The sequence below is a fragment of the Zea mays genome, chromosome 5 (assembly GCF_902167145.1).
Source record: "Zea mays cultivar B73 chromosome 5, Zm-B73-REFERENCE-NAM-5.0, whole genome shotgun sequence".
Lineage (NCBI taxonomy): Eukaryota > Viridiplantae > Streptophyta > Magnoliopsida > Poales > Poaceae > Zea > Zea mays.
In genome coordinates, this window is record NC_050100.1 from 207,886,594 (window position 1) to 207,956,139 (window position 69,546).

At 47.1% G+C, this 69,546-nt stretch overlaps 5 protein-coding genes, 1 long non-coding RNA gene and 1 pseudogene across 8 annotated transcripts; 4 read left to right on the plus strand and 3 right to left on the minus strand.

The window, feature by feature from the left end:
- The first annotated feature begins 18,755 nt into the window (after nt 1-18,755).
- Nucleotides 18,756-24,894, plus strand: LOC103627592 (uncharacterized). Its single transcript, NR_157391.1, has 4 exons — nt 18,756-18,798; nt 19,253-19,436; nt 19,785-19,825; nt 24,496-24,894. It is a non-coding gene; the product is annotated as an uncharacterized lncRNA (long non-coding RNA).
- Nucleotides 20,116-23,427, minus strand: LOC100282922 (uncharacterized). 3 transcript variants are annotated; one of them, XR_552419.2, is made up of 6 exons: nt 23,199-23,427; nt 22,534-23,000; nt 22,080-22,461; nt 21,166-21,585; nt 20,914-21,075; nt 20,116-20,480 (listed from the first exon to the last, which is right to left on the minus strand). XR_552419.2 is itself a non-coding variant. In NM_001366983.1 (4 exons), the coding sequence occupies exons 2-4, from the start codon at nt 22,983-22,985 to the stop codon at nt 20,980-20,982; spliced, it is 1,422 nt and encodes a 473-aa protein (NP_001353912.1). In that variant the 5' UTR covers nt 22,986-23,000; nt 23,199-23,417; the 3' UTR covers nt 20,811-20,979. The 3 variants fall into 3 exon arrangements, 1 of the variants encoding a protein (NP_001353912.1); NR_159542.1 differs by having other exon boundaries at nt 22,080-23,000; nt 23,199-23,417; NM_001366983.1 differs by lacking the exon at nt 20,116-20,480 and having other exon boundaries at nt 20,811-21,075; nt 22,080-23,000; nt 23,199-23,417.
- Nucleotides 24,895-26,397: 1,503 nt separating the features above from the next.
- Nucleotides 26,398-29,224, plus strand: LOC103627593 (cell division cycle 20.2, cofactor of APC complex-like; annotated as a pseudogene).
- Nucleotides 29,225-32,008: 2,784 nt separating this feature from the next.
- LOC100502221 (uncharacterized) lies at nt 32,009-35,161 on the plus strand. Its single transcript, NM_001196698.1, has 6 exons — nt 32,009-32,621; nt 32,976-33,052; nt 33,166-33,223; nt 33,362-33,440; nt 34,393-34,462; nt 34,539-35,161. Exons 1-6 carry the CDS (start codon nt 32,462-32,464, stop codon nt 34,932-34,934), a joined length of 840 nt encoding a protein of 279 aa, NP_001183627.1. The 5' UTR covers nt 32,009-32,461; the 3' UTR covers nt 34,935-35,161.
- Nucleotides 35,162-35,678: 517 nt separating this feature from the next.
- On the minus strand, nt 35,679-38,299 carry LOC542073 (alternative oxidase AOX1 precursor). The gene is made up of 4 exons (NM_001111709.2): nt 37,832-38,299; nt 37,628-37,756; nt 37,003-37,491; nt 35,679-36,121 (listed from the first exon to the last, which is right to left on the minus strand). Exons 1-4 carry the CDS (start codon nt 38,195-38,197, stop codon nt 36,062-36,064), a joined length of 1,044 nt encoding a protein of 347 aa, NP_001105179.1. The 5' UTR covers nt 38,198-38,299; the 3' UTR covers nt 35,679-36,061.
- A 117-nt stretch (nt 38,300-38,416) lies between these two features.
- LOC109939995 (uncharacterized) lies at nt 38,417-40,496 on the plus strand. Its single transcript, XM_020538653.3, has 3 exons — nt 38,417-39,271; nt 39,352-39,681; nt 39,886-40,496. The coding sequence occupies exons 1-3, from the start codon at nt 39,018-39,020 to the stop codon at nt 40,433-40,435; spliced, it is 1,134 nt and encodes a 377-aa protein (XP_020394242.1). The 5' UTR covers nt 38,417-39,017; the 3' UTR covers nt 40,436-40,496.
- Nucleotides 40,497-41,457: 961 nt separating this feature from the next.
- On the minus strand, nt 41,458-43,430 carry LOC109939871 (glutathione S-transferase T3-like). The gene is made up of 3 exons (XM_023300169.2): nt 43,223-43,430; nt 42,282-42,676; nt 41,458-42,189 (listed from the first exon to the last, which is right to left on the minus strand). Exons 1-3 carry the CDS (start codon nt 43,428-43,430, stop codon nt 41,635-41,637), a joined length of 1,158 nt encoding a protein of 385 aa, XP_023155937.1. The 3' UTR covers nt 41,458-41,634.
- Nucleotides 43,431-69,546: the final 26,116 nt, after the last annotated feature.

Consider the following 69,546-nt stretch of genomic DNA (forward strand, 5'->3'; position numbering starts at 1 on the left):
CCCTACTCCACTGTGTGATGTATTGAGCTTGAGTGAGCTTGAGTGAGCTTAGGTCGTAACGTTGCGTGCCTCCCCTTTTATAGCTGAAGGGGGGCACGTACAAGGGTGCTGAGCACCGACATGCGAGCCCAGAGACACAACGGATGTAATACATGGAACCACTAATGCTGGTTGCCAGTGCATTCTCCTTGCGTCCTGATATCCGCAGCCTGCGTAGTATCGGCGTGCAGCGGAAGCTTCACTGGCAACGTATGAGTGATGATGAGCACAGTGTATGCTGCAACACGGGCGTATTGTCTGCCACCGGAGCGGACGGGCACGCCGCCTGCAGGATGGCCTGGCCGCCGCCCGCCAGCAGAGTGGACATGGCACATTAAATGTTGAGGCGGCACATCGCTTGTCACTGGAGTAGACATGGCGTATTTAATGCTGAGGCGACACATCACCTGCCAGCTTGTCAGGCGGCGCGCCTCCTCCGCAATAAATGCGCGGCCCAGAGGCCTTACGTCTGGCTCCACCCGCTAGCTTACGTCACGGGCAGTAGGTCACGTGGCAGCATCGAGTCTCTGTCTGAGCGGGGAGTGGGAGCGCTCGCGGTATGGTTTGGACACGTGTCAGCACCGGACCCCCGCCTGGCCTTGATTAAGGCTTGGGTATTCTTTTCGTTGGAATCCTGGGACCCTACTGTGAGTAGCCCGGACCCCTCCTGAGGGGCCCGGGACCCATCCCAGGGTCTGGTTTGTGTATCTAGGGGTCCGGACCCACCGTTGACACCTTAGAGTAGATTGTCTCCTCTGGCCACGTGGTGGCCCCGGAGCCGCCCACGTGGTGGGGTTGGGCGTTGTTTCCCGCGCGACTAAAGATAGTTGTGTGGGTACTGTCGGTGTTTTGGGTCCGACCGCACACCCGGGGTGGCCCCTCAAAGTGTTTTTAGGAGTAGGACGGTGTCGACGACTGTAGCAAAATGGTTCGTGTCGATCGCACGAGGGACAATGGACAAGATTTACAGGTTCGGGCCGCTTAGAAGTGCGTAACACCCTACGTCCTGGTGAGTATATGAGCGTGGTTACAAGAGGATTCTCTGGATAGAGGGCGCAGAGAGTTTTTGTGGGTGGCTAAGTAGAACAGGGTCGATCGATCTGAAGGGGTGCCCCCTAGGCCTTATATACTCGGCCGTGGAGCAGTACATGTGATACGATAACAACAAGTAGCTAAAAGATAGTGAACCTCTTGAGTTTATCCCTACGTAACCTTCGCCGACTTATCCTCGCATGGCTCTGTTGCATGAGGGCTTCAGCGCGGGAAAGTCGGGTCTCTGTTGTCATCCATTCGTTCGACGTTGTGGGCCGCCTGTGTTTGCACTAATCAGTCTCACGTCTTCTTTGTTGGTTGCCTTTCCCTAGGCCCACGAAAGAATGACCTTACGAATTATTGGGCCCTTGGGCCTTTCGTGAGGCCTTTTACTTCTTTAGTGGACCCAGGGGATATCTATCCCCCACAAGCCCCCGATCTTTGGGTTAATTTAGAGGTAATCAACTCAAAGATCCAAGGTCCAAAAAAAAATGATTCCCTGCTGTCTTCTCTGGCTCTGATCACTCGTCCGACCAAAGTTTGGCTTTGTGCTTGTGCCTTGGAGGTCGGCATTTTGGATTGTAAGACTCTGGAATTCATTGGGTGCACCGGAGGTGCACCCAATGGGTGTAGCCCCCGACCTTTGAGTAGATTTTAGAAGATAATCTACTCGAAGGTCTTCTTCCAAAGGTTATCTCCATTCGCGCTCCTGCATCTCGGTTGAGGATTAGTCTTTTCAATCTTGCTCTACGCCTTAGAAGTCGGCGCTATACCGGTTTAGAATAATATTCCATGGGGTGCACCGGAGGTGCACCCAATGGGTGTAGCCCCCGACCTTCAAATGGATTTTTTAAGGATAATCCATTCGAAGGTCTTCCTTTCACTTGCGGAAACTGGCATGAGGCTATTTTGCATTATGCTTTGGAGGTCAGCATTATGTCATCAATATTTTGCTGCCCAGGTCAGCGTATATTTTGTCTTTAGCAGCCGAGTTTGCAATCCATCCATATCTTGCTAGGTAATGCAATTTATTTGCTTCTGCGATTGATTGGACGTTTGACGGACGTTCTCTGTCTAGTCTTCACGTCGCTTCTGTCGGCCATATCTTGTACTTTGCTGGTTATATTTGGCTTTCCTCTGATCCTTACTGATATCTCATTTTTGTCTTGAGGTATTCATTGCATGCCCTGCATGGATGTGACCGTTTGAAAAATATACTGATAATTCCTGGGCGTCCCCCCCCAATGGGTGTGGGCAAGGGACGGCTTTGGTACGCTGAGTGTTTTAGCCGGTTGCCTCTGAGTAGTAATGCGATGGGACGGCTAGTGTAATCATATCCTTTGCGCTGTTTGACTGGAGTCCCAATGGGTGTAGTGTTGCATGAAACGGCGTCCGCCGTCTGACGTGTCTTCGGGTGGGTGGAAGTGTTTATTGAATGCCTTGCGACTGTTCAGTGACCGCGGTTAGAAGTGAGCGGTTGCCTTTCCCTTCTATAAATAACCCCTTTGCTTCTCTGGTTTCTTCACATCTCTTCGCTGCTCCTTACTGCCTCTTCCCTTTCTTCTCTCCCAAAGCTTCAACCATGGGCAAGAACAACAAGCGCAAGCGTGAGCCGACTCCTCCATCGGAGGAGTTTGGTGACTCGGAATACTCGGAGGAGGAGTTCTCCTCCGAGCCCGAGGGGTCTCCGGCTCCCGTCTCTCCCCCGGCGTCGTCCGATGACTCGGACGACTCCCAGGGGATAGCCGCGGAGGTCTGGACGTACATCCGGGCCGTCGAGCGCGCCGGGCTCGAAGGCTCGGATGAGTCGGAGTACTCCTCGGATGAGGAGGGCTCGGACGGCGGCGACGAGGGTGAAGACGACGACGACGACGACGACGACGACGGCGACGGCAGTGGCAGGGGCGGCGGCGACGGCAGCAGGGACAGCACCAAGGGCGACAGCAGCAGGGGCAGCACCAAGGGCGGCGGCGGCGGCAGGGGCAGGGCCAGTGGCTAGACGCCACTGGTCTTCTTAGATATTAGTATAGTTTAGTATAGCTAGAATAATGTAGTAGTAATTAGTGTAATTTAGTAGTAGTAGTAATGTAGAGTAGTATATTGTAGTTTAGTAGTAGTAGTAATGTAGAGTAGAATTAGGGAAGTACCAACTCGTAAAGAGTTGGTTTGTAAGCTTGTTAACTTCCCTTTAATGAAGTCTGTCGTTTATCCCCTCTTTTTGATGACTTGTCATTGCTTTTGCTGAATGTTGAACTGATTCTTTTGATATAGTAGAAACAACGCCGAGCGATGTGAAGATTGACATCAGCGTTTTAGAAGTAACACTGAGCAATCGAACACAAAACCAGCGTTTTAGAGGCAATGCCGAATGATAGAAGGTCGGCATCGGCATTTTAGAAGTAATGCCAAGCGACAAAATACGGGGCTGGCATTTTAGAAATAACGCCGAGTGATTAAATGTCGGCATCAGCATTTTAGAAGTAATGCTGAGCGTTTGAACACGTGGTCGGCGTGTTAAAGGACATGCTGAGTGATTGAAAGTCGGCTTCGGCATTTTAAAGGCAACGCCGAGCGATTGAGCACGTGGTCGGCGTTTTAGAGGCAACACCGAGTGATTGAAGGTCGGCGTCGGCATTTTAGAAGTAATGCCGAGCGATCGAGCACGTGGTCGGCGTTTTGGAGGCAGCGCCGAGTGATTGAAGGTCGGCGTCGGCATTTTAGAAGTAATGCCGAGCGATTGAGCACGTGGTCGGCGTTTTAGAGGCAGCGCCGAGTGATTGAAGGTCGGCGTCGGCATTTTAGAAGTAATGCCGAGCGATTGAGCACGTGGTCGGCGTTTCGGAGGCAGCGCCGAGTGATAGCCAGCTTCTCAAGTTACTTTGAGGAAAATGACCGAGTGATGAGGTGGCACATTGGCTTTCTTGGAAATAACTGTTGGATATCCACGTGGCATGCTGGGATTTCGGAGATGACCGCCGGGTGATGACTGGGCACTTTTGAAAAGGTATCTGGCTCAAGAATATCCCTTAAGAGTCGCGCTTTTAGCCGCCTTTGCTTTCCGTGCCCTAGTTCTTGCATTTCCGCATCTGAGTCTTCTCTGCCACTCGCCTCCTGCTCTGTTTCGCCAGCGAGAAGCAAGATGGCGCCCAAGAGGAAGACTGCGAACTCGTCTGCCGCAGTGATCCCCGCCATCGACCCCAACAGTCAGTTACCCTTCGCAGGTAACCATATGTCTGTGATTTCTGAGGTTGAGCTTCTCCGCCTTGTCTCCATCGGGGTTCTCCCTCCACGGGAACTCTGTTCTTGGCGTGCTTGCCACGGGACTACTGTCCCAACCGAAGATACCCACGAGTCAGTGGTTTACACTCCTTTCCTTCTTCGCGGCCTCGGCCTTCCCATATCTCCTTTTTTCCGTGGCATCCTTGATTTTTATCACATCAACCTGACTCACTTGAACCCTAACTCCATTCTCCAAATCTCTATTTTCGTTCACCTTTGCGAAGCTTATCTTGGCGTGCTGCCGCATTTTGGCTTATGGAAGTATCTGTATCACTGCCGTCCTGGGATGGCCGGGGGGCAACATCAATTGGTCGGGGGTGCTAGTTTAGAGATGCGCCGGGGGCGGAAGACCGAGTATCTCGAGATACCCCTCAAAGACAGCATTAAAGGTTGGCGTCTGGAGTGGTTTATAATGGATAATTATGGAAATTCTCTCCCTTCCCGCTCAGGAAGACAGCCGGACGTTCGTACTCCGAGTTGGACTGAGTCTCCCACGGACCAAGAAGTGGCCGAGGCAGGCGTGTTGCTTACTGAAGTTGGATTACTGAAAGAAAGAGGTCTGACTGCCGAAGCTGTGGTCACAGATTTTGTTTTCAAAAACATTCAGCCGCTGAAGGACAGGGCCTATCCGGCATATCTTTACCGAGGGCTGGCCGACTCAACCCGAGTTACTAATAGGAGAATTCCTTCTGTTGATTTGGTGAGCCGACTCGAAATGATCCTCAGGGGTAAAGTTTCAAACGTTGGAGCTCCAGTGGCATACTCGGCTTGGAACCTGCCTTCTCCCAAAGATTTCACTCTTTTTGTGTCCAATCCGCCCGTGACAGATAGCAATTTGGGTCTTAGAGTGCGACCTTCTGCTGAAGAGGTCCGTTCCTTAGTTGCTTCGCTCGGGGAAATACCTGATGATGAACGGCAGATTTATTTTGAAGTGCCCCTGAACCCTAGTGATGCAGACATAAATGACATGCTCGATCTGCTAGCTGAGGATTCATCTGATACTGCTCCTGATGGTACATTGGCAGTGGTGCCCCTTCCAGAGGTTGATGCGACCTTGGATGTCTCGAAACCTGTCAATACTCGCCCGAGGCGTCCTAGCCGAACCAGTCAGCCCGAGCCTTCTGCTGATGAGCAGAAGAAGAAAAGAAGACGCCTCCGGCGAGTGTCCAGCTTTGACGAGGATGCCAGCACCTTAGCTCCTGCTGCCGAAGAAATGACTGCAACTGGCCTTGCTGACATTGATCCCAATGGGTGTGCTCCGCCTGCTGCTGACCCCAATGAGGATGCTGTTTGTGCTGTTGCTGTGGAAGATGAGGAGGAAGAGAATGAAACTCCATTAACTCGGAAAAACAGTCGGCAGTTCGTCGCTAGCGGTGGTAGTAGTGGGGTTCCTTCTCCTGCCTTGTCTGCTCTTATTGGTCTGCAAGAACTGTCCATGGCTAATTTTGATCAAGCTCTAGAGGATATGGTCCCTGAGAACTTGTTGTTGGAACCTGCAGACGTTGATGCAACAGAAACTTGTGCAGCCGTGCCAGATGCTGGGTTGAGGTCGTCCCGTGCCTCGTCGACCTTAGAGCACGATCTCGAGGGTCGGGATGATGATTTGGATCGTCCTGATCCTATGGAAGTAGCTGAAGGCCCGTCAACCTTAGAGGTGGTCACGGCAGAGAGCTTGGATCCCTTGAATAGCGCTGACATGTGCCCAGCCCCCGAGGGTGTCGCCGGGGAGGACTCAGCTCAGGTGAGGAGTGTAGGCCACTACCCAGCCCCCGAGGGTGTTGCCGGGGGTGACCCGGCTCAAGTGGGCAGTGCCAACCTTGACCCAGCCCCCGAGGGTGTCCGAGCGGGGTCTCCCTCCTGCACTTCCATGGATGTTCATGTGGGTTCACCTCCACACTCTGGCGGCATGATGGTGGCTCAAACTCCGGATCAGGGGGTCGCTTTGGAGGGCAGCATCCCCACTGGTCTGGCGTTAAGCTCTGCTGAATGTACTGAGCTCGTTCCTGCTGGTCTACTGCAAGCTGCCTCGAGTGGTGGTCTGGCACCTGGTCATCAGCTGATTTCTCCTGACTTGGGGATCCCTTCGCTTTTCTCCAACCTCCAGGTGCTGTGCTGTGCTTTAGTTTGATCTTTATGTTGCATGAATTGTTGCCATTATGCTCATCCGCTCTTCTTATCAGGCTTTGGTGGATGGAATGGTCGGCCAGCTGAAGTCGCAGGGTGCTTCCATCCCGGAGATGGCTTCATCTCTTGAGCGTTGGAATCCGGTGTTGCTTCGGGGTCGTGTATCTGAGTTGTAGGCCACCAATGCTGGTTAGTGTCCTTTCTTCTTCTTCTTTGTTCTTGCCCGTGGGTTGTTTTACCTTCTGACCTCATTTTGTTTGAATACCTCTTGATAGGGATGACTCGGCAGATCACAGTTCTTGAAGAAAAACACTCTCAAGATCAAGCTGAAATGGCTCGACGATGCGCTGACTTCGAGGAGAAGTATTCTCAAAGTCAGATCGAGTTGAGTCAGGTCTCTGCGGCTTTGGATGATGCCAACGCTCTGAGTTCTTCTCTTCATGCTCAGCTTGACTCTGAGAAGGTAGCTTACGAACCTGTGTTTCGCCTTATCATGCTCTTGGATTCCGAATGAGTTGATTTTTGCTTGTAGGAAGAAAAACGCATCCTTGCCGCTTCTCGCGACAACTTGGACAGATTGTACCGAGATTCCAGCAACTCGCTGACCATCTTGGAGAGGAGCCACCGTTTTACGATGGAGGAGCTTGACAATCAGCGCCGTCAACTGCAAGAATCCTCGGACGAAGTGGCCCGCCTTACACAGTTGCTATCGGCAAAGGACGCCACCATCAAGGGACTCCGAGCTTCTAAGAAATCCATTGCTCAGGAGTTAGAAACTGCTCAGCAGGCTGTTAAAGTTGCTGAAGAAGCTGCTGTCACTTTCAAAGCTCAGCGCGATAAGGCCCTGGACAAGGCCATTCGGGCGGGACGAATCTTGATGAGAAGACCCGGCGTGGTTGTCCCTGAAGATATAAGAGCCGACGTGAATGCTGCCCCTGATTCCTCGAATCGCCCTTCTTCGTCGGTCGTTCCTGAGAAAGACATTGGAAAATAAAGAAACAGTTCGCGTGCTCTGAGCGCGCAGTTAGCATAATCAAGTACTCGCTAGAGGTTATCGGCTTATCATTCGAATGACATGATTACTCCCTTATTGTATCAGAATTTATTAGTTCGCAAGTTTGTGGTAACGCTGCCCGATGATTATGAAGTTTGTTTGTGGGATATGGAGATCATCCCTTGAACTGCATAAGCGCGAGTATGCTATACTGGTTTAGACCGTCAATGACTTTTAGCCGGTAACTTCCGTTAGTAGGGCATAGTGGTCACCCCCGGTGGAGTAAGCGTGAGCATGTTGCATCACCTTAAGTCGTTGCCGACTTAAGTCGATTGCTCCGTTTGTAGGGCATAGTGGTCACCCCGAGTAAAGTAAGCGTGAGCATGTTGCACCGCCTTAAGTCGTTGCCGACTTAAGTCGATTGCTCCGTTTGTAGGGCATAGTGGTCACCCCGAGTAAAGTAAGCGTGAGCATGTTGCACCGCCTTAAGTCGTTGCCGACTTAAGTCGATTGCTCCGTTTGTAGGGCATAGTGGTCACCCCGAGTTAAGTAAGCGTGAGCATGTTGCACCGCCTTAAATCGTTGCCGACTTAAGTCGATTGCTCCGTTTGTAGGGCATAGTGGTCACCCCGAGTTAAGTAAGCGTGAGCATGTTGCACCGCCTTAAGTCGTTGCCGACTTAAGTCGATTGCTCCGTTTGTAGGGCATAGTGGTCACCCCGAGTTAAGTAAGAATGCAAGTCAATCATAAATGAGCCAAGTATCTTTGAAATCTCTCTTTATTGATGACGTATTTCCTCTATACAGAATACATGGTCGCCCTGGCTGTTTTGAGATACAGCTAGGGGTAAAACTTTCGGAGGTGCTCTATGTTCCAGGAGTTCCCGACTTCTGTGCCATCCATTTGGGTGAGGCGATATGATCCGAGACGAGTGACTTCTGCTACTATGAAAGGTCCTTCCCATAAGGGTGATAACTTGTGCCGTCCCTCCCCCGTTAGAATTCGGCGGAGGACGAGGTCTCCCATCGAAAAGAAACGTTGCCGCACAGCTTTGTCGTGGTAGCGCCTTAGAGTCTGCTGGTATCGTGCTGATTGAATCACTGCGTTCAGTCGTTCTTCCTCAAGTACGTCAATATCCTCCAGCCTAGTGGCTTCGGCTTCTGCTATGCTTTCGAAGATCAATCTTGGCGCCCCAAACTTGAGATCAGCAGGTAGCACTGCTTCCGACCCATAGACCATGAAGAAAGGAGTGTTTCCATGCAGGGCCCGGCTAGGTTGGGTTCTCAAGCTCCAAACAACATAAGGCAATTCTCTTATCCATTTTCCTGCGAATTTTTCATTTTTATCAAAGACCCTTTTTCTAAGTGCCTCCAATATCATTCCGTTGGCTCGCTCAACCTGCCCGTTGGCTCTTGGATGGGCTACAGATGCATACTTGATCTGAATGCTTTTTTGCTCGCAGAAGTCAAAGAATTCTGAACTGGTGAAGTTGGATCCCAAGTCAGTGATGATACTGTTTGGTATCCCAAATCTGAATATTATGCTTTGTATGAATTCCACGGCTTTAGCAGAGGTTAAAGAGGCAATGAGCTGGAACTCTATCCATTTAGTGAATTTGTCAATTGCCACCAATACATGGGTGTATCCTCCTTGAGCTTTCTTGAAAGGTCCAATCATATCCAATCCCCAGCATGCGAAAGGCCAAGTTACTGGTATGGTTTGTAGCTGCTGTGCTGGCATGTGCTGTTGCTTTGACAGGTATTGGCAAGCTTCGCATCTCTGAACTAACTTGGCTGCATCATTCTTCGCCGTCGGCCAATAGAATCCTGACCTGAAAACCTTCCCGACTAATGTTCTGGATGCTGCGTGTACTCCACACTGCCCTGCGTGGACTTCCTCCAGAAGTTGCTTCCCGGTGGACGGGAGAACGCACTTCATGAGGACGCCTGACGCGCCCCTCCTGTATAATACCTCCCCAATGAGTGTATAGTGAGCTGATTGTCTGGCAATGCGCTCTGCCGAGTTCTTGTCATCTGGCTCTTCTTCATTTTTTATATATTTAATAATCGGTTGCCTCCAGTCATCAGAGTCTGACTCGGGTTGATCTATGATAATGCACTCTTCTATTTGATCCGTCGAGATGCTTGGCTGGAGAATTTCTTGCACGAAGACCCCGGGCGGGACTTGAGTCCGACCGGATCCAAGCTTGGACAGTACGTCAGCCGCCGTGTTCCGATCTCTTTCTATATGATGAAACTCCAGACCTTCGAATTTATCTTCTAGCTTTCGGACGGCGGCGCAGTATCTTCCCATTGAATCACTTGAACAATCCCATTCCTTGTTTATCTGACTGATGACTACCAGAGAATCTCCGTACACCATCAGTCTCTTGACACCCAGTGATATATCGATGTTTAATCCGTGTATCAAAGCTTCATACTCGGCTGCGTTGTTAGAGGCCGGGAATAGCAATTGGAGAGCATACTTGAGGTGTTCGCCTCCAGGTGCAGTGAAGAGAATTCCTGCTCCTGCTCCCTGCAGCTTCAGCGAGCCATCAAAATACATTCGCCATACTTCTGCGGTTTCTGGATTATCCGGCACTTGCTGTTCTGTCCACTCTGATACGAAGTCGACCAGTGCTTGAGTTTTGATGGCAGTGCGAGGTCGGAACTCGATATCATGGGACCCCAACTCGCAAGCCCACTTGGCTATTCGGCCAATGGCTTCCTTGTTGTGAAGAATGTCCCCTATTGGAAAACCAGTAACTACTGTGACTTTGTGATCGTCAAAGTAGTGGCGCAGCTTGCGGGCAGTTAGAAGTACTGCATATAATAGCTTCTGAACTTGAGGATACTTTTTCTTTGATGGGCCTAGAACCTCACTGATGAAGTAGACAGGATGTTGTACCGGGTAGGCATGCCCTTCTTCCACTCGCTCGACTACCAACGCAGTGCTCACCACGTGAGTCGTGCAAGAGATATATAACAGCAGATCTTCAGCCGGTTGAGTCGGCGTAGCTCGCCGGGGCGGTTTCAATACTGGCGGTGTTGTCAGGAATTTCTTCAGTGCGTCTAGAGCTTCTTGTGCCTCTGAAGTCCATTGAAACTTATCCACCTTCTTCAGCAGTTTATAGAATGGCAGACCTTTTTCTCCCAGCCTGGATATGAATCTGCTCAGGGCTGCCATACATCCAGTGAGTCGCTGAACCTTCTTTTGCGATCGAGGAGCTTCCATCTTCATGATAGCTTCAATCTTATCTGGATTAGCTTCAATTCCCCGGTGGCTGACAATAAATCCGAGTAACTTTCCTGCTGGTACCCCGAAGACGCATTTCTCAGGATTGAGCTTCCATCTATATCTTCTCAGGCTGTTGAAAACCAGCTGTAAATCTTCAATGAAGTTTTCCGGATTCTCCGTTTTAATCACCACGTCGTCTATGTAAGCCTCCACACGCTTGCCCCAGTGATCGGCTAAGCATGTTTGAATAGCTCTCTGATAAGTCGCTCCAGCGTTTTTGAGGCCGAACGGCATGGAGGTATAACAGAAAGCACCAAACGGGGTGATGAACGCCGTTTTTTCCTCGTCTTCTTTTGCCAAACTAATCTGATGATACCCGGAATAGCAATCTAAGAAAGACAGCATCGAACATCCAGCGGTGGAATCCACCACCTGATCTATCCTCGGGAGCCCGAAGGGATCCTTCGGACAGTGTTTGTTGAGATCAGTATAGTCGACGCACATGCGCCAATCCACTTTATTCTTTTTGAGTACAAGAACAGGGTTGGCTAACCACTCGGGGTGTAATACTTCTCTAATAAATCCGGCCGCGACCAAGCGGGCTAACTCGGCACGAATGGCCTCTCTCTTGTCGGGCGTGAAACGACGCAGCTTTTGCCGTATCGGCCTCGCCTGAGGATAGACTTTCAATTTGTGCTCGGCCAACTCCCTCGGGACTCCCGGCATATCCGCAGGTTGCCATGCGAATACATCTCGGTTATCTTGCAGGAACTGGACGAGCGCGCTTTCCTATTTGTCATTTAAACTGGAGCTGATGATGGCCGCCTTGCGCTCATCAGCAAATCCCAAGTTGATCCGCTTGGTGTCCTCAGTCGGCCGCATAGAGGTCGCGGCCTGAGCTTCGTTTGCCGGCACAGCGAGGTCTTCTTCAGGCTTAGAGTTCGCCGGTGTAGAAGGAACCGCTGACGGCTTGGTGGTGAGGGCTGCTTGGATGGCCACTCGGAAACATTCTGCGGCGCCTTGGAAGTCGGCGCGTACAGTTATGATTCCTTGCGGCCCTGGCATCTTCAGTATCATGTACGTATAGTGTGGGATGGCCATGAATTTGGCCAGCCCCGGCCTCCCGATGATGGCGTTGTACCCGCAGTCGAAGTTCGCCACCTCGAACCTCAGGAACTCGGTTCTGTAGTTATCCGGAGTCCCGAAGGTGACCGGCATGTAGATGTGGCCCAGCGGGTATTCCCCTTCCGTCGGCACGATGCCGAAGAAAGGAGTGTCTGACTCGTGGAGCTCTTTGAGGTGAACTCCCAAGCCTTGAAGCGTACGGGGGAAGGTGACGTTGATGCTGCTCCCCCCCGTCCACTAGCACCTTCTTCACCCGGCTCTCTCGGATCACCGGATCGACGAGGAGCGGGTATTTGCCCGGGTGGTCGAAGTTGAGCCATTGATCCTCCCGAGTGAACGTGATTGGGTGCTCCGACCACCGGTACGGGGCGGGAGGGCCGGTGGTCGCCACCAGTATCTGGCGGTCGTTGAGCTTTTGTTGTCTCTTGTTCTCCTGCGACCCATGTCCGCCGAAGATGACGTTGACCTCCCTGTCAACGCGCGGGAAAGCTCCTCCTCCCCCCTCCTCCGGCTGATGGGGCTGTCGTGGTTCATCTGGTCCTCCCCTCGGCGGAGGAGGTGGTAGAGGTTGAAAGGGTCGGCCATGCCCGACGGAGTGCTTGAAATCCCGGCAGTTGCGGAGAGTGTGTCGCATGTCCTTGTGGTACGGGCACTGGGCGTCGAGGATGTCGTCCAGCGTGCGTTCGCCTCCACGAGGTCCTCCTCGGGCGCGAGAGGCGGGTGGTCCGGCGGCGTGTACCTCTTCGCGAGGCCTCTTCTCCCAGCGCTTGTCGGGCGGCTGGTTCGCGTCGCGTCGTGGTGCCGCCGGTGCGGGCTTTGCTCCTCCGATGAGGTCCTGGGCCCGCTCGTCAGCGGTGATGTAGAGGTCGGCTTCCCGGAACAGCTCCTCGGAGGTAGTCGGCGCCTTTTGCAGTATGGCTCGGACGAAAGCCGAGTCGTTAGATCCTCTGTAGAAGTCCTCGAGGATGCGGTTTCTCATGGTGTGGAACCTTTTAAGGTATGACCGGAGAGTCTCATCCCCCCGGCGCTTGATGGATTTGAGGTCCCATGGTTGCGCTGGCTTGTCGGAGAGAGACTGGAAGTTGGCGGTGAAACGTCGACTGAAGTCTCCCCAGTCGTCGATGCAGTGTCGGGGTAGATGTCGTAGCCACTGCAGCGCGTCTTGCCCGAGGACGATGGGCAGATACGCAGTCATGACGTCCTCGGATGCCCCGGCAGCCCGAGCAGCGGTGGTGTAGACGGCCAACCAGCCCCCTGGATCCTGCTTAGGTTCATATTTGTCGACATTGGATACCTTGAAGTTGGGAGGCCATTGGATGGCCCTAAGGCGCAGAGTAAGGGCAGATACTCCGCACGTGTCCTCCTGTCGTCGAGGATGTCGTCTGTCCCGGGGAGGGGAGTGGCGGTGATGGTTCCTCGACCGTCCCCGGGTGGTTCCACCAGTTGAAGCTGTTGCCGACTCAGTTCGGGTGGCCTGGCTTTGAGTCGGGAAGCCATGATCTCGGTCATACTCCTCCCGACGGCGAATTTCGTTCTCGTGTCGCCGTTCGCGCGAAGCATTGATAGAGCTCCGCGCGTCTCGGCGACTGTTGATGGCGTGTCGCAGATCGTTCGGCGGGTGAGCGAGCGGTAGAAGATGGTTGGCTGCCTGAGTGAACAGGCGCCGGTATCCCTCGGCGTCGGGGGTCCGAGGAAGTCCGTCAGCTATCCGGGCTAGAACGCCTCCGACCTCGCTCGGCGTGTTCATAGCTCGGGCGAAGTCAGGGTTCAAGTTGCGCCCGAAGAGCGGATTCTCGCGTCGTTGCCTTGCATCTTGCTCGGCTTGCTCCTGAGTCCGACGGCGATCACGTCGTCGGGAGTTCCTTCGTTCCCTGAAGACGCGTTCTTCCGGAGTTTCTCCTATCTCTGAGACCTCGTCTCGCGAGACAGGCTGCTCCGGATCCCGTTCTCCAGCTGCGTGATGTCGTCGAACGTTTCTGCGTCGGTTCCTTCGTCGGCGGGATTCTCGCTGAGGCGGTTCTTCTCCGGGCGCGGTCGGTTCATCGTCGGAGACGGCGGGCGACTCTGCCCTCCCGATGAAGAGGACGTCGGGGTAGAACGGTATTGCTGCCGCGGCGACTTTCTTTCCGTTCTCCTTTGAGGTCGGAGGAACGGGAAGAACGACTGGCCTCTCCCTGATCTCCTTCCTTCTCATGACCTGTGTCCATTCTTTCGTCGGGGAAGTAGACAGCGGAGTCTTCCGGGTCAGCGAGCTTCTAGCTCCAGCCTCCCCGGAGACGATCTTGTTCCGAAGAGCCGGAGGTAGCGTTTTTCCAGCATTTTCAGAGTTTGTTGGAGGAGACTTCTGTTCCGGCAGATCCGCGAGGCGGTGTAGGATTCCTTCTTCGTCCGCCACGGATGAGATTGTCCCGAAGCAGAATATGGATCCGGGACGCATGGTGATCTTGCTGTGGAAGGTGACGGCCATTGAGCTAGCTTGGATCGTCGACACACCCCCTACCTGGCGCGCCAGCTGTCGGTGTTTTGGGTCCGACCGCACACCCGGGGTGGCCCCTCAAAGTGTTTTTAGGAGTAGGACGGTGTCGACGACTGTAGCAAAATGGTTCGTGCCGATCGCACGAGGGACAATGGACAAGATTTACAGGTTCGGGCCGCTTAGAAGTGCGTAACACCCTACGTCCTGGTGAGTATATGAGCGTGGTTACAAGAGGATTCTCTGGATAGAGGGCGCAGAGAGTTTTTGTGGGTGGCTAAGTAGAACAGGGTCGATCGATCTGAAGGGGTGCCCCCTAGGCCTTATATACTCGGCCGTGGAGCAGTACATGTGATACGATAACAACAAGTAGCTAAAAGATAGTGAACCTCTTGAGTTTATCCCTACGTAACCTTCGCCGACTTATCCTCGCATGGCTCTGTTGCATGAGGGCTTCAGCGCGGGAAAGTCGGGTCTCTGTTGTCATCCATTCGTTCGACGTTGTGGGCCGCCTGTGTTTGCACTAATCAGTCTCACGTCTTCTTTGTTGGTTGCCTTTCCCTAGGCCCACGAAAGAATGACCTTACGAATTATTGGGCCCTTGGGCCTTTCGTGAGGCCTTTTACTTCTTTAGTGGACCCAGGGGATATCTATCCCCCACAGGTACCGTGCCTTCATACTGTAGTAAGGGGTACCCCTGTTCCAGGGTACCGACACCTTTGTCGGCGAACATCTTCACGAGCTGGTCAAAGCCGGCGAACCTCGGGGGCAAGTTCGGCAGGATCTCGCTAGTGATGGAGATGGTCCCATCGTAGCGCCCCGCAGGTATGGCGAAGTTGATGTCGTCGTTGCTGAGGAAGTAGGACGCGACGCTGGCGGTGAAGGCGATGATGTCCGCGCACGAGATCTTGCCCGAGCACGCCGCCTCAAACTTGGCTTTGGCCACGTCGATCGTCTCGAAGCCCCGTAGGCTGGTGAAGTTGGACCCGCCCATGATGCAGACCACGGGGAGGTTGGGAACTGAGTATGCGTCGTGGTTGAGGACTCTCATCGAACACTTGGTGGACGTCTCAATGGGTACCTCTTCCTCTTTGGCTTGCTCGCCGCGGAAGAGTGGCAGGATGAAGCCATGGAAGCCAGGTTCGGTGTAGCGATCATATACGCCGGGAGGACGAGGCGCGGACTTCCAATCGGGCGACTCCACCATCTCCGCCTGGTTTGGTGACGGCAAGGAGGAATGGAGGACTAGCCCGTAGCAGACCTTCTTGCGCGTACATACGGAGTGGAAGCCATAGACCGGCGCAGGGGTGGAGCGTAGGGGTGGAAACGAGCCGAGCCGAGCTTGGCTCGCTCGTGCAACGAGCCGGGCTCGGCTCGCCCATCTGGCGAGCTCGGGAAAGTGGCTCGGCTCGGCTCGCTCCGGGCTCGCGAGCCGGCTCACTGAGCCAACGAGCCTATCCATAAACGTAAATCTGCTCTCTAAATTATAATATAAAATCTTAAAAATATTTTAAATAACATATTTTAAATTAGTAAAATAGATATATCACTAATATAATATAGAAAATAGATTATTTTTATAGTATTCTCAAATAACATAAATTAATTGTCTACTCGGTACTAATATTATATGTTAACTAAGATTTTATGTAACAAATTGTTGTTGGGACGAGCCACGAGCTAGCTCGCGAGCTGCACCGAGCCGAGCTGGCTCGCTCTTTTCACGAGCCACAAAACAGGCTCGGCTCTGGCTCGCGAGCTGCACCAAGCCGAGCTGCTGCGAGCCCGAGCCAACTCGTCGAGCTCGAGCTTTTTTCCAGCCCTAGTGGAGCGGGTGTGCTGCACGCCGAAGCTGTCGTTGTGGCGGCGAGGAGGCTGCCCTGCGCTGTGACCTCGCTGACCCTGAAGCACCCGTACTCTAGGCGGAGGTTCTGGAGCGCGCTCTCCCTGTCGGTGACGGCGTCATTGAGGCACACGTTGTCGACGCTCGCGTAGAGGAAGAGAAGGTCGAAATCCTCGGCGCAGTCCAGCCTCCTGTCGTCGGGCACAGGGATCCTGCTGGTGCCCCCGCAGATGGACGTGAGGTGGGGCAGCACGGATCCATGGCCGCCATGGATGGAGCTGTTGTCGACCGAGTCGAGCGAGGCACCCAAATTGTCGTTGAAGGAGGAAGGAGTGTGTCCGCGTGCGGACTACTCGCCACAGCAGCCAGCCAGCGCACCGATGCGGAGGTTGATGCGCTCGATGTCGACGGGGCCACGCTCGACGAGCTCCATGGCGTTGCCACCGAGATCCGCATCGCAGTATTTGTCGAAGACGGGAGCGCCATAGATGGTCGTGGATGTGATGAGGACAGGCTTGATGCCGGACATTTTGTCGACGATGGTATGCTCTGTAGCAGGTGCTGTGAAGGCGTCGAAGGCGTTTAGGCAATTCACCGAACACTTGGCAGGCGCACCTTCGATGCAAGCGACACGACTCTTCTTGCACGCCGCGAGCTCCGCCGACAGCGAGGAAAAATTCATCCTCTGTGAGATCGTTCCTCTGATACCAGATGTTAGCAACACTAATCTCACAACTCAAACCAGTAGCAACAAGGAAATAGAATAGAGGAGCACAACTAGAGATGGCAATGGGTACCCGAAACCCGAATACCCGACGGGTTTTACCCGATATGAAGGCGGGTACGGAATGATTTCTCTACCCGCGGGTATGTTAATGGGTAAAAACCTCTACCCGTTGGGTAGATGGGTACGGGTACGGGTTGGAACTACCCATACCCGTCTACGCATGGGTAAAATATACCCGCATCAATACAACTATAACCATCTAATAGTGCCCATCTTAGCTAAAATAAAACACTTTTCTAGCTATCATTTGTCTATATACCAAGTTATGTAATCATATGATTTGTTACATGTGAAGTTGAAGTTGTTTTTATATGTTTATTTAATATTTTGAGTGATTGATATATTGGAATTTAAGACTTTCCGCTAGTACGGGTTACCCGACGGGTAAAAATACCCGCACGGGTACGGGTATGAGTAAGATTTTATACCCGCGAGTATATATGGGTAACCCGACGGGTAAATTTTTTTTATGAGTACGGGTATGGAATGGTAATACCCGACGGGTATGTACCCGTTGCCATCCCTAAGCACAACCACTATATTGTACTAGAATGTACTAGAAGGAAGAGGATCTGGGTACATGAGTGTTGGAACTTGATCTCCTGGGCAAGTTGATCCAACGAGGGAGTGGAAAGAGTGCAAGCGAGGTTTAGCTCGAGATGGCAATTGCTCTGTTAATCCGGCCTCTCAAGGGCACTGTACGGGGTATTTATAGGTGCCCGAGTGTCCAACGTCCCAATGTAAGGACGTTTATGCCCTCGGGCACCTGGACTATCCCCAGAATATTCCCATAAGGGGGGGTTACAGATCGTCATTACAGAAAAGCTATTACAAATCAGGTCCGTAACACGCTTCTCTGTGCGGGGCCTGTTACAGTGGGCCGAATTCCATATGGGTCTCTAGGTCGGGTGGAGACGTGGGATGGAGAGACTTCGTCGTAGGCCTTCGTCTTGCAGTGAGGAGGACGAAGGGTGGGCCGCGCCGGTCATCTTGCCTCCGACGATAGCGAGGTGACGAAGGCCCGGAGCGAAGGGTAGCACCTTCGCCTTCGTCCCAACAATAAGAGAAGGGAAGAGCGAGAAGACGACACTAATGGGAAGGTAGATAATTCAGTTTGTAAAAATGATTCTTCGATGCCGTCTTTAGCTTGCTCGGTTTCATTTATAGCTGGAGGAACAGGTTGTCCAAGCCCCACTAGGCAGCCATTCCTAACAGACGTGCAAAGTGGCTGGAATAGCGGGTGGGCTCCATTAATCAGAGGCAGTTGGGAGGGAAGCTTTTTGTGCCATGACCTATGGCGCTGATCTATGTTACTCAGCGCCACAACGCTGAGGAAAGGATTCAAAACTGGAATTACTCCTTTACCCTAAATTTAGAGGAGCTCTAAAGGGTCCTGTACCCTAAATTTAGAGGACGAGTCCTCTACTCACTCCAGCAGCGTCATCTAAACGGTCCTCTAAATTTAGGGAACGCTGCTGGATCCTCTATATATAGAGTTTCTCTAAACGTTTCTCTATCTATTTGAATACTTTAAACAACCGGTTTAATAAAACTAAAATATGTACAATACATTTGAGAGTGACAAATACGTATGTACAAAAATTAAAAATTAAAAAATATTATTAATATAGGTATTTACATATAGAGAACGTGATTTAGAGAACGTTGTTGGAGAGGAAGTAGATATAAGAGATGGAATCTTTTAGAGAAGACTGTAAAGGACGGATATAGAGGATGTATATAGAGGACGTTGCTGGAGACGGTCTTAGGGTGCTGGGTGCTGAACGGTGAAAATTCGGCCTCATCTCTCGCGCACCTGGCTGCGTGTCGTCATTCCTCTTCCCTCGGCTGCTTCTTGCCTCCACATAGAGATGTCCAAACGGGCCGCCCGGCCCGGTCCGGCCCGGGCCCGGTGAAGCCCGGCCCGTTTTGAGCCCGGCCCGCCAGGCACGATTAAAAAACCGGGCCGGGCCGACTAAGCACGCGGGCTCAATTTCTTGTCCGAGCCCGGCCCGCAACGGGCCTAAACGGGCCGGGCCGGCCCGTTTAGCACGAAAAAAGCGGGCCGAAAAGCGGGCTATGCGGGCCGAAAAGCACGTTTTAGTGTAAAAAAGCGGGCTTAACGGGCTTAGAGCTAAACGGGCCGTGCCGGGCTAGCCCACCGTGCCTAATTTCTTGTCCGAGCCCGGCCCGCTTATTCGTGCCGGGCCGGCCCGGGCCCGCATATAACCGGGCCGTGCCGGGCTCGGACCGGGCCCAAAAAGCGGGCTTCGTGCCGGGCTCGCGGGCCTCGTGCTTATTGGACATCTATACCTCCACATTCCCGCCATGAAATCCTAGCGCCAGTTCGGCTAAATCTAGGGACAACAAGCGGTGCAAACAAATGGGGTGGTGCCGCAGGCGTACAGCCGCTCCCGCGCGCGTGGCAGCACGTAGCGCGCGCTGTGCGGTGCAGCGGGCAGCCTCGACTGGCATTGGCGGCTTGGCGTTCCGCTGCCCGCTGGTGAGTGCTGAGTGCTACTAATCTCATCTGGCCTGGGCAGCTGGTCGTCTCACGGAAACTCGAAGAGCACATCAGGATTTGTGGTTGGCGCGCTGCAGCTGGTTGTACCGATTTACTTTTTTTTTGTCTATGTCTACTAAAATCTCAGTTTCCCAATCTGTCAAATGGCAATTCCCATGAGCCCATGACATATCATACCTTTTGTGGACTTGACAAACAGAATTGGTTGAATCGGAACATTTGTTCATTAATTAATTGTATTTGTGAAAATTGCACATCTGATTTCTTGTAAGTGCCCAACTATTAAGTGTTAATTCAAATTCAGTGATTATCCTTATGAAAATACAGGAGGCAAGGATGAACCACATTGGCACATCGCCATCAATTAGGTAATTTTCTAATCATTTTTATGTTTTTATCAAGATTGTTATACAATTTAACGTGAATATCAAATATCATCTAAATTATGAATTTTATGCTTTACTTTTATTATTATCTATAAGGTCCCTTTGGAACGTGGGAAAATCCCTAAATCCTGTGTTTTTTTTTTCCTGTTAGGGCTAGTTTGGCACCTAATTTTTCCCAAAGAATTCTCATTTTCTTTGGGAAAGGGAAAATAGGGTTGCCAAACTAGCCTTAAAATTGGATTGAATCCTTCATTCCAAAGGGGCGCTAAGTATGTGACTGATGTGAATAGTTTAAACATTGGCACTACACGTGTGGATTCAGCAACTCCGCCACATTAAAGACCATACAGCATTCCAGATGACTAGGGCAGTGAATTGAGTCTCCACACTGCACTGGAGATCTGCGGGATCAGGTACAAGAGTGGAGTGGAATGATTATTTGTGTTCGGATCAGCTACTACGCCTGCAGTCCTGCTCCAGTTCATCAGCCTCTGCAATCACGGCGATCTTGACTAATACGGGTGTGGCTGGCCAAATTGATTCCCCCAGGACTTAAGGTACCTCGTAGATCTCCAGACGTCATCCGCATTGTGAGTGTGTGATTGTAGGAGAAAGTGAGAAACCCACCACGATCATCCTGTGTATAGCACAGTAAGGATCTCATCCCAGATTCCCAGCCACATGCAGTAATAGTTTCTACCACAATTCTGTGTCATAACTCCAATACAAATTTCACACGGATCATATTATTGGATATATACCAGCTTTTATAGAATCGAGATGTAGCATTCCCTGCTAAACAAACACCTTCACTATACCTGAGCCTGATATATGCAAGTTGGGTATTGGAATCGATCTGCTATATAAGTTTAGAAAAGGTTTTAAACATAATAAAGTTTTGAGTGGCAATGCCAGCAAATCAGAAGCACCACATATTCCAACATGACTGTTAAAGTGTACAAAAAAGAAGACAAGAAGTTCAGCATGAAGAAGCTATCAAGAAAGTTTGCAGCATTCATCAAAGAAGTCTTATCAATGTGGTCAGTCTCTGATAAGTGATAAGCAAGCACCTTATTAGATGCTAAAGAGCAGACCAGCATGCTAAGTTGTCTGGATAAACATTATGATTGGTATGTCTAGTTGAAGATATTATAAGCCTGCTTCTTTATCTCCACAGCTTCGAGGAGCTTCTTGGCCACCGCGCATGCGTACACAGAAGAGCCCTTAGGTATCTGCAGTATCAAGATATGAAGTATCATAACTAATGTCTGTGATACAGACACAGGGAAAAGGATCAGGAACATAGAAGAAATGTTCGTTACCTTTGTATTGAACATGAATATATGGTGATCTCCAATGATTCCCCCAACAACATGGATGAGCTCAAGATGAAACTCCTCTAGAACCTTTGCAGCACAAAGCAAAGAGTTGGCTCTCTTCTTCTCTGTGAATTTGATATTTATTTCATCATCGACTATGCGGACATCAACGTCACACTCCTTGGACCTCCTTTGAACCCAGGAGCTCCTTATAGTCCCATTCATCTGATTGTTTTGATCATCACTCACTGGCTGCATTGAAGAACTTTCCCCATCATCAGCTGCCTCCTCATCCAACTTCAGTATCTTCCTCCTGTCAGCGCTGTTCCTCTTCTTTTCAAGTAGGATCTTCAGTTCTTTCACTGTTCTATTAAGCTCATTGATGTATTCAATGGCATCTCCAACTATAGAGGCCCTGTCATTCTGGAAAATAGCTTTACAACAATTCAGAATTCATAGCATCTTATTCACTAAGCCTACAATAAATGTAAGGAAAGAAAAACAATATTGCATTGTGCTGGTCATAACTAGAGTTTATGGAATGGAAGATATCTTATCTCGCATATTGTAGAATTACATTCTACTTTGTTGGATGCTGATACTAAAGATCAATTTAAGTGCATTAGTCCACTGAATACATGCAAAAAATTCCATGATCACCTTCCTCCACATACTAATGCCACTTTATAAGAGTTTGCTAACGACGAATCAATCTTTAATAAAGTTTTTTTATCATACACATTTGTTTCAATTTTATTTTTCCTAGAGAAAACAATCTGAATACATATTCCATTATATCCTGTACGAATAGAACTTACTAAATGTTCTAGAAATCTTTGTAACTGTGGAAAGTGAGTTCTTCTGCAATGCGAAAAACAATTATGAAATTTGTGCGTGGAAAGATAAGCTATACAAACCTTAGTAGGGTTTGGGAACAGTGACCTTAAAGCCCCATACTTCACATTAAACTGCTCCCTCCTCTCTCTTTCAGTTGCAAAGTTAGCTTTTCCTTTGCCTTTGCCAAATCCACCTTTCTGCTTTCTACTCCCCAGTATTGGGCTGTCGAACTGCCTCCCATCTATCTCCTGGAAAATATTTCCTGAGACCCCTGGTACCCCGACCATTCCATCTCTCTCATCATCACTGGTAAATAACCCATAGTTTTGTGGTAGTGAATGATAGAGATCCTTCAACATATGAGATTGAGTTGCATGATAGCCTAACGGTACAGTTGAATCGCTGAACATCATTCCACTTTCATGATTTGCTACTCCTGGAAGATCATTTGTAATGTCCAACCTGTTGACCATGTTCTGTGCTGGATCACTAAAGATATGTTCTGTGGAAGGAAATTCAGGAATCAAACTGCACCTTTGGATATGTAGAGAATTTAGAAGATCATGTGCAGCTGCATAAGTGCCATTTCGATATGATGCAGGGTCATAGCCCAGGACCTGTTGTTCCACAGTTATGTTATGCGGACCTTCTATCTGGTGGCTAAGGATATGATCTTGAACACCATAGACAGCAGGAACCAAATTTTCAGTTTCTGCTGGAGGAACTTCTTGCATCATGTGATCACTATGGTCCTGCTCGATGTCAATCCCCAGCTGGTGTTGAATTTGGTCTATCACCCTTGCAGCCTCAGAGGTAAGGTTGGCTGGATTGGAGTGATCTTCTATGATAAAGGGCGCAAATCTGAAGTTCTGCTGTTCAACATCTGTATTGTCATAGATGGAAGATTGTGAAGAATCATGGATCATTGATCCTTCCATGAGAATATGGTCATGAGAACCATCAAAATAGCCTCCCCCAGCAATCATTTTGGCACTGGTTACCTTCACTCAAAAGATAAAAAAATACAACATTTAGGAAATATATGCACCATATAAGTATCTAAAGTATCAAAACATTTGGGAAGAAGCAAAGGCAGGAGACAAAACTTATTAAGAAACATAGAAGTAGCCTGCTAGAGGATCTGAAATAGACAAAACTATTAGCTGGTGCCCATGAATTAAGGGAAAAGATGACTCAACCTGTATGAAACAACGATGAAGTTGATTAGACAGAGAAGATTGCAGCTGGCTTAGTTGGTTTGATTGTTTGAGAGGAAGAGAACACTCAAGGTTTAAGCTAGGCAATCTGTTTCTCTCTATCTTTTCCGTGTGGGGTTTTATTAGCACATTGGATGAGACAGGAAGCCTTTTTGCTTACTAAGGACCCAACAAACTGCCTTGCGTCTTTTTTTGCGCCCTACTCCTAAAAATATGAATCTTGCTATTTTGTGCTTCAACTACCAAGCTCAACAGAACACAGACTAGTATAAGTATTGACAATGACCAAAGTGCCCTTTACCTTCCTGAAATCTCTAAACAAATGCACTACAAGTCCAATAGTTGAGAAAGGTAGTATGTTTAAATCTCAAAGACAGTAATTCATAATGTAAGCAAAACTTCATTATTTAGATACATACTCCCTCTGTTTTTTTATTTGACGCTTTTTAGTTCAAAAATGAACTACCTGGCGTCAACTATTTAAAAATGGAGGTAGTATTTTTCTTCTTCTTCAGGTTGGTATATACAAGCCGGCAGTTTCAATCTAGCATCTGCATCCTGCCAATAATACTAAAAACTGAAAGTAATGAGAAGAGAACAGTACCAAGATTATTTTGACAGACCAGACAGCGGACACGCTGTTCAGAAACTAGTTGCTGAAAACCATCCTTGCGAAGTAGTCTGAGTGTGCTGCTAGTAATATATATGGTAAAAAGGCAAAATGTAATTGGCATGTGGGCAGTACCGCAATAGTACGAAAATTTGGTTGCCACGTAAATTTGATGATCAGATAACAGAATATGTTTATATCTACACCAATCATTTCCTAAAGTTTCTCTTCAACATTCTTATAAGTGGTCGAAGTGAAGGGCTATCAGATTTCAGATCATCATCATTAAGAACGGCCACGAGAAAGATGGAAAACTCACACTCTTTGAACTTGGCATCTTTGCTGTTATTCATGCCATAGGAAGTTGGGAAATGCAAGTCATGCCTTCTCCGTTCCACCGTATTTTACGCGCATTATGCTGTAGTGTGCTTTCAGAAACTAAAAGGACAAGTCCAACTACCTGAAAAACTGGACAGTTGCAAAGGTAGTCATAACCTTGCAAAGGTAATCATCATGCCATGCTTGAATGTCTTTGTACTTTGTACACTTGGACCCAGTAGACAGCAGTTATTTGTGGTTGACATTTCTGGGATTCTTATTATTTCCCATATAATATATGTGCTAGGCAGAGACTGTCTAAAACGATGACTCTCTGAATTTATGTTTCAGGAACATACCATGTCTTTTCTGAAATTCGAATGCAAATGAACACCTCATCCAACAGAATGTTCAGGGAGGGAACACCTTTCAGAAAAGAAGAGAAACGGAGTGATGGAACTCAACTGTGAAGGCTGCGTCTGCGCTTAGCTTTGTGAATATGGTGATGGATCTTATGGTCATTCTTGAATTTGTCCATGGCACCATTCATGCTAAACAACCTGTTCTAACCATGTGGAGGGACACTGGTTCTGGGTGTTCATATGTTTTTTTTTTCTGGAGCTGCAAATGCTTGGGGTAAACAAGCATTCTGATCGTTTTGCTGAGCTGCATTACAGCGACAAATTTGATGAGCAATAGAGGCAGATTAAGCTGGAAGTTGAAATCAATGAAATTTGGAAGTTCTGTTAACCTTGTGTCAACTGGGGAAGTGATTTCAACGGGAGGTAGGCAGAATTATTCGCCTCTGAATGCCTATGCCAACCCTTGTGAACTCTGATATATGCTCACTCCGTTCCAAAATAAATCCGAACTTTCATAAATTTATTTGACTAGATTTATAGAAAAGATTAAATCTGTATCTTCAAATAAATTAATTATGAAAATAGATTCAACGAAGGATATGGACTATAAATATTATAGTTAGTCACTTAGTCAAAGTGAGAACGGCACTTGTTTTGGGACGGAGGAGCACGAGTGAAGTAGACTGAAAGATTAATCGTCTCTGAAGAATGCCTATCAAGCCTTGTAATGGATATCCAGGTGAATTAAACTGGAATCATGGATGGTTTGGTACTTCCAATTCAATAGATTTCAATAGTCGAACAGGTTTTTATTATTTTTAGTACTGTACATAGTATTAATATTTTGTCCGCAGCTCCAGGATTGACTTCTATGAGCCAAATATTTCCCGAATCCATGCTTGAAAGTCGGACATGGATATGCCATCCTGTCGCTCGCATTCGGAGGAGCCGCAAAAAAAAAAGGGTAATACGACCATGGCTGAAGCGTGTTAATCACACGTACAATGCCAGGCAAGTCCATTCAGTTAAAACGTCAACCAGACACGAGCCAGTCTCGTACAAGTAACGTGTTATTTGCCCAGATGACAACTGACGTTGCCGTGCAGCAAGCATACGTCTCGTTTTCGTCTCCAGTCAAGATACGGGGCTATTGCCACGTCTCGCTCTCGTTCCAGTCTCCTTCGATCAAGATCCGGGCTAATGAGCTATTCTAGCGATGTAACGGATATTAATCGTTTTATATTTATTTTTTATATTTTCTTTTTGGAACGAGTTGTTTTGGACAAGATTTAAATATATGTCGATATCTTAAATATCTAAATTTGAGTATACAGATACGAATATAAATTGAATATAAATCGAATACTGGATACTGAATATTAGTTTGGATCTCAGGTCTTTTAGGTCTTTTAGATGGATCGAATTTGAATACAGACAAATTATATATGTACCATTTTATATTGCGTTGTTTAGGTGTAGGAGTATTGTGATTGTTTACGCATGTAAACAGATTTCGGTTGAAATTCTTAGTACACAAAAACATAACTATTTTTTTATATATAGGCTTGTTTGCATACTCTAGCATTCACCTTAATCTTTATGTGTTAAACTTTAATAAGATGTAAATTAAACTAAATTACACTTTATTCACCTTAATACATATAAATTGAGGTAAATATTAGCGTATAAGATATAACTCACATGTAAAATGATGTAAATTCTTAGAGAACAAGCTCTAGCCAAAACGCACGGTCGGACCCAAACGCAGCCACGAGGAAGATCCCCTGCACCAGCCAGCCCTAGAGCGGACCGCAACGGCTGTTTTCTCACATCCTGGCCTTCCCGGCGTACTTACTAGCCGTTGGCCATGCGGTGCGGTGGGCTTCCCCGTTCACAAAGCAAAGCCGATCTTTCGCTCCCTCCCCTCGCCTCCCCCACGACGATCAGGCGCTCGCGGGGAGTCGAGAGTCGAGACACGAGCGCTTTTCGCCTGTTCATAAAAAAAGCTCACTTAAGGCCTGTTTGGTTTGTGGCTAACTATGCCACACTTTGCATAAGGTTAGTCGTTCGAATTAAAGAACTAAACTTAGACAGAAAAGTTAGGCAAAGTGTGGCAAGTGAGGCTGCGATCTAAACATGCCCTTAGTTCTCCGCGTTTTTTTTTCTGTTAATCTTCTTGTTTGATTGCACCATCTTATTTTGTGTTTGATTCTAACCTGCTATTGTTTAGTTAGTCTTTTAACTCCATCGCTTCTGCTGTTGTGCTTGCCTTTTCTTTTTCTTTTTTGGCTCTAAACCTCTAACCATGGACGCAGGCTCTCACTCGATCTCCTCAGAGAAGAGCCACGCCGCTGCGCCCCGGCTGCCGTCGCAGGTGGCGGGCTTCCGCCCCTACATGCCATCGCTGAGCTCGGAATCCCGTCGGCCAAGTGCTACGTGAGTCCATTCTCTTGCTACTTGGGCAAGCAAGGTGGGTGTTCGATGGTTTGCCTGACCAAGTTTGTCTGGTTCTCCTCCTGTTTGTGTCCTGCAGGGCGACAGGTTCATCCCCCACAGGTCGGCGATGGACATGGACATGGCACACTACCTGCTCACAGAGCCCAGGAAGGATAAGGAGAACGCGGCGGGCATGGTGGCATCCCCGTCCAAGGAGGCATACAGGAGGCTGCTTCGGGGAAGCTGTTCAACAACCGGACATGGATCCTCGCCTTCAGGAACAAGCTGCCAGAACCCGAGAACGTGTCTTTCACCAATGTCGCTTCCTCCAACGATGAGGACAGCGGTCCTATTACCAGCGTTAGCTAGGCTCCTGATGGTCGGCACATTGCTGTCGGGCTCAACTCGTCCGACGTGCAGCTTTGGGACACCAGCTCCAATCGACTGGTACGTGCACTGTTTTGCTTCATCCGAAAACTGTAATGCACATTCTCTGTTGCTGAATTAAATTGTTATTTTTCTATGCAGTCGAGAACACTCAGAGGTGTGCTTGAGGCAAGGGTAGGCTCGCTGGCATGGAACAACAGCATCCTGAGCACCGGTGGCATGGATGGCAAGATTGTGAACAATGACGTGAGGATTAGAAACCACGTTGTGCAGACGTACAAGGGGCACAGCCAGGAGGTGTGCGGACTCAAGTGGTCTGGATCAGGGCAGCAGCTGGCCAGCGAAGGCAACGACGACCTTGTGCACATTTGGGATGTGTTGATGGCATCGTCCCTGCCATCTGCGGGCCACAACCAGTGGCTGCATAGGCTCGAGGACCACGTGGCCGCCGTGAAGGCACTCGCGTGGTGGCAGCGATCGGTGCATCAAATTCTGGCACACACACACTGGTGGGTGCCTGAACTCAGTTGACACGGGATCATAGGTGTGCGCTCTTCTCTGGAACAAGAATGAGAGGGAGCTGCTGAGTTCTCATGGATTCACACAGAACCAACTGACTTTGTGGAAGTACCCATCGATGGTGAAGATGACTGAACTTACTGGCCATACCTCTCGTGTCCTTTTCATGGCTCTGGTGAATTATTCTAACAAGTTAACAGATACTATCTGCATTGAGTACATGCGCTATGCTAGTGTGAACATTGCTTATATAGTTCTTGCATGGTGAAACTGCAGAGCCCTGATGGATGCACAGTAGCGTCAGCTGCTGCTGACGAGACCCTCCGGTTCTGGAACGTTTTTGGAGCACCTGAAACGCCCAAGCCTGCAGCCAAAGCTTCCCACACTGGGACGTTCAACAGCTTCAACCATATCCGATAGGACGAGTCATGAGGATTGTCTCTTCTATTGGACATGGTCCCTGCGGCCTACTGTTTATACTGGATGGCCTGTCACATTGGTATGTGTTAGCAACTGTTCTTAGTTTAATCATGTGAGTAGGCTCTTTTTGTTGGTGAGGCTTTTGGCTTGAACTTTTTTGCTTACTATTTCTCGTGCTAAACGCTAATGCAGATGAAATCTGCTTACCGTGGCTAAGCAAGATGGAGTGAGGGAGCACTGCAAATTTGCAATCCTCATGCATCATTTTCGGTTTTCGGTATGCCTCATTGCTCAATTTCTCAGTACAAACACTATATGTTGGTGATCTGTGGAACAAAATTTGAGACCTGCCCTTTTCATTCGTAGTTTCAGGAGGGTCAGAAATCAATTATACAGGGTTCGCGGAGTAGTGGCTTAAGAGCTACTACAAGCAAAAGAAGCAGGAGGGCTCGGGCTCAGGCTCAGGCTCGCGCGGTTCCGATGGAACTAGGTATGGCGGGCGCCATCGTGGTGACCGAGGGAGGCCTCGCGGTGGCGGAAATACGAGCGCACGAGACGGCTCGGGATCTTCGTCAAACCGCGACGACGACGTGTGCAAGAAGTGTGGCAAGGTAGGCCACTGGCACGAGAGTGTCCTAGCAAGCCGAAGGCACAAGAGCAGGTTCATGTGGCTTAGGATGAGGAGTCCACCCTACTCCTCGAGGTCGGCGACGACATCAAGCTCCAGACACACACGGGAGAAGCCTGCTGCTAAGGAATCATCGACCACCGCTCACGCCGTGACCACGACGGCATCAAGTCCTCCACGTGACCACGCCGCGAAAAAAAAAACCCGGCTCCGCTCATGTAAATAAAGTACAGAAAAAAAAATAAAAGAATAGTGGATTAGTGGTACTGTAGGCCTGTAGGGTCCGTAGAAGGACACTGGAACAGTGCATGCATGTGGCCCGCGCGGACTTGAGATCCTGCCACCCTCCCTTTGTCGCGTTGCGTACCATTCCGAGGCGGACTTGCCGGTTCGCGGTTCGCCCCTTCCGCTCCACGCAGAAGCAGGGTAGACCAGGACCGGGCGAGAGCCCGAGCGGTGGCGAAGAATAGTGGCGAGCACGAGAGATTCCGCGTGTTCCCTTTCCCGTTCCGTTCCGACGGCCGCACACCTCATCGCCCTGGCTCGCTGCCGCGCCACCACCCAACAACCAACAACCCGCGTAGCGCGGACGAGGCGCCGTTCTCCGATCCCCTCTGCTACCGCTATTGCTAGGAGGACACGGGCAGCGGCATGTGATCCCGCATTGACAAAGCCGCAGGCCGCTCCGCATATGCGCGCGCTCCTCCTCGGCTCATGTGGGCAGTGGAACGTCTGCCGTCCCGGTTCGCGCGCTGGCATGTGTCGCTCCGCGAGGCACAGGCATGCGCGCGTACGGCGTACCCGGCCGGGAGAGGGGCAGAGGGCTTTCGTTCGGTGGCCTCCCTGTCCTGTCAGTCTGTCACCTAAGCTAAGTAGTCGCAGCACGTTGTATGGCTGTGATTTGTGGACCGGGGTTGCTTTGAGCTATCAAAAAAAAAACACTCTCTCCTCCGTGCTACTACATAAACTCAGTTAAACACGCTAGCAAAACTGATCGAAATTCTTCCACCCCCCTTCAACTTTAAGCATCCGACTCGATCCCCGAAAGAATCATACGTTGCCCCGGCCCCAAAGAAGAATCTTTCAACCTCAAGCTGCCCCGCAGTCCTAAACATGGGAGTGGCATTATCTACATCTATTTCTTTGTAACAGTCACTCTTTCAATCTCTACCCTCCAATTCACTCGCACTTAATAAATGAAGAAAAAAAATCTAAGCCGACTGTATAAAACAAAGTTCACGCCTCGGATCCCTTCGTCCGATCATGTACAGACTGGTACAGCAGTACAGGAAGGATGGATTAATTTAGGTGGCAGGCACGGCTCATTCTGTACGTAGTGGTTCGGATGATCGAAGAGCTAACGATAACCATGTCCATGTGAGGTACGTACAATCATGCCATGAAGCACGTCACGCTTTCAAGTCGTCGTCGCACATCACGGATCGACCACGGCATGCTCTTTCTGATCAAGCGTTTGGTCCGAACGACTCGATCGGAAACGGCCACCTTCTATCTCCGTGCACCAGAGGCACCTGTAATGTAACCGCCGGTGCACCGAGCTCCCGCACCGCAACCTCACGACACTAGCCAGAGCTCACGCTGACGCCCACCTAAAAACGCGCGCCGGGGCCAGCCGATCCACGAGGAAACCGCAAGACGAAAAGCGAGAGGCAAATTGGGAGCGGCGACGAACGGAGGCGGGTGGGGCGGCGGTCACGGCCAAGTTGGCGCCCACGAATATTCCCCTCCTGGCCGGGGCCATGCGACGCCACCGCCACCAACATCTCACCGCGTCACTCTCCCGGCCGTTCTCGCGCACGGAATATTCTGCCTCCAATTCTCCGTGGCGAAGGCGCCAATGCGGTAAAGGCCTGCGCAGCTCGCTGTCATCGATCCATTTTGGAAACTCAAATCCCTGGGGATTAAAGGGTACTGAAGACTTATACGGTTAGAACTTAGGAGGGAATTAAAAGGGGATGGGGGGAGATTAAATCTATTTCTAATCAAGATTAAATAAAAAGGAAATTAATCCACGTCAATCCCTTTGGTCCAAATGCGGCCCAACAAAACATCGAGGAAAAATTAGCTCATCCCCCGCCTCAATCCCCTGTGACTCTTAGGGCTAATTTGGGAACCTCAAATCCCCTTCGGGATTGGAGAGATTGAAGTGGAAATGAACTAATTTACTCTTCAATCCTCTTAGGGCTAGTTTGGAAACTCAAATCCCTTTCGGGATTGAAGGGGATTGGAGAGTAAATTAGTTCATTTCCACCTCAATCTCCTCCAATCCCGAAGGGGATTTAATTGCAGGTGGGGATCAGAGGGAATTGAGAGGACTTTGCAAAGTCACGTTTGGGAGCAAAGGGATAGCAAATAAACAACTAGTGGATAAAGTGCAAAAAAAACATGAAGCTCGAACATTAATAAATTCAATAAAAAGAGAGAAATCTAGAAAATTTAGCCTCAGTAATCACGTCAGGCGATTCAGGCCGCTCCGCGCCTCAGTTTGCTTCTGTCGGCACCTATTTCCCCCCGAACAATCGGCACATCCACTGGTCACCTCGGTTGGCACCGGCGGTATATGCAGTCGAGCCGTTCTTGATGCCGTGCTCCTGGCCGGCGCCGGTAGCCGCCCGCATTGACCGCCGGCGGCACATGGCACGCCGCACGCCTACGCACGTACGTACAGTGCACTGCGCAGATTAGTTATCGAGCAAAATCTAGCAGCGATCAGACAGCTTCTCTGGCCTAGGACCGGAAGACACGGCACGCACACATGCCAGCCCCGCTCTTGTCGGGAGCCGGCCGGCGTCCATGTGGCGCGCCGCTGCACATGCCCCTTGACCTGTCCTGTCCCGCGCGCGCCATCTGATTCTGATCTTGTGTCTGTCTGAACTGAACCCGAGGGAGGGAGGGAGAGAGAGAGAGGCCGGCGAATCGGACGCGCGTGAACGTGGGTCGTCGTCGCGTGGCACCATCTGACGGCCGCGGGAGCACGGTCCCGACGAGTCCCGGGCGGCGGTGACGACGCGGCGCACAGCAGTTGGGCGTCCTTGGCGTTTGTTTTAGTTTTGTTCCGGCCGGGCTTGCCCCCCGGCACAAGGCTCCCCGAGATTCCACGAACACATGAGTGAGGGTGAGGTGAGGTGAGTACATGATGATTATGATGGCATGGCGATGCCCGATGCGGATGCGCTCGGGCGACGCTCCTCTCTCTCTCTCTTTCTCTCGCTACATATTCTTCCTCTCTCTATCTTTGTTCTCCTCCGCCCAGCTTTCAGACGCGACACTCATCGCACATTCCCGTCAGGCCGGTATCCGCCTCGGGCTTCGCCGAAATCCTACGCTACCTCTCTGATCTCTCCCCCGGCCCCGAGAGCACCAGATTCACAACGCGCCCGCCGTGCCGTGCGGCAGCTGCCTTGGCCTAGCCTAGGTGCGTGTGCCTGCGGAAGCTGGTTGCTAGCTAGTTGCTGCTCGAGCTACTATCTGTTTCGCGCGGTGATCGACAATCCGGCAGCGGGAGCGGAGCTAGGAGTACGAGAGACACAAGGCCACGCGCGCGATGAACATGTTCGATGGGATGGAGAGGGCTGGGTACGGCGGCGGCGCTGGGCCGATGGGCGGGGTGGTGCTGTCGCGGGACCCCAAGCCGCGGCTGCGGTGGACGCCCGACCTGCACGAGCGCTTCGTCGAGGCCGTCACCAAGCTCGGCGGGGCAGACAGTGAGTACCCGCACACCGCATGCCCTCCTCGATCTGCTGCTTGCATGCTCTCTTCTTGTACTACCACCACCACCACCATGCCATGCATGGATTTTTCAGACTTTAGACACAGCCCAAAGCTCACATCAGTTCGTTGCAACAGTAACGACGCTAACAGCAGCATGCATGCTCACGCAAATTAACATCTAACTGCGTCTCTGCTACATGATGACCACGCATGGTGTTCCGCCGATTAACAGCTTCACCGATCATGCTTTTTTTTTACTGATCATGTATTGTATCAGATCCTTTTTTTTCTTTAATTCTGGTCGCCATTACAACTTCTGTTTCGATTGTGCTGTGCGCGGCAAACAGAGGCGACGCCCAAGTCCGTGCTGCGGCTGATGGGAATGAAAGGGCTCACCTTGTACCACTTGAAGAGTCACCTCCAGGTACCCACCTACTACGACTACTACTACTTCGATCTCAGATGCTGCGCATGTATCGCTTTCTCTGGCGATGTCTCGCCCTTGTTGTCTTGCTGGTGACGATCTCTTGCGCGCAGAAATACAGGCTTGGAAAGCAGACCAAGAAAGACACGGGTTTGGACGCCGGCAGAGGGGGTATGTACCTTGCAATTGCAAATACATACGACTACTGAATTTACTAGTAATAAAATGCTAGAATTGAGTAAGGAAGGGATAACATAAAATCATTTTCCCAAATCTTACATTTTTTTTTCCTTTCTGCTCTCCTCACAGCATTCGCGGCGCAGGGCATCAATTTCTCCACACCAGTACCTCCTCCTAGCATTCCATCTACGGCCAGTGACAATACGGGGTGAGTAGGTGTCAAAACCCAAAATCATATCCTGCATGCTTCCTTTAGCATCAGTACAAAAGAACATGCATTCGCGGTCTCCCTGAGACACCAATAGTTCTTTACTAACAATCTAGAAGCTCGATTATGTTGCATTAGCAAAACTAAAAAGGACCAATGGCCATGAAGTACAATAGAACGAAATAGCAGCAGCATGCAGTCGGCATGCTCTGAAATAAGATTTGTGTATCAGACATCTATAGATCGTGCTTTTTTCTTTTTTGTTGAAACCAAAAGTTATAGATCATACTGTCGATAAAATCTACATTTGCTATTTGTGGTCTTTTCTTGCAAAAGACAAATGTCTTGCAAAATTCTTAATCAAAGCGTGCTTATTTAAACTGTACTGGTCGGGTAATGATTTAGAAGACGGAGTCTTACGAAAGGGACGTTGACCTCGCACACGAAAAAAAAAGAAAGGGACGGGACTAGTTTGGGAACTACATTTTTCTAAGGTATTTCTATTTTCCAGGGAAAATGAACTAATTTTCCTTTGGAAAATGAAAATCTCGTGGGAAAACGGAGTTCTCAAACTAACCCTAATGTGTCAAAGCCTGGAGTTGTGGCGTTGATTACTTGATTAATAAGCTGCAGAAGGATTTTTTTTAATGCTACAAAAACAACACAGAAACAGCGGGTAATGAAGTGATATATGATATAAGTTAAATGCTGGGTTAGGATTTCAGAATCGGACTGTTTCAGTATTTCTGTCACCCAACTGGAGCAACCATGTCTGCTAGGCTGCATACAATATACAGATCACTCACTGTGATGTTTGAACTACTTGTTTTTAGAGAGAAAAAAAAAGGAATTGTTTACAAATGGTTTCCATTTGTGTAAATTTACATCATTCTTCATCTCTGTCACGGTTCTCCCATTTCCGTTCGCCTTATCGTTTCTGAACGTGGATCAGAGAAACGCCACTTGCAGATGCGCTGAAGTACCAGATTGAAGTCCAAAGGAAATTGCACGAGCAGCTCGAGGTTAGACTAATTCTGCTACTTACAACTACTGCAGTCACGAAGACAAAATACTGACCTCTTCGTTTTCCAAGTGCAGGTTCAGAAGAAGCTGCAGATGCGGATCGAGGCGCAAGGCAAATACTTGCAGACGATACTCGAGAAGGCCCAGAGCAACCTCTCGTACCACGCGACTGGAGCCGCAAACCTAGAAGCAACCAGGTCGCAGCTGACGGACTTCAACCTCGCGCTCTCAGGCTTCATGGACAACGTGACCCAGGCGTGCGAGCAGAACAACGGCGAGCTGGTGAAAGCCATGTCCGAGGACGGTCTCAGAGCGAACAATCTAGACTTTCAGCCGTACCATGGAGTTCATGACGGGGACGATGTCAAGTGCGCTACGGACGAAGGGTTGCTACTTCTGGACCTGAACATCAGAGGCGGGTACGGTCATCGGATTTCGACGGATCTGAAGATGAATCAACACATGCGGTGAAAAGTTCAGTAGAAAGAAAGGCGAGGACAGTAGTTTAATCTTGGGTAACCCATCAATCTAAGAGAAGAGGTGCCCTTGTGTTTGTGAGAAATTCTTTCGGCCATCTTGATTCCTAACGATGCTTCTTTATGGTGATGGTCAGCGTATTGCTTATGTAAAATTTGGTGAGAGGCTCCGAATAAGGGTAACTAATCTTATACAAGATCTTTATATATACTTGGATTTGTATGGATCTAGGGTACGAAGTAAAAGCATTTGTCATACACCCGTGCTAACGCTACGGTGGTACCAGAGAGAGGAGGGATCCATAGTGACGGGTGACGGCGACGCAAATGAGAGACGAGAGGGCGGTGAGACCAATGGGAGGGGAGGCAGGGATTACTATGCGTGAGGGAGAAATGATGATACAAACAACATTAGCTATTAAATTTGATTAAGAGAGAGTAGAGTTATCCGATCTGAACAGTTCGTTTTGAGGATGTGTTATGCGTGGTACAATTTATTTAATGGATTTAGAAGAGGTTAAGAGTGTGGAGTGATTTGGTTACGCGGGTTTTGTAAAATTTACGTATTGTTTGGTTATTCCTTACCACATGGATTGGTTAGGATTAGAAAAAAAATAGTAGACATTTTAACTTGCTATGGATTTAAACATGTCAAATTTCATCCAATCCACATGAACGGAGATGAAACCGAAGCCCTTTAAAGACATGTTCGGTTTTACCCAAACCGGATGAGAAAATTAAATAGAAAGAGAAATCTTCATCAATTCACTCCTAACCGAACAAGTTCTAAATGGGTGGGTTACAAAGTGGCATAGATAATCGACGACGCGCGGCTCCTTCGTTGCTCCTTTTCAGGAAAAAAAAACTCTGTTACAATCGGATATAAAGTTTTCTCTGTGGAACCAACCAAGTCGATGGTATGTTCTGGACAAGATTCAGTGCACGTATCAATGTCTGTATCTCTACTTACAAACACTCACGTAAAAGATTTTAGGATCAACCCACGAGATCTTTGCTACTCATAGCAGCCAGGCATTTTCTTTTTATTTCTCAAGCATCTTTAGCTACCTACAGCTAGCCAAAATGAACTGGAACTCTCAAGCGTCACAGGACCCCGATTGTTCAATGGTACTCAATCGGTGCAGGTGTCTCCTTGAGCTGCATACCCTGGAAATGTATGTCCTGCGCATCAGAAGCAAAGGAACTCAGAGGGCGTTTGGTTTGCACTAAATAATGAGAATGCGGGTCGGAGAATGCGGCTGGAAACCAAACATTATTGATTTTTTACATAGGATAATGTGCTGTAGAGAGAGTATCCAACGTTATCAAGCTTTCACTGAATTTTCTCTGATTACATGCATAGTCGAATCGGCGGTAACCTAAGCCTCAGGTGTATATATGGTCCATATGAATTAACAAAGTTTACAATTTTTTCAAAAAAAAATTATACTTATTCTTTCCATTTTACTTTAATTATATAACATTTCAAGTTCCAATTTATATACTTTCGCTATAATAAAAAAATAAAATTTTTGACAATCTTAAATTAGAAAATCGGCTAAAATATTCTTTTTTATTACAGTTAAAACATAACGATTTTAAATTTGAAATTCTGTATATAATATGTGTACCATGGAAATAGTATGTATAACTTTTAAAAAAATTTAAAGTTTTATTAGTTCATGTGAACTATATATGTAATTAAGGCTAATGTGCACCTGATATGTTTCAAAAACAAACACATATCTCACTTATCAACATTATTGGCAAGTTAAGCTTTCTCGAGAAATTAATTTTTTAGTTCAACTAGAATTATAAAAAATAGTATATCTCTAACATTTGTATCTCTAAATATGTTTAATACAAAAGTATACTTCATGCTCAATCTAATAGTAGTTATGCATCATAAATATTAGCATTTTTTTATAAATTTGACCAAACTTTTAAAAGTTTGGCTCTTAAAAAAACAAGACATGCGTTTATATTATTTTGGGAATGAGGGGGCATTTAATACGTCGTTTAAACAGTCTACGATTTGATACTTGCCAAGGGAGTGGACATACCGACGCAAAGTGATTGACGTCGCGGTGGTGCGCCTCGTCGGAGCGCACCACGACAACCACATCCTTGAGCGTCGCATCAGCTGGGAGCTGCCAGTAGTCGATGGCAATGGCCGGCGCGGGGACGTTCTCGATCTTGCCGGCCTCGAGGTCCTTGAGGTATTCGGTATATGAGTGGATGGCCTCCTCCTCGAGGTACCCAACGACACGGTGCGCGAACTTGGGGGAGATGAGGTAGCCGAGGAAGTAGGCGTTGAAGAAGACGCCCTGCACGGCGAGGACAAGCGCGCGCTCGTACCACTTGGGCTTGGCCACCTCCATGAAGGTCATGAGGTGCATGCGTTCATTCTCCGCCTCCTCCAGCAGCGCCCGGATCCAGCCGCCGCTGTGCTCGAAGCGGCGGAGCGAGCGCAGGTGAAGCAGCATGCCGCCCACCATCCCCGGCACCGCCGCCACTGTTTCCAGCATCATAGCACGGCAGCCGTACCTCCTCTGAGACAATTAACTCGTCATGTTAGCAAAATAGTAATCGGAAAATCCAATTCTTCAGCAGGGTGACTCTGCCCCGTTTTGTTGGAGTCTTGGAGACTGGATGTTCAGGGAAATGGTTGGGGCGAGCAGGGATCACCTGGAAGAATATGTCGGTGGGCACGCGCAGTAATTTGACGGTCCAATAGGCGATCTTGTCGAGCAGCACCTTGGGTTCGTGGTGTCTGTTGAGATCGATCGTGGTGTCCGGCTTGTACGCCTCCCATGGCTGCAAAATTAGCACACGCCAATTGAGACACGCCGATCAGCGAAAAACACGGCCTTTAGTCGGTGCGCTACTCACCCTGAAGCAAGACCACCTCCACTCGGCGCCGTCCTTGTTCATCAGCTTCGACGGCGCGACGCCCCAGTAGCTGCTCACCACTTTGTCTCTCTTTCCGTCACCCTCCTTAGCGGCCTCCACCGCCTCCGCCTTCGCCGCCGCGGTGCTTCCTGAGTTCCCCTTGGACGCCGCCACCTCCTCCTTCGCCTCGGCGGCGGAGGTGGACAGTAGCCGCACCCGCACCCACACGAGCGCCCCGCCCCGTTCCCCGCCGCCGGCCAAGGCCAGCAGTGGCCTCGGCGGCGCGACCGCCGGAGAAAAAACTGGGCCGAAGACGCGCGGACCCAGGTGGCGGAGGAGGGCGGATCCTGCCGCGCGGGTGCTCATCGTGGTCGGACGACGGCCACTAGTGCGGTCAACTGGTGAAGGTAGACGAGGGATTTCTCCAGAGCGTGCTTTGCTGTTTGCTCCTCGCTGCTACTGTGGTACTAGTGTTTCAGTGTTTGCCTGTTTGGTCGGGTGCCGTGAGCAGAACGTGGTCGTTCCGCGATCATAAGCTGGCAGCACATGTCCACAATTTTGGGAGTGTTTAACTTCAACAGCTTATATAAAAATCCTAGCTAAATCTTAAATTTACAGAGCACACTTTGCTAAAGGAAGCTATCTATAAAGCATGGTTCCAACAAACTATCTAAAGGAAACACTAACTTGGCTTTTTTGCTGTTTGAATTTTTCTTGGCTTTTTTGTATGTTTGAATTTTAACAACCTGCAGACTTGCAGACCGCTCTCAACGCTCTAAAGAATCAGACGCCACCAACCTACAGATCGCTCTCAACGCTCGGCTTTTGGATCCGGTTTGAATAGTTCTGCATGTGCAATCTGATCTGCATGACGTTCTGGTGTGCCAATCCACGGGCCGGGACTTAGTGTGCGATGAAGTATTTGACTTCTCCAACCTGAAGAATCGGATGCCGGAAACCTTCAGATTTAGATGCGGCAACCTGCAACTTTAAATAGACACCTGCGGTGAACATTGGAGACCACTCGACGCCTGCCAACTGAACTCAACATCAACGGTGAATAGTGGGTAGAACTTGACACCCGCAACCTGAAGATTGTCACACTACTGCGACAGCTAGGTGGTGTACGGTGCTGTCGATAATCGGATGTCTAGAAGCTGAAAGCTGCCGCTGCGACTTCGACGGTATGGAGTCAGATGATGAATTCAATCAGTTTGTAATGAACGACCTGATTGATTTGTCATCTTCGGATGATGAGAATGATCTGTTTTTTGATGCCGCGCACGTGATCGTTGATGGTTTAGTTAATCATCTGGGACGAATTGGTTCTGTTGAGGGACACGCGGTAGTGCATCGTGACAGACTGTTACACCATGCTCTTCTTTACAAAGACTATTTCTCAGATAATCCTACGTTCAATTCAAAGACTTTTAGACGGAGGTTCGTAATGATTTATATTTTTTCCTATTTCTTTTTACATCATTTCAGTATTGCTAATTTTTAACTGCATCGTGATATAGGTTTCGGATGAGGCGACCTGTATTTCTTCGCATAATGAATGTTGTTGAGAAACATGACAACTATTTTGTGCAGAAGAGGAATGCTGCCGGTGTGCTAGGTCTATCTTCTCTTCAAAAGGTCGTTGCGGCTTTCCGTATGTTAGCTTATGGAGTTCCGGCTGACGCTTTGGACGAATACATTCGTATTGGTGAGAGTACCGCTCTGGAAGCTTTGCGAAAGTTTGTAGTAGCTGTTGTTGAGGTATTCGGACCAGAGTGCATGAGATTGCCTAACGAACATGATACAACTAGGTTGCTTGCAATTGGAGCAAGCAGAGGATTTCCATGTATGCTCGGATCCATAGATTGTATGCATTAGAGCTGGAAAAATTGTCCTACCGCATGGCACGGGATGTACAGGGGACATAAAAAGGAGCCCACAATTATACTCGAAGCAGTTGCATCTAAAGATCTATGGATATGGCATGCATTCTTTAGCATGCCTGGTTCACACAATGATATTAATGTGCTTCATAGGTCTCCTATATTTGCAAGGCTTGCTGAGGGGGAAGGTCCACAAGTTAAGTACAACATCAATGGGCATGATTATTCAATGGGATATTATCTAGCAGATGGCATATATCCATCGTGGGCAACTTTTGTTAAGACCATTCCAGAGCCACAAGGTAATAAGAAAAAATATTTTGCAAAGGCACAAGAAGCCTGTCGAAAGGATGTTGAAAGGGCATTTGGGGTTCTACAATCTCGCTTTTCTATAGTTCGTGGGCCGGCTCGTTTGTGGGATGAAGACACACTCCATGATATTATGATGGCTTGCATCATACTGCATAATATGATTGTTGAAGACGAACGAGATGAGTATGGAGGAGAACAAGTTTACAACTTCGACGATATGGGACAATATCTTTGCAACTACGATGACATGGGACAAAGGGTGACAGTGTCGCACAATTCTTCACCTGAACTCGATGCATTCATTCAAAAATACAAAAATATCAAGAACAAGGAAACCCACTATCAGCTTAAGGCAGACCTGATCGAGCACTTGTGGCAAAACCATTCTGAGTTATATAAAATTGATTAATGTGCTCTTTATTTATTTTTATCTACTTTATGTCACACAAGATACAAAAGCCAGAGATAAATCTTGATATAGCTATAAGGATTTCACGAGATCTTACTAGTGGTACAGACTACAACTATCTTACCATTGTTTGGAGTTTCAGTTGAGTTTTTTTAGGAAAGGATTGAAGCATCTACAGGCTCTGGAGCCTTGTGTCAAAGCAGATGCTGAGAAGCAGCACATCGACTACCACTTCAGTGGACTAGATGATAACAGTGATATTGATGATTACAGCTCTTACCAGGATAATCATAGTGATGGCAGTGAGTTCACCTGTGTGGAGAGCCTTTTTTTTAGAATCCAGACAAATAGATCATGCGACTCATAGGAATATATTCATGACTGGCAATGTTCTTAAGAATGACTTTTCAATAGTAATGCAGAGCCTTTTTCAGAATTCAGACAAGCATGTACATCTAATCTGAATCGTCACGCATGAGCATGAATGAGATAAAAACTGAAGGGTGGGCTTGTCATTTTCAATTTTAAGAAGTTACAAACCAGTTTCTAGAAACTGGCTTCCAAACAGCCACTCCAATTATTTTAGAAACCAGTTTTTGAAAACTGAGATAAGAAACCAGTTTCTTATAAACTACCACCCTTCCAAACTGGCCCATAATACTATAAGAATGCAAGGATTTTTTGAAAGAAGGAACTATGTCATCCCACGATTGGTATACATCTTCGGTCTTCATATAACTGGCATGTAAACCCAAAAATTAACAAAATAATTGAAGAGAACAACACATCATCAGATTTTGTGAGGGCGGCATATATAGGTAGAGTACACATGGAAATTGGGCCACTGTCATTCTGATCGATTAACTCATGCTGCTCTTGCAACATTCTAGGACATGGAGCAGATTTAGCCAAACTTTTATTCAGTCCACTACACGAAACTTGAAAAAATTCAGTCCCTTTTTGAGTACCATGCGATGTCCCCTGTCAAGCAAAAGGGAAAGGAAATTCTGCGAACAGAAAAATCTAGCAGCAAAAATCATCTTGGACTATGAAGCCATTAATTTATTACATGCTTATGGAAGTTGATTCATGACCTTTAAACCATTACAAACTGAAACTTGAACAAGATGGTACTTAGATGAAATGTTGAACTAAAACAAGTTTGTTGACAAAGCATACTTAACTAAAACTAGAAAATTCTAGATATTGAAATGTCTTGCAAGAATCTCGTTCTGACGATCTTCATAATACTGTTGTTGTTTATAGTTCATGGTGCTAAGGTCCAAACCAATTATTCTGTCCTCTTCGAGCTGTCTTTGGAACGCAAACTTTTCTTTGTCCAATTTGATCCTTTCTTCTTGTAGAGCAAAGGCTTTATTGCACCTCTCCTCTTTCTTCAAGTCCTTTTCAAGGTCAGAATCTTTCTTCTTTGCAATTAGATAGTCTACAACTTCCATGGACGAACGTTGTCGTAGCTTTTGTTTCTCCTTCTTCTTACCGTCGGGTCTGCATGATGGTTCATCATGATCAGCACCCCCAAGAAGGGCATCTACGACACTTGCATTTGCAACTGATGCTGGAGAAGAATTTGTCGTTGTCTTCTGTTTCTTAGTGGCTGATTTTTTTGCACTTCCAATTTCCTTCCGCCTATCCATCCGCTTGGGCTTGTCCTTCAAGATTTTCCAGCAATGCAGGTATGAAAACTTCTTACCCTTTGGCTCTTCGGCCTTGAACATTACACATGCATTTGCGATCTGCACATGTCAAACCAAAAAAACATGAAATAGAGTTTTCTCAAAAAATCATACCTAACACAAAATTAGTTTGCTGACAATGAAATAAAAACCTTGTCATTTATTGACCAACCACTGTGATTCCTAGCCTCAACCCTAGACAGACATCCACAAAACAGATTCACATCATGTTGAATACCGGACCAACGATTCATTAAAGATACTTCAGAACGATTTGAGTCAAACTTCTTGTTTGCATTGAAATATTCATGTATCCTTCTCCATAATGTGCCATGTGTTTGATCAACTCCTTGAATAGGATCCATGCCCACATTCAGCCAAGCTGACACAAGAAGAATGTCCTCCTCATCTGTAAAATTTTTGCTTCTACCCTGAGAACTCTTAGCTATTGCACGACCATGCTGGATTCTTACATCACTATGAGTTGCTTGAGATTCTTCAATACCATTAACTAGGAGATTTGTGTAATACCTAGAATCCAAGGTACCTGTGCAAAACATAATTATATGTGACGCTTCTAAAGGGACAACATTATATACCATACACTTCAAGGCTAATGAACACAAAAACAATGACCTATATTTTTGTATATACTAAACATAAGTAAAGATACGAAGTGCTTTGCTGTTTATACGCTACTTCCTTTCACTCATAAGGCATAAGTGACTTATTATCAATTTACTGTAAATAAAGCAATACTGGTACTCATGATTGAACAATTAATGTCGCAAGCATTCATCCGAGTTCATGACAATCTCAATAATACCATTGTTTACAGCAGGGGAACTCAAGAGAACAAGTTCTGAAATAAGTTGCAAGCATGTACTAATGTTATTTAATTCATTGTAGTTAACATATGAAGCTATCACAATTCTTAAAATGTCAGTTTCAGCATACATAATTGGATTAAGTACCATGTCAACATAACACAAATGGAGGTATCTCAACTTCATGTAATACATATGTTTGTGCAAAATGAACACACAAGATAAAATTGATTAGTTGGACCAACATAGCAGTGAAGGCCTCGTACCGTCAAATTGAGTACCATTTGGCACATCCTCTGCCAGCTGATCCTCAATTGTTACAGGAACCACCCGATGATGCAACGATCTGACAGTGGATTCATCAAATTCTCCCTCTAGGTGACTTGTCTCTTGTTCCAGCCTTTGTTGGAGAAACTGGGAAACATGGACACTCTCTACAGATCCGATGCACATCCCAGTTTGTGCTGTCTCCATTGCACGAGGTCGCGGTGGCTAGAACATGGCATCGACTGGTCAATTGAAGATTGCGACGGCGCGACCTACACTATCGCGAATGGGTGCAGCGCGCATGGGTGGGAAAGCGCGGGGGCGGTACAGGTCGCGGACGGCTGCAGCACGCATGGGCGGGAAAGCGCGGCGGCGGTACAGGGAGGGCGGGAGATCGGGCGGGAGGGCGCGGGAACGGGATGGCTGGGAGAGCGCGGGGGCGGTACAGGGAGGGCGGGAGATCGTGCGAGAGGGCGCGGGAACGGAATGGGTGGGAGAGCGCGGGGGCGGGATATGGTGATTTGGCGAGGCACAGCAGCTCGGCAATATTGGCTAGCGACAGAGAGCGATGCCGAGCGAGATGGCGAAAGCGAGGTTGAAGAAGAGCTGTTGGATTCAGTTTCCACGGGTTTTATGTTTTGTTTGCCGAGCGAATGATTTTTAACCCGTCTGTTGGAGCTGCTCTTACTCATTATTAAGCTATCTCCAACCATTTCCTCTATATATCTTCTTTTACCTATGTTTTATAATATATTTTATTATCTCCCTACATACAATTGGTCTCCAACAATTTCCCTTATATATCTTCCTCTATATCAACTAAAAAAATTATTCCTTCTATTTTATTTTATTTTATTTTAGTTTCTAAATTGGTAAATACTAAAACTCTATTTTAGTTTACATATTTAGCAATTTAGAGACTAAAATAAAATAAAATAAAGAGACTAAACATTAGTATCCAGAAAACCAAATACCTCCTAACTCTTCTAATAAAATATAAAAAACACATTGAGAGCTCTTAGCCTCCTTACCCATCCCGACATTCACGCCGCACAGTGCCCACGCGGTGTTCGATTCCCTCCACAAGTCCACGTATACGGTAAAGTTTGTGTTCCTTTCGTGTGCGGGGAATCGATACGGACCTATTAGAGTCTGTCCGGGTGAGCGTACTACCTGTACATACGGTTCTAAGGCCTATACTGGGTGTCGTTGGATATAATCTTAGCCCTGATTAGGCTCTCTCTAACCATTCTCTCTCTCAAATTATCCATTCATACTTTCTATTTATATTTAAATACCTCATCCTTAAGTATTCTTTCTCTATTTCATCTCCTCTTCAACCATTGGCGAATCAAATCTGTAACCTTAGAAGCTCACTAAGATCACCAAGATCACAAGGATAGAGTTCATCGAAGGAGAGCTCGAAAGGTTCACCATCAACAAAGAAGGGCCACAAGAGATGTACAACATGCTTAAGACGTTGATGAACCAAATTTGCAACCTCGATAGCAGTGAACAATCATGGAGTCGTTAAAATCATGGTAAGGTCACTCATATCATGTAATGCTACTCTTGTTACTCTTTTGCGTAAAAATCCTATGTACAAAGCGATGACCTCGAGAAGAATCTCGGGAAGTTTCTTAGGCATAAGATGATGGTTAAAGACTCCAAGCACGTAGAGGACCTGCATGAAGGGAACGTCCCCAACACTGAGCCTCAAGTCATTGCCTTCAAGGCAATTGTTGAGCACCAAATTGAGGGTCCAGACGGTCCGTGCCGCTGGTCCGGACGGTCCGTGCGCGCGCAGAGCCGATTAGGGTTCCGAGTTTTGTGCTACGGTTGTTAGCTAAATTCGCAGGATTACTCCGGGAGATCAGTTTGTAACGGGTCCAGCCCCCCTCCTCTATAAATATAGAGGATTACGGTCGATTAGGAATTATCAATCGAACCTTCAATCAATACAATTTACATTTTATCTTAGGAGTAGTTCTAGTCTAGTTTAGGTTTAGCCTTCCAATCCCTAAATTCTCCGCTTCTCTTCGACTCTACGTCGATTAGAGGAGTCTAGGTCGGCCTGTCGAGCCTAGACAACACCTAGGATCTCTCCTCCCCGACAGGGTCCCTCCCAGGAGCGAGATCCAGGCATCGCCGGCGAACTTTGCCGCCTTTGCGTACGTGTGGACCGTCCGGTCGTCAGGCAGAAAACTCTAGCCCTACCCCAGGTCATGGACCGTCCGGCCCCTGACCGCGGACCGTCCGCGCCTGTGCAGAGAGCACCATCACCGATTTTCATGTAGTGATTAGCGCCCAAAAAAGGCACCAACACACTTGGCGACTCCGCTGGGGAAAACACATATAGACCCATCAAATCGGCCCTCAATGGCCGGTTCAAGGGATAGTTCTAAAGTCTCCCCCAGCAATATCATAAAGCTAGCTTGGGAAACCTTACCGGCTGACGAACAGCTCCAGTTCGAGGAGCACAAGGAGCAACTGATCCAAGAGGCAAAGGCAAAGTTCTTGGCCAACATCAAGGTGGACAGGAACAAAAAAGTTGTTCGGCAACGAGCGACGGATTTGGCTTCGCTTTGACCTACCACGACTACCCCCGAGGTAAGCAATACAAATGAGCTACAATCTCTTAAGAATTATGTAGATGAACAACGAGAACAAATGCAAAATATCATAAGGGGTATGCAAAATGATTATAGGAGGCTAGTACGTGCGGTTGATAAATCTACTGTTGCAAATTTTCCTTCGCATGAGATCAAATTAGGGGAAAACACACGTAATTCATCGGCTACAGGTTGTCACGACCAGCTACAACCCCTTTATGGGAGCTTATAGACACATGCACTAGGAAACCACAACCTCCTAGACACATCGGCGATAAATTCGCCGATCTACGCATGTCCAGACCATCCGCATATGAGCGCGGACCGTCCAGGCCAACGACGGCCAGTCCCATTTTTAATGAATTACCGAGACATGCTTCCGAGCCACAACGTACTGCGCAGAATCTAAATTACCCAGTCGGACTGTCTGCATACAGCGACGGACGGTCCGCGTTCAATCACGGACGATCCGGGCACATACCCGGACAGTCCGCGCATACCGCCAGACGGTCCGCATATCCAACCGGACGGTCCGGCGCAGAGTTTTTTTATGAGTATTGTTACCTGAATCCTCACCCGTCTGCAACACTTCCCATCACATTATACAATGCACCAGCCCATTAATACGGAGTCTCAGCCCCATGGGAGCGAGTACTTTTCGGCCCCGCCTAGAAGGCTGGAAAGGAACGGTTAATCCTATGAACCATACAGGGCAAATAGTAATGCGCCACATAACTCAAACTAATGGGAGGGAAGACAACACGCCAATATCCAGCCAACCCCACCTATGTTTGACCAGAGGGCCGGTGGTCTCGCACCGGCTGCCATTGATATAGTGAGGGAGGAAATAGCCGGGGCATTCTGAGATAAGCTCAGAGTAAGCCTGGTCCATGGGGGCAATCATATCGGAAACCTTATGACAGCCGATTTGGTCACCACCCATACTGAAAGTCACCTAGAGGGGGTGAATAGGCGGAAACTGAAATTTACAACTTTAAACACAACTACAAGTCGGGGTTAGCGTTAGAAATAAATGCGAGTTCGAAAGAGAGGGCAAAAACAAATCACAAGGAAATGAAGCGGATGACACTGTGATTTGTTTTACCAAGGTTCGGTTCTTGAGAACCAACTCTCCGTTGAGGTGGTCACAAAGACTGGGTCTCTTTCAACTCTTTCCCTCTCTCAAACGGTCACTTAGACCGAGTGAGGCTTCTTCTTTAATCAAACGGGTCACTTAGACCCCACAAGGACCACCACACACTTGGTGTCTTTTTCTTTGATTACAATTCACTTAGAGAACAAGAATGAGGAAGAAGAAAGCCAACCAAGCAAACAAGAGCACAAGAAAACACAAATGATCCTCTCACAAGTCTAAATGCGCTAGAGTGGATTTTGAGACTTTGAGTGAATCGATCTCTTGAATTATGTCTTTGGAGTAGTGTCTATTGCTCTTGTATTGAATGTGAAGGAGTGAATGCTTGGATGGTTGGAGTGGAGGTGGTTGTGGGGTATTTATAGCCCCCAACCACCAATTCAACCGTTGGGGAAGGCTGTTGTCGATGGGCACACCAGACAGTCCGGTGCGCCACCGGACACTGTCCGGTGTGCCAGCCACGTCACCCAACCGTTAGGGTTATGACGGTTTCGACCATTGGAGCTATGTCTTCATGGGGCACCGAATAGTCCGGTGCCGCACCGGACATGCACTGTTCACTGTCCGGTGCGCATTCTGGCGGCTGCTCTGACTCTGCGCGAACTGTCCGCACACTGTAGCACTTTTGCAGGTGTCCGTTGCAGTCGACCGTTGCGCTGGAGCCGTTGCTCCGGTGGCACACCGGACAGTCCGATGAATTATAGCGGAGTGCGCCTGGAAAAACCCGAAGCTGAGGAGTTTGGAGTCGCTCGCCCCTGGTGCACCGGACACTGTCCGGTGGCACACCAGACAGTCCGGTGCGCCAGACTGGACAGCCCGATGAATTACAGCGGAGTGCGCCTGGAAAAACCCGAAGCTGAGGAGTTTGGAGTCGCTCGCCCCTGGTGCACCGGACACTGTCCGGTGGCACACCGGACAGTCCGGTGCGCCAGACCAGGGCACACTTCAGTTTCTTTTGCTCCTTTCTTTTGAACCCTAACTTTGATCTATTACTGGTTTGTGTTGAACTTTTATGCACCTGTAGAATACATAATCTAGAGCAAACTAGTTAGTCCAATTATTTGTGTTGGGCATTCAACCACCAAAATCATTTAGGAAAAAGGTTTGACCCTATTTCCCTTTCAATCTCCCCCTTTTTGGTGATTGATGCCAACACAAATCAAAGCAAATATATAAGTGCAGAATTGAACTAGTTTGCATAATGTAAGTGCATAAGTTCCTTGGAGTTAAACCAATTTAATAATTTCAATGGATATGCATGGTTGCTTTCTTTTATTTAACATTTTAGACCACGCTTGCACCACTTGTTTTGTTTTTGCAAATTCTTTTGGAAAAGTCTTTTCAAAATCTTTTTGCAAATAGTCAAAGGTATATGAATAAGATTGGAAGAAGCATTTTCATGATTTGAAATTTCTCTCCCTGTTTCAAATGCTTTTCCTTTGACTACAACAAAACTCCCCCTCAATGAAATTCTCCCCTTAGTGTTCAAGAGGGGTTTTCAGATTTTTGAAAACACTAATAACTTTTCTCCCCTTTTGAAAAACACATTAAGTTACCAATTTGAAAACTTCATTTTAAAATTTGGTGGTGGTGGTGCGGTCCTTTTGCTTTGGGCTTAATATTTCTCCCCCTTTGGCATTAATCGCCAAAAACGGAGACTTTGTGAGCCCTTGACTTTCTCCCTCATTGGTACAAGTAAATATGAGTGAAAAGATTATACCAATGTGAAGTGAGGTAAAGTAACGACGAAGGGTAAATGATACCGGTAGAGTGGAGTGGAAGCCTTTTCTTCGTCGAGTACTCTATTTCCCTTTCAATCTACGACTTAGCATATAAACACACTTTTGATCTACGGATTTACCTCCCGTGTCGAGGTCGAGATGCCCATTGGTTCCCATGGGTGTCTTGATGGGCATGGCATCCTTCATTCCAAACTTCTTAAGAATGTCTTGAATATACTTTGTTTGGCTGATGAAGGTGCCATCTTGGAGTTGCTTGATTTGAAATCCTAAGAAATATCTCAACTCCCCCATCATCGACATCTCGAATTTTTGAACCATGATCCTACTAAACTCTTCACATGTAGATTTGTTAGTAGACCCAAATATAATATCATCAACATAAATTTGGCATACAAACAAATCATTTGCAATAGTTTTAGTAAAGAGAGTAGAATCGGCTTTGCCAACTTTGAAGCCATTAGTGATAAGAAAATCTCGAAGGCATTCATACCATGCTCTTGGGGCTAGCTTGAGCCCATAAAGTGCCTTTGAGAGTTTATATACATGGTTAGGATACTCACTGTCCTCAAAGTCAGGAGGTTGCTCAACATAGACATATTCCTTGATTGGTCCATTGGGTAAGGCACTTTTCACATCCATTTGGAAAAGATTAAAGCCATGGTAAGTAGCATAGGCATGTAATATGCGAATTGACTCAAGCCTAGCTACGGGTGCATACGTTTCACCGAAATCCAAACCTTCAACTTGTGAATAACCCTTGGCCACAAGTCGGGCTTTGTTCCTTGTCACCACACCATGCTCATCTTGCTTGTTGCGGAATACCCACTTGATACCCACAACATTTTGATTAGGACGTGGAACTAAATGCCAAACCTCATTCCTCGTGAAGTTGTTGAGCTCCTCTTGCATTGCCAGCACCCAATCCGAATCTCTTAGTGCATCCTATACCCTGTATGGCTCAATAGAGGAGACAAAAGAGTAATGCTCACAAAAATGTGCAACACAAGATCTAGTGGTTACCCCCTTATGAATGTCGCCGAGGATGGAGTTCACGGGGTGATCTCGTTGGATTGCTTGGTGGACTCTTAGGTGTGGCGGTCTTTGACCCTGTACTTCTTGTTCATCTTCCTTGTCTTGATTTTCTTCATCTCCCCTTGATCATTGCCTTCTTCCTGAGGTGGCTCATCTTCTTGATCTTCTTCTTCATCATCTTGAGCCTGTTCCTCATCTTGAGTTGGTGGAGATGCTTGCATGGAAGATACCGGTTGATCTTGTGCTTCTGTAGGCTCTTCGGATTCCTTAGGACACACATCCCTAATGGACATGTTCCTTAGCGCGACGCATGGAGCCTCTTCATCATCTAGTTCATCAAGATCAACTTGCTCCACTTGGGAGCCATTAGTCTCATCAAACACAATGTCACAAGAAACCTCAACCAATCCAGTGGATTTGTTGAAGACTCTATATGCCCTTGTGCTTGACTCATATCCTAGTAAAAAGCCTTCTACAGCCTTTGGAGCAAATTTAGATTTTCTACTTCTTTTAATAAGTATGAAACATTTGCTACCAAAGACTCTAAAATATGAAACATTGGGCTTTTTACCGGTAAGGAGTTCATATGATGTCTTCTTGAGGATTCGGTGAAGGTAGAGCCGGTTGATGGAGTAGTAGGCAGTGTTAATCGTCTCAGCCCAAAACCGGTCTGGAGTCTTGTACTCATCAAGCATGGTCCTTGCCATATTTAGTGGAGTTCTATTCTTCCTCTCCACTACACAATTTTGTTGAGGTGTGAAGGGAGAAGAAAACTCATGCTTGATGTCCTCCTCCTCAAGAAAGCCTTCAATTTGTGAATTCTTGAATTCCGTCCCATTATCGCTTCTTATTTTCTTGATCTTCAATCCGAACTCATTTTGAGCTCGTCTCAAGAATCCCTTTAAACTCTCTTGGGTTTGAGATTTATCCTGCAAAAAGAATACCCAAGTGAAGCGAGAATAATCATCCACAATTACTAGACAATACTTACTCCCGCTGATGCTTATATAAGCTATCGGGCCAAATAGATCCATGTGGAGTAGCTCGAGCGGCCTGTCCGTTGTCATGATATTCTTGTGCGGATGCTGGGCACCAACTTGCTTTCCTACTTGACAAGCGCTACAAACCCTGTCCTCAAAATGAACATTTGTTAGTCCCAAAATGTGTTCTCCCTTTAGAAGCTTGTGAAGATTCTTCATCCCAACATAGGCTAGTCGGCGATGCCAGAGCCAACCCATATTAGTCTTAGCAATTAAGCAAGTGTCAAGTTCAACTCTATTGAAATCAACTAGGTATAGCTGACCCTCTAACACTCCCTTAAAAGCTACTGAATCATCACTTCTTCTAAAGACAGTAACACCTACATCACTAAAAAGACAGTTGTAACCCATTTTGCATAATTAAGAAACAAAAAGCAAATTGTAACCTAAAGAGTCTACAAGAAAAACATTGGAAATAGAATGGTTAGGTGATATAGCAATTTTACCAAGTCCTTTGACCAAACCTTGATTTACATCCCCGAATGTGATAGCTCTTTGGAGATCTTAGTTTTTCTCATAGGAGGAGAACATCTTTTTCTCCCCTGTCATGTGGTTTGTGCATCCGCTATCAATGATCCAACTTGAGCCCCCGAATGCATAAACCTACAAAAACAATTTAGGTCTTGTTCTTAGGTACCCAAACAGTCTTGGGTCCTTTGATGTTAGAAACAAGCACCTTGGGCACCCAAATACAAGTCTTTGAGCCCTTGTATTTGGCCCCAACATATTTGGCAACTAATTTGCCTGATTTGTTAGTTAAAACATATGAAGCATCAAAAGTCTTAAATGAAATGTTATGGTCATTTGATGCAGTAGGAGATTTCTTTTTAGGCAATTTAATATGTGTGGATTGCCTAGAGTTAGATGCCTCATTCTTATACGTAAAAGCATGATGTGAAACAGAATGAGGCTTCCTAGAATGAGTTCTCCTAATTTTATGCTCAGGATAACCAGTAGGATATAAAATGTAACCCTCGTTATCCTGAACCATGGGAGCCTTGCCCTTAACAAAGTTAGACAATTTCTTAGGGGCATTAAGTTTGACATTGCCTCCCTATTGGAAACCAATGCCATCCTTAATGCCAGGGCGTCTCCCACTATAGAGCATGCTCCTAGAAAATTTAAATTTTTCATTCTCTAGTTCATGCTTGGCAATTTTTGCATCTTGTTTAGCTATATGATCATTTTGTTGTTTAATCATAGCAACGTGATCATGAATAGCATCAATATTAACATCTCTACATCTAGTACAAATAGAAACATGATCAACCTTAGATGTAGATGGTTTGCAAACATTTAATTCATCAATCTTAGCATGTAACATGGCATTTTCATTTCTAAGATTGAAATGACATCATTGCAAACATTCAAACCTTTAGCCTTAGAAATTAAACTACCGTTCTCAGTTTTAAGGCTAGAAATTGATTCATTCAATTTATCAATCTTAGCAATTAAACTAGCATTTTCATTCTTAAGATTGACAATTCAAACATCACAATCATTTAACTTCACAACCTTAGCAATAAAACTAGCATTCTCAGTTTTAAGGTTGGAGATGGTGTCATGGCAAATGCTAAGCTCATTAGTCAATTTTTCATATTTCTCTATTTCCTGAGCATAAGCATTCTTTACCTTAACATGTTTTTTATTTTCCTTAATAAGGAATTCCTCTTGGCTATCCAAGAGTTCATCCTTCTCATGAATGGCACCTATCCATTCATTCAATTTTCTTTTTGTTGCATGTTAAGGTTGGCAAAAAGTGTAAGCAAATCATCTTCATCATCACTAGAGCTAGCCTCATCACTAGATGTTGTATATTTGGTGGAGGCTCTAGATTTTACCTTCTTCTTTTTGCCATCCTTTGCCATGAAGCATTTGTGGCCGACATTGGGGAAGAGAAGGCCTTTGTTGACAGCGATGTTGGCGGCATCCTCGTCGGAGGAGGAGTCAATGGAGCTCTCATCAGAGTCCCATTCCCAACACACATGGGCATCACCACCCTTCTTCTTGTAGTATCTCTTCTTTTCCTTCCTCTTTCCCTTCTTGTCATCGCCCTGTCACTATCACTAGATAATGGACATTTAGCAATGAAATGATCGGGCTTACCACATTTGTAGCACACCCTTTTGGAACGGGGTTTGTAATCCTTCCCCTTCCTTTGCTTGAGGATTTGATGAAAGCTTTAGATGATAAGCGCCATTCCTCGTTGTCAAGCTTGAAGGCATCGATTGGAATTCTACTTAGTGTAGATTCCTTCTTTTCTTCCACTGTCGCCTTGAATGCGACGGGTTGCACCTCGGGTTTGGAGGTGCAGACTTGCTCCAAGTTGATGATTTGTTTGGAGCCTTTGATCATCAATTCAAAGCTCACAAACTCTCCTATAACTTCCTCGGGAGACATTAGCTTGTATCTAGGGTCACCACATATTAATTGAACTTGTGTAGGATTGCGAAAAACGAGTGATCTTAGAATAACCTTAACCATTTCATGGTCATCCCATTTGGTGCTCCCAAGGTTGTGCACTTGGTTTACCAAGGTCTTGAGTCGGTTGTACATCGCTTGTGGCTCCTCTCCTTGGTTGAGGACAAATCGACCGAGCTCCCCCTTGATCGTCTCTCGTTTGGTGATCTTGGTCACCTTATCTCCTTCGTGCGCGGTCTTAAGTACGTCCCAAATCTCCTTGGCACTCTTCAACCCTTGCACCTTATTGTACTCCTCTCAACATAGAGAGGCGAGGAGTATAGTAGTTGCTTGGGAATCAAAGTGTTTGATTTGGGCGACCTCGTCCGAGTTGTAGCCCTCGTCCCCCAGTGATGGTACCTGCGCTCCAAATTCAACAATGTCCCATATGCTTGCGTGGAGTGAGGTTAGGTAATGCCTCATTTTATCACTCCACATACAATAATCTTCACCATAAAAACCGGTGGTTTGCCTAGTGGGACAGAAAGTAAAGGAGTACGTTTAGAAATACGGGGATAACGAAGTGGCATCTTACTATACTTCTTGTGCTCATGGCGCATAGAAATGACGGACGGCGCGTCGGAGCCGGAGGTGGATGGCGACGAAGAGTCGGTCTCGTAATAGACCACCTTCTTCATCTTCTTTTTCTTGTCGCCACTCCGATGCGACTTGTGAGGAGGTGATCCCTCCTTTAGCTTGTTGCTGGACTCCCTTGATGGAGCCTTCCCGTGGCTTGTGGTCTTCTCGCCGGTCATGATCTCCCTCTTGGTGTGATCTCCCGACATTACTTCGAGTGGTTAGACTCTAATGAAGCACCGGGCTCTGATACCAATTGAAAGTCGCCTAGAGGGGGGTGAATAGGTGGAAACTAAAATTTACAACTTTAAACACAACTACAAGTCGGGGTTAGCGTTAGAAATAAATGCGAGTCCGAAAGAGAGGGCAAAAACAAATCACAAGGAAATGAAGCGGATAACATGGTGATTTGTTTTACCGAGGTTCGGTTCTTGAGAACCTACTCCCCGTTGAGGTGGTCACAAAGACCGGGTCTCTTTCAACTCTTTCCCTCTCTCAAACGGTCACTTAGACCGAGTGAGGCTTCTTCTTTAATCAAACGGGTCACTTAGACCCCACAAGGACCACCACACACTTGGTGTCTCTTGCTTTGATTACAAGTCACTTAGAGAACAAGAATAAGGAAGAAGAAAGCCAACCAAGCAAACAAGAGCACAAGAAAACACAAATGATCCTCTCACAAGTCTAAATGCGCTAGAGTGGATTTTGAGACTTTGAGTGAATCGATCTCTTGAATTGTGTCTTTGGAGTGGTGTCTATTGCTCTTGTATTGAATGTGAAGGAGTGAATGTTTGGATGGTTGGAGTGGAGGTGGTTGTGGGGTATTTATAGCCCATAACCATCAATTCAACCGTTGGGAAGGCTGCTGTCGATGGACGCACCGGACAGTCTGGTGCGCCACCGGACACTGTCCGGTGTGCCAGCCACGTCACCCAACTGTTAGGGTTCTGACGGTTTCGACCGTTGGAGCTTTGTCTTCATAGGGAACCGGACAGTCCGGTGCCGCACCGGACAGGCACTGTTCACTGTCTGATGCGCCTTCTGGCGGCTGCTCTGACTCTGCGCGAACTATTAGGGCACTGTAGCACTTTTGCAGGTGTCCGTTGCAGTCGACCGTTGCGTTGGAGCTGTTGCTCCGCTGGTGCACCGGACAGTCCGGTGGCACACCGGACAGTCCGGTGAATTATAGCGAAGTGCGCCTGAAAAAAATCCGAAGCTGAGAAGTTTGGAGTTGCTCGCCCCTGGTGCACCGGGCACTGTCTGGTGGCACACCGGACAGTCCGATGCGCCAGACCAGGGCACAGTTCGGTTTCTTTTGCTCCTTTCTTTTGAACCCTAACTTTGATCTTTTACTGGTTTGTGTTAAACTTTTATGCACCTGTAGAATACATAATCTAGAGCAAACTAGTTAGTCCAATTATTTGTGTTGGGCATTCAACCACCAAAATCATTTAGAAAAAAGAGAAAATTCCTTCAATGCCACTCAAACTTATACCAATCCCTTCAATGCCATTAAAATTTATAGCTTCCCTTCAATGCCATCAAATTTAAATTTTAATCCTTTGAATGCCATCACTGTTAGTTTGAAGTTAACGTCGTTAGTTATATTTAAAGCAAATCCCTCCAATGCCATCAAAATCTATATTGATCCCTTCAATGCCACTAGAAATTGGTTCGATCTATTTGGGTTTTAAAATTTTAGAATAGAAAAATTTTTTAACCCAAAATTTTTTAAACGCAAATATACCACATTGATTTTAAAATTTATCTCCCTTTGTTATCATTAGTGTTTGTTGTTAGTTTAAAAAAATATTAGGAATCAAATAGACCGAACAGATATAGCGGAGTAATTTTTGGTGTTTACAAAAAAAATATGTACTAAAGTTTTTAAAAATTGTGGAATTGGTCCATATTTTTTATTCTAGAATTTTTAAAATCCAAATAGATCAAACCAATTTCTAGTGGCATTGAAGGGATTGATATAGATTTTGATGGCATTGGAGAGATTTGCTTTAAATAGAACCAACGGCGTTAGCTTGAAACTAATGGCAATGACATTTAAGGGATTAGAATTTAAATTTGATGGCATTGAAGGGAAGCTATAAAATTTGATGGCATTGAAGGGATTAGTATAAGTTTGGATGGTATTGAAGAGATTTTCTCTAGGAAAAAGGTTTGACCCTATTTCCCTTTCACATACCCACAGGAACTAGGATACCCAAATTCGCAAAATTTTCGGGTGACCAAGGAAAAAGCACGCATGAACACATAGGCCAATTTCTAGCACAATTAGGAGAATTGGCTGACACAGAAGCATTTCACGTTCGTTTATTTTCATTGTCTTTAATAGGAATCACGTTTGCATGGTACGCCACATTACCTCCTAATTATATTTTGTCATGAGGGGGTTAGAACAAAAATTCCACGATCACTTCTCTTCCGGTGATTATGAATTAGATTTGGTAGACCTAGTAGCCCTGCGACAGGGGAAAGACAAATCGGTTAATAAATACATCCGGAGATTCCGGGATACAAGAAACCGATGCTTTCAAATTCACTTAGCAAAAAAATAGCTAGTAGGATTAGCCTTCAATGGACTGCGATATTATTTAAAAGAAAGATTAGAAGGTATCCGGTTTTTTACGCTAGCACAATTACATCAAAGAGTTGGCTTGTGAAAGCCGAAGCAAAGAAACTGTTAAAACGATTCGTCACAACATGCATATAGTAGAGTGCGACCAAAGCAGCTCGGATGACGAATCAACAGAAGTATACGCGGCTGAAATGGTTTGGCCAAAGCAGGCCAAATCTTTGGCTTCAAAAGAAACAACAAGAGGAGGTTAAGTTTACATTTAATGTTGGTAAATGTGATAAAATATTTGATGAATTACTAAAAAATGACAACATTAAAATAAATCATATTGTTCCATCCACCGACAAGCTAAAACATTGTGCATACTGTAAGTGACATAACTCATTTTCTCATGCCACTAATGATTGTAATGTATTTCGTCGATAGATTCAATCGGCCATTAATGAAGGACGATTGAAATTTCAGGAAATGCAGGTAGACACTGAGCCCTTTCTAATGGACGTGATTGACTTCGAGGGCAAAAAGGTCCTAATTCGACCTAGCACAGCCGATAAGGAGAAGGACAAAAAAGTCATCATCGGCAACGAGCGGGAGGCCGATGAAAGTAATAAAATTTCTTGCATAAAAGTGGTGGCCGAGAAGACTCCTGATGGAGGGGAGACCCTTAAGGTGACCATCACAACCTCCGGTACTGGGGGGCAAGTGCAGACCAAGGGGCGGGTGCAAGAGCCCGTACTACGCATCTCGGATGGTCCGACGCACAGGCACAGACGGTCCGGGACTACGCTAGAGGGTCCAGATAATTCCAGCGGACAGTCCGGCAACACTCAGGACCCGCAACGACCGCGTACCTTCAAACCACGACGATCAGATATAGATACGTGGAAAACAAATACATTTAAGGTAGCTGGTCGGTTGGTCAAATCTGGCCCGACCTTTGATCAATTATTATCCAAATATGTAAAAAAGAAGGTCGGCCCAAGTGACCGTCCAGCAAAGCGACCCCACTCACCCACTCAAGAGCGACAACAGGTAAGACCGATTGGACCACCTCACCAATCGCAAAGGATGTCAAGTCATAATGTCCAATTACGACCCAACATACCTGCATGGACACCTCCACTCCCATATCTACCTATGTCATATCCATATACATACATACCACCACCATATGCCCCGAGTCACATGTGGAACATGCCACAATATCCATTTGGGATGCCACAGTACCCTGCTTGGGGGGCACCCCAAACATTTGTAGTCAACAGGTTGGCACCTCCAGTATAGGACCGATTGAGCACTACTCAATCTGGTCACTAGGCACAAGCCCAGCAAGATTGCCGGACCACTCGTTCGCAAAGCTCGACCAGTCCGTCAGGGGGGCATACACCTTGAAAGGGAAATGTGCCCTTGGGCCATTTCTAAGTATTTTGGTGGTTTAGTGCCCAACACAAGTGCTTAAGTGTAAAAAGGTGGACAAAGTACAAATCAAGGATAAAGGTATGTTTCTCAGACTTAGTACATTGTTTTATGGACTAATGTATTGTGTCTAAGTGCTGGAAACAGGAAAAATCCAATTGGAAATGTCTTGGCTCGAGCAGCCAAGAATCTGCTGAGTCTGGGAGCACCGGACTGTCCGGTGGTGCACCGGACTGTCCGGTGGTGCACCGGACAGTGTCCGGTGCGCCAAGCTGGCTCGAGCGAAGTGGCCGCTCTCGGGAATTCACCGGCGACGTACGGCTATAATTCACCGGACTATCCGGTGTGCACCGGACTATCCGGTGAGCCAACGGTCGGCCGCGCAATTTGCGCGAGACACGTGGCCGAGCCAACGGCTAGAAGATGGCACCGGACTGTCCGGTGTGCACCGGACATGTCCGGTGCGCCAACGGCTCTCAGGCTGCCAACGGTCGGCTTCGCTATTTAAGGAAGGAAATCGGGCACCGGACAGTGTCCGGTGTGCACCGGACTGTCCGGTGCCCCCGATGACAGAAGGCAAGAATGGCTTTCCAGATTTGTGCTCAACGGCTCCTAGCTGCCTTGGGGCTATAAAAGAGACCCCTAGGCGCATGGAGGAACACACCAAGCATCCTTTGAGCATCATTGATCACTCACACTTCATTCTTGCGCACTTGTTCGACATTCTAGTGATTTGAGCTCCGTTCTAGTGTGCTAGTCTCTTGAGCTCAAGTCTGGGTTTTTGCGTGTGCGTATACGCTGTGATCTTTGTGTCGTGTGTGAATTGCTAATCCCTCCCTTGCTCCGTGATTCTTTGTGAACATCTTTTGTAAGGGCGAGAGGCTCCAAGCTGTGGAGATTCCTCGCAAACGGGATTAAGAGAAGCAAAGCAACACCGTGGTATTCAAGTTGGTCTTTGGACCGCTTGAGAGGGGTTGATTGCAACCCTCGTCCGTTGGGACGCCACAACGTGGAATAGGCAAGCGTTGGTCTTGGCCGAACCACGGGATAACCACTGTGCCATCTCTGTGATTGATATCTCTTGGTTATTGTGTTGTGTTGAGATCCTTCTCTAGCCACTTGGCAAATTACTGTGCTAACAATTAACCAAGTTTTGTGGCTTAAGTTTTTGAAGTTCTACAGGATCACCTATTCACCTCCCCCCTCTAGGTGCTCTCAATTGGTATCGGAGCCGTTCTCTTCAAGAAAGGGACTAACCGCCCGAAGAGATGGATCCTAAGGGCAAGGGGATGGTGATCAACGACAAGGAGAAGGAGACCTTCGTCAACGAGCCCAATGATGACAGGCCCACCGACTCAGGCTCGGGCCACAAAAGAAAAGACGGGAGGAAGAAGAAGACAAGGCGCATCAAGGAAATTGTCTACTACGACAGCGACGAATCTTCCTCCTCCCAAAAGGACGACGACGACTACGATAGACGAAAGACGGTTAACTCAAACTTTTCTTTCGATTATTCGCGCATCCCGCATAGTTCAAATGCTCAATTGCTCCCCATTCCACTTGGCAAGCCCCTCACTTTGATGGAGAGGACTACGGATTTTGGAGCCACAAAATGCGTACTCACCTGTTTTCTCTCCATCCAAGCATTTGGGAGATTGTGGAAAGTGGAATGAAATTTGATAGCTCGGATAGCCCTGTGTTTATTAATGAACAGATTCATAAAAATGCACAAGCTACTACTGTGTTGCTAGCCTCTTTGTGCAGGGACGAGTATCACAAGGTGAGCGGCTTGGACAATGCCAAGCAGATCTGGGACACCCTCAAGATCTCTCATGAGGGAAACGACGTCACCTTGCTCACCAAAATGGAGTTGGTGGAGGGCGAGCTTGGACGATTCGCGATGATAAGGGGCGAGGAGCCGACACAAACATACAACAGGCTCAAGACCCTTATCAACAAAATAAGGAGCTACGGGAGCACGCGATGGACGGACCACGACGTCGTCCGCCTAATGCTAAGGTCATTTACCGTTCTTGATCCTCATTTGGTGAACAATATTCGTGAAAATCCCAGGTACACCAAGATGTCGCCCGAAGAAGTTCTTGGGAAATTCGTTAGCGGGCGAATGATGATCAAGGAGGCGAGGTACGTGGACGACGCCTTGAATGGTCCGATCAACGAGCCGCAACCCCTTGCTCTCAAGGCAACACGAAGCAAGGAGGCGCTACCTAGCAAGGTGGCACAGATTGAGGCGGCCGGACTTAATGATGAAGAGATGGCTCTCATCATCAAAAGATTCAAGACGGTGCTTAAAGGTCGCAAGGGACAGCCAAGCAAGACCAAAGCCAAGGGGAAGCGCTCATGCTTCAAATGCGGTAAGCTTGGTCATTTTATTGCTAACTGTCCCGACAATGATAGTGATCAGGATCAAGGGAACAAGAGGGAGAAAAAGAAGAACTATAAGAAGGCAAAGGGCGAGGCTCATCTTGGCAAGGAGTGGGATTCGGACCGCTCTTCGTCCGACTCCGACAATGAAGGACTCGCCGCCACCGCCTTCAACAAGTCATCCCTCTTCCCCAACGAGCGTCACACTTGCCTCATGGCAAGGGAGAAGAAAGTAAGCACTCATAATACTAGTACTTATGCTTCTTCAAGTGAGGATGAGTCTAGTGATGATGATGAGATAGATTACTCATGCTTATTCAAGGGATTAGATAGAACCAAGGTAGACAAAATTAATGAATTGATTGATGCCTTGAATGATAGGAATATACTTTTAGAAAAGCAAGAGGATTTGTTGTATGAAGAGCATGATAAATTTGTAGAAGCTCAGAAATCTCTTGCTCTAGAAATTAAGAGGAATGAAATGCTCTCTAGTGAATTATCTTCTTGTCATGAAACTATTGCTAAGTTAAAAAGTTTTAATGATGATTTAAATGCTAAACTAGAAGTAGCTAGTAAATCTAATTCTTGTGTAGAAATTGTTGAAACTTGTAATAGGTGTAAAGATTTTGACATTGATGCTTGTAGTGATCATTTAGTTTCAATTTCCAAATTAAATGATGAATTAGCTAGTCTTAATGCCCAACTTAAGACTAGCAAGAATGAATTTGACAAGCTAAAATTTGCAAGGGATGCCTACACGATTGGTAGACATCCCTCAATTAAGGATGGTCTTGGCTACAAGAGGGAAGCCAAGAACTTGACAAGCCATAAGGCTTCCATCTCCGCCAAGGAGAAAGGGAAGGCCCCTATGGCTAGTAGTGTGCAAAAGAACCATGCCTTTATGTACTATGATAGAAGACAACCTAGAAATGCTTATAGGAGTTGTAATGTATATAATGCCTTTGATTCTCATGCAATGCTTGCTTCTAGTTCTTCTTATGTGCATGATAGAAATGTTGGAAGGAGAAATGTTATTCATAATATGCCTAGGAGAAATGTCGTTAATGTTACTAGGAAAGTTAATGAACCTTCTACAATATATCATGCTTTAAATGCTTCTTTTGCTATTTGTAGAAAGGATAGGAAGATAGTTGCTAGAAAATTAGGGGCAAGATGCAAGGGAGACAAAACTTGCATTTGGGTCCCTAAGGATATTTGTGCTAACCTTGCAGGACCCAACATGAGTTGGGTACCTAAGACCCAAGCCTAAATTTGCCTTGCAGGTTTATGCATCCCGGGGTTCAAGCTGGATTATTGACAGCGGATGCACAAACCATATGACGGGGGAGAAGAAGATGTTCACCTCCTACGTCAAGAATAAAGATTCCCAAGATTCAATTATATTCGGTGATGGGAATCAAGGCAAGGTAAAAGGGTTAGGTAAAATTGCAATCTCAAATGAGCACTCTATCTCTAATGTGTTTTTAGTAGAGTCTCTTGGATATAATTTGCTATCTGTTAGTCAATTATGCAATATGGGATATAACTGTTTGTTTACAAATGTAGATGTGTCTGTCTTTAGAAGATGTGATGGTTCACTAGCTTTTAAGGGTATACTAGACGGCAAGCTTTACTTAGTTGATTTTGCAAAAGAAGAGGCCGGTCTAGATGCATGCTTAATGGCTAAGACTTGCATGGGCTGGCTGTGGCATCGCCGCTTAGCACATGTGGGGATGAAGAACCTCCACAAGCTTCTAAAGGGAGAACACGTGATAGGTCTAACCAATGTTCATTTCGAAAAAGATAGACCTTGTGCAGCTTGTCAAGCAGGGAAACAGGTGGGAGGCTCTCATCACACCAAAAATGTGATGACAACATCAAGACCCCTGGAGCTGCTACATATGGACCTCTTCGGACCCGTCGCCTATCTGAGCATAGGAGGAAGTAAGTATGGTCTAGTTATCGTTGATGACTTTTCCCGCTTCACTTGGGTGTTCTTTTTGCAGGATAAGTCTGAAACCCAAGGGACCCTCAAGCGCTTCCTAAGGAGAGCTCAAAATGAATTTGAGCTCAAGGTGAAGAAGATAAGGAGTGACAACGGGTCCGAATTCAAGAACCTTCAAGTGGAGGAGTTTCTTGAGGAGGAGGGGATCAAGCACGAGTTCTCCGCTCCCTACACACCTCAGCAAAATGGTGTGGTAGAGAGGAAGAACAGGACGCTCATAGATATGGCGAGGACTATGCTTGGAGAATTCAAGACCCCCGAGTGCTTTTGGTCGGAAGCCGTGAACACGGCTTGCCACGCCATCAACAGGGTCTACCTTCACCGTCTCCTCAAGAAGACGTCGTATGAGCTGCTAACCGGTAACAAACCTAATGTATCGTATTTTCGTGTTTTTGGGAGTAAATGCTACATTCTAGTGAAGAAGGGTAGGAATTCCAAATTTGCTCCCAAAGCCATAGAAGGGTTTTTATTAGGTTATGATTCAAATACAAAAGCGTATAGGGTCTTCAACAAATCATCGGGTTTGGTTGAAGTCTCTAGCGATGTTGTATTTGATGAGACTAATGGCTCTCCAAGAGAGCAAGTTGTTGATCTTGATGATGTAGATGAAGAAGACGTTCCAACGGCCGCGATACGCACCATGGCGATTGGAGATGTACGGCCTCAAGAACATTTGGAGCAAGATCAACCGTCTTCCTCAACTATGGTGCATCCCCCAACCCAAGGTGACGAATAGGTACCTCAAGTGGAGGCGCATGATCAAGGGGGAGCACAGGATGTTCAAGTTGAAGAGGAAGAAGCACCTCAGGCACCTCTAACCCAAGTTCGAGCGACGATTCAAAGGGATCATCCCGTCGACCAGATATTGGGTGATATTAGCAAGGGAGTAACTACTCGCTCGAGATTAGTTAATTTTTGTGAGCATTACTCTTTTGTCTCTTCTATTGAGCCTTTCAGGGTAGAAGAGGCCTTGCTAGATCCGGACTGGGTGTTGGCCATGCAGGAGGAACTCAACAACTTCAAGCGAAATGAAGTTTGGACACTGGTGCCTCGTCCCAAGCAAAATGTTGTGGGAACCAAGTGGGTGTTCCGCAATAAACAGGACGAGCACGGGGTGGTGACGAGGAACAAGGCTCGACTTGTGGCAAAAGGTTATGCCCAAGTCGCAGGTTTGGACTTTGAGGAGACTTTTGCTCCTGTGGCTAGGTTAGAGTCAATTCGCATCTTGCTAGCATATGCCGCTCACCATTCTTTAAGGTTGTACCAAATGGATGTGAAGAGCGCTTTCCTCAACGGGCCGATCAAGGAGGAGGTGTACTTGGAGCAACCCCCTGGCTTCGAGGATGAACGGTACCCCGACCACGTGTGTAAGCTCTCTAAAGCGCTCTATGGACTTAAGCAAGCCCCAAGAGCATGGTATGAATGCCTTAGAGACTTTTTAATTGCTAATGCTTTCAAGGTTGGGAAAGCCGATCCAACTCTTTTTACTAAGACTTGCGATGGTGATCTTTTTGTGTGCCAAATTTATGTCGACGACATAATATTTGGTTCTACTAACCAAAAGTCTTGTGAAGAGTTTAGCAGGGTGATGACGCAGAAATTCGAGATGTCGATGATGGGCGAGTTGACCTACTTCCTTGGGTTCCAAGTGAAGCAACTCAAGGACGGCACCTTCATCTCCCAAACGAAGTACACACAAGATTTGCTAAAGAGGTTTGGGATGAAGGACGCCAAGCCCGCAAAGACGCCGATGGGAACCGACGGACACACCGACCTCAACAAAGGAGGTAAGTCCGTTGATCAAAAAGCATACCGGTCCATGATAGGTTCTTTGCTTTATTTATGTGCTAGTAGACCGGATATTATGCTTAGCGTATGCATGTGTGCCAGATTTCAATCCGATCCGAAGGAGTGTCACTTAGTGGCTGTGAAGCGAATTCTTCGATATTTAGTCGCTACGCCTTGCTTCGGGATCTGGTATCCAAAGGGGTCTAACTTTGACTTGATTGGGTACTCAGATTCCGACTATGCTGGATGTAAGGTCGATAGGAAGAGTACATCGGGGATGTGCCAATTCTTAGGAAGGTCCCTGGTGTCATGGAACTCTAAGAAACAAACCTCCGTTGCCCTATCCACCGCTGAGGCCGAGTACGTTGCCGCAGGACAGTGTTGCGCGCAACTACTTTGGATGAGGCAAACCCTCAGGGACTTTGGCTACAATCTGAGCAAAGTCCCACTCCTATGTGATAATGAGAGTGCTATCCGAATAGCGGAAAATCCTGTTGAGCACAGCCGCACAAAGCACATTGACATCCGCATCACTTTTTGAGAGACCACCAGCAAAAGGGGGATATCGAAGTGTTTCATGTTAGCACCGATAACCAGCTAGCCGATATCTTTACCAAGCCTCTAGATGAGAAGACCTTTTGCAGGCTGTGTAGTGAGCTCAATATCTTAGATTCGCGGAACTTGGATTGAAATGTAGCATACATGTGTTTATGCTTTTGATCATGTTCATTCTGCATTTTGTTGCTTATTGTGGTGCTCAAGTTGTACAAACACTCCCTGGACCTCACAAGTCCTGTTTACAAGTGATGCACATATTTAGGGGGAGCTGTGCTACAACTTGACCCTTTGAGACTAACCATGTACTTGAGTTTGGTTGTTTTAGTCTCCAAGGATAATTGAAAGGGAAAAAGGTGGACTTGGACCAGGCAAGACTTCCACTGCACTCCAATGAAAAGAGTAACTCTTCCAAGTTCATCTTTATACTCTTATTGCCTATTTGCTCTTAGTTGAAGATTTTGGTGAGGCAATGGGGTTAAAGGGCCAAGATTGATCCCGTTTTGGTGCTTGATGCCAAAGGGGGAGAAAATAAAGGCCAAAGCGATAAATGGATCAGCTACCACTTGAGAAATTTTGAAAATAGTAGATTAGAGCTTTTGGTTTGTCAAAACTCTTTTAATGTCTCTTATGTCAAAAGTTGGCTTCTTGTGGGGAGAAAGTGTTGATTATGGGAAAAAGGGGGAGTTTTTGAAATCCTTGATCAAATTTCTTTGGAAAACCTCTCTTTATGTCTCTACAAGTGGTTTTGACTTAGAGACAGGAATTTGAGTTTGATTTGCAAAAACAAACCAAGTGGTGGCATAGAGTGATCCATATATGTCAAAATTGAATCAAAACAATATTGAGTTCTAATTTGATTTGATTTTGTACTTGTTCTACTTGCTTTATATTGTGTTGGCATAAATCACCAAAAAGGGGGAGATTGAAAGGGAAATGTGCCCTTGGGCCATTTCTAAGTATTTTGGTGGTTTAGTGCCCAACACAAGTGCTTAAGTGTAAAAAGGTGGACAAAGTACAAATCAAGGATAAAGGTATGTTTCTCAGACTTAGTACATTGTTTTATGGACTAATGTATTGTGTCTAAGTGCTGGAAACAGGAAAAATCCAATTGGAAATGTCTTGGCTCGAGCAGCCAAGAATCTGCTGAGTCTGGGAGCACCGGACAGTGTCCGGTGGTGCACCGGACACGCCAAGCTGGCTCGAGCGAAGTGGCCGCTCTCGGGAATTCACCGGCGACGTACGGCTATAATTCACCGGACTGTCCGGTGTGCACCGGACTGTCCGGTGAGCCAACGGTCGGCCGGGCCAACGGTCGGCCGCGCAATCTGCGCGAGACACGTGGCCGAGCCAACGGCTAGAAGATGGCACCGGACTGTCCGGTGTGCACCGGACATGTCCGGTGCGCCAACGGCTCTCAGGCTGCCAACGGTCGGCTTCGCTATTTAAGGAAGGAAATCGAGCACCGGACAGTGTCCGGTGTGCACCGGACTGTCCGGTGCCCCCGATGACAGAAGGCAAGAATGGCTTTCCAGATTTGTGCTCAACGGCTCCTAGCTGCCTTGGGGCTATAAAAGGGACCCCTAGGCGCATGGAGGAACACACCAAGCATCCTTTGAGCATCATTGATCACTCACACTTCATTCTTGCGCACTTGTTCGACATTCTAGTGATTTGAGCTCCGTTCTAGTGTGCTAGTCTCTTGAGCTCAAGTCTGGGTTTTTGCGTGTGCGTATTCGCTGTGATCTTTGTGTCGTGTGTGAATTGCTAATCCTTCCCTTGCTCCGTGATTCTTTGTGAACATCTTTTGTAAGGGCGAGAGGCTCCAAGCTGTGGAGATTCCTCGCAAACGGGATTAAGAGAAGCAAAGCAACACCGTGGTATTCAAGTTGGTCTTTGGACCGCTTGAGAGGGGTTGATTGCAACCCTCGTCCGTTGGGACGCCACAACGTGGAATAGGCAAGCGTTGGTCTTGGCCGAACCACGGGATAACCACTGTGCCATCTCTGTGATTGATATCTCTTGGTTATTGTGTTGTGTTGAGATCCTTCTCTAGCCACTTGGCAAATTACTGTGCTAACAATTAACCAAGTTTTGTGGCTTAAGTTTTTGAAGTTCTACAGGATCACCTATTCACCCCCCCCCCTCTAGGTGCTCTCACACCTACAGCAACCGAAAGAACGACAAAAAGGACATCATCAAAATAGGTACAACAGATGTCATTATACAGGAAAATAATGAAGGGCCAATGATTTTTGGTGAATCGGCCAACACAACCAAAAAAGAAGATACGGCTGCCATCAAAATAGCCGATCCAAAATACTACATGCCTCGATGGTGCCCATCGGGATTGACACGGTCCCAAAAGCGAAAATTACAGCGCCTAAGAGCGAAGGAGAACCAGGAAAAGGAGGTGAAAAATATTTAATGACACACATCCACGGTACCCCCCACCGCAAAAGAGGTGGAGGCCAAAGGCCGTTGAGATGAATCAAACGGCCACAAAGACAGAATGAGACAACAACTCCACAGCTCTCTTCAGGTACGGTAGACAGTCCGGCTATAAAAGCCGGACCATTCGCAGATGACACAGACCGTCCAACTCTCGAGTACGGACCGTCCACACTACACCAGGACACCTTCAACGACATGTCGGCGCCCATGGAGGAAGACGACCTGCTAGGAGAGGACCTAGTCGATTATGAGGCTTCTCTAGAGCACACAGGTATAGACATAAATGTGATTACATTTTTCGCCGATTGTACTATTGTCGGCGACGATGAACCTGTCGTTGCTTAGTTTGACTTTGGTCCTAAAGAAGTCGCCTTCACTAAACCAAAGGAATCAGTAAATCATTTGAAGCCGCTTTTCGTGCGCGGTCACATTGATGGAATACTGATTGCTAAAATGGTGGTAGACGGGGGGCGACTGTAAATCTAATGCTTATTCATTATACTGAAAACTAGGTAAACAAGATGACGAACTCGTTAAGACCAACATGACCCTCAACGGCGTTGGAACTGATAGTTCGATCAAAGCCAAGGGAGTCACGTCCGTTGAGTTAACCATCAGAACTAAGACCCTTGCTGTTGCATTCTTCGTCGCTGATGTAGAAGGAAATTACAGTCTAATCCTATGCCGAGATTGGATTCATGCTAATCAATTTGTACCTTCTACGGTACATCAAATGTTACTACAATGGGTAGGCGACGATGTAGAACAAGTACATGCTGATGCATCGACCTGTATTGTTGTGGCCGATGTCCCTGTACTTTGGACCTATGAGACTGCTACATGTCTCATAGGAGTAGATTTTTCTGATTATCAGTTCATAAGTATAGATTAAAAGAGTTTCATTCCTGTAATTCTAGAGCCGATGGAGAATCGGCTAAATCCTAAATAAAGTTTAAATGATGAGTACACACAGAATGAATGAGTCCCTGGTCGTGGACGGTCCGACTTCTGAGGGCGGATGGTCTGGTCTTTTACAAGACAGTTCGGTTTTTAAGACCGAACATCTACCACAACATAAAATCAGTGTCGCGGATGATCCAGCCCCCGAGACCAGAGGGTCTGCTGCCACACAAAGATCATCTAATTCCTCTATGGGAGACATAATAGAGGAATTTAGAGATCTCGACAAATTAGGACAGGGGTTTACATTGGTCGATCCTTTGGAGGAGATTGATATAGGAGATGGTAAAACTCCAAGGCCAACTTTTGTGAACAAGACCCTGGAGACCGATCCTATAGAAGAAATGATCGGTCTATTGAAAGAATATTTTGATTGCTTTGTGAAAGCCGCCTAGAGGGGGGGGGGGTGAATAGGGCGAAACTAAAATTTACAAAGTTAATCACAACTACAAGCCGGGTTAGCGTTAGAAATATAAGCGAGTCCGAGAGAGAGGGTGGAAAACAAATCGCAAGCAAATAAAGAGTGAGACACAAGGATTTGTTTTACCGAGGTTCGGTTCTTGCAAACCTACTCCCCGTTGAGGTGGTCACAAAGACCGGGTCTCTTTCAACCCTTTCCCTCTCTCAAACGGTCATTTAGACCGAGTGAGCTTCTCTTCTCAATCACACGGGACACTAAGTCCCCACAAGGACCACCACACAATTGGTGTCTCTTGCCTTGGTTATAATTGAGTTTGATCACAAGAAGAATGAGAAAGAAAAGAAGCAATCCAAGCGCAAGAGCTCAAATGAACACAACAAATCACTCTCTCTTATCACTAAAGCTTTGTGTGGAGTTGGGAGAGGATTTGATCTCTTTGGTGTGTCTTGTATTGAATGATATAGCTCTTGTAAGGTGTAGAAGTGTAGAAACTTGGATACTATTGAATGTGGGGTGGTTGGGGGTATTTATAGCCCCAACCACCAAAATGTGGCCGTTGGAAGCTTGCTGTCGCATGGCGCACCAGACAGTCTGATGCGCCAGCCACGTCAGCCAGCCGTTGGGGTTCGACCGTTGGAGCTCTGACTTGTGGGGCCTCTGGGCTGTCCGGTAGTGCACCGGACAGGTCCTGTAGACTGTCGGGTGCGCCAACTGCGCGTGCTCTGACCTCTGCGCGCGCAGGCGCGCATTAAATGCGTTGCAGTCGATCGTTGCGCTTGAAGTAGTCGTTGCTCCGTTGGCACACCGGACAGTCTGATGTGCCACCGGACACTGTCCGGTGCCTCACCGGACGGTCCGGTGAATTATAGTGGAGCGCCCTCTGATTTTCCCGAAGGTGAGGAGTTCAGCGTTGAGTTCCCTGGTGCACCGGACACTGTCTGGTGGTGCACCGGACACTGTCTGGTGGCACACCGGACAGTCCGGTGTGCCAGACCAGGGTGCCTTTGGGATTTCTTTAGCTCTCTTTGTTTGAACCCTTTCTTGGTCTTTTATTGGTCTATTGTGAACCTTTGGCACTTGTAAAACTTATAGACTAGAGCAAACCAGTTAGTCCAATTATTTGTGTTGGGC

Excerpts from the sequence above, each read along its gene's own strand:
- LOC100282922 (NM_001366983.1), bottom strand. The coding sequence starts at position 22,985 with ATGATTGCTGGGGGAGGCTATTTTGATGGTTCTCATGACCATATTCTC. Across the intron at positions 21,586-22,079 it reads TGTTCCCAAACCCTACTAAG|AATGACAGGGCCTCTATAGT; the intron begins GTTTGTATAGCT and ends GCTATTTTCCAG. Across the intron at positions 21,076-21,165 it reads TATTCATGTTCAATACAAAG|ATACCTAAGGGCTCTTCTGT; the intron begins GTAACGAACATT and ends TTGATACTGCAG.
- LOC100502221 (NM_001196698.1), top strand. The coding sequence starts at position 32,462 with ATGAACATGTTCGATGGGATGGAGAGGGCTGGGTACGGCGGCGGCGCT. Across the intron at positions 32,622-32,975 it reads CAAGCTCGGCGGGGCAGACA|AGGCGACGCCCAAGTCCGTG; the intron begins GTGAGTACCCGC and ends CGCGGCAAACAG. Across the intron at positions 33,224-33,361 it reads TTTGGACGCCGGCAGAGGGG|CATTCGCGGCGCAGGGCATC; the intron begins GTATGTACCTTG and ends CTCTCCTCACAG.
- LOC109939871 (XM_023300169.2), bottom strand. The coding sequence starts at position 43,430 with ATGGAGACAGCACAAACTGGGATGTGCATCGGATCTGTAGAGAGTGTC. Across the intron at positions 42,677-43,222 it reads AAATGGTACTCAATTTGACG|GTACCTTGGATTCTAGGTAT; the intron begins GTACGAGGCCTT and ends TGTTTTGCACAG. Across the intron at positions 42,190-42,281 it reads GTTGGTCAATAAATGACAAG|ATCGCAAATGCATGTGTAAT; the intron begins GTTTTTATTTCA and ends TGACATGTGCAG.
- LOC542073 (NM_001111709.2), bottom strand. The coding sequence starts at position 38,197 with ATGAGCACCCGCGCGGCAGGATCCGCCCTCCTCCGCCACCTGGGTCCG. Across the intron at positions 37,757-37,831 it reads GGAGGTGGTCTTGCTTCAGG|CCATGGGAGGCGTACAAGCC; the intron begins GTGAGTAGCGCA and ends CTAATTTTGCAG. Across the intron at positions 36,122-37,002 it reads ACGTCAATCACTTTGCGTCG|GACATACATTTCCAGGGTAT; the intron begins GTATGTCCACTC and ends TCTGATGCGCAG.
- LOC109939995 (XM_020538653.3), top strand. The coding sequence starts at position 39,018 with ATGGAGTCAGATGATGAATTCAATCAGTTTGTAATGAACGACCTGATT. Across the intron at positions 39,272-39,351 it reads TCAAAGACTTTTAGACGGAG|GTTTCGGATGAGGCGACCTG; the intron begins GTTCGTAATGAT and ends ATCGTGATATAG. Across the intron at positions 39,682-39,885 it reads AGCAGAGGATTTCCATGTAT|GCTTGCTGAGGGGGAAGGTC; the intron begins GCTCGGATCCAT and ends TATATTTGCAAG.